Raw genomic sequence first — 72089 nt, forward strand, 5'->3', positions numbered from 1 at the left:
CAGCTTCTAGTTGGCCATACTCACAGTCCCCATCTCTCTTTTCAGTCTGCAGTGTCCGAGTCTTAGCCAGGTTACAACTGAGTCTCTTCTTGTGCCACTTGAGTGTCTTCTTACTTTTCCCACTTTCCTTTGAATAAAACAAGTCGTCCCCTTCTTTCCTGTTTCACAAACCCTCTAACACATTTCTTTGATTTGTTAATGAGAGTCATAACCTGACTTTCCATGTGGTAAATCTGATTGTATTGTTTCCTCCTTGGTTGCTCTTTTTGCCCAGCTATCTGTTAACACGGCTGCTGAATCGCTACATATGACTGACTTATCTCGACAAAGGAGAAGTGCTCAGATTTAGACAAGTTTGGGAACAACATTTGAGAGAAATCAAACTTTTGTGTACATAGAAAAAGTCTTAGATCTTTAAGTTCAGCTCATAAAAAATGGGAGCAAAAACAAAAGTGTTGCGTTTACATTTTTGTTCAGTGTAGAAGCAAACAGCAATAGGAACGTGTGGTGTAGGTGTGATAACATTAATGAAACACTAGAGGTCTCTCTTTGTCCACATTCCAGACCACAGAGTCTGACAATGTCTGTGAATGAAGCTGCAATACTTAGGCAAACAGTAGGGCTCTCACATGTACACCTGGGTCAGCTGGTCCTCTTTAAAGTCCTGCAGATTAAAATACTGGGTTTATGTATCTTCAGAGTCACTCTTGGCCTTCAACTTCATTTATGTAAGTTCTAAGATCAAGATCTGTGAACCATCTGTAGATCTGATTCTATACAACTGAACTTTAATAAAAGTATCATTATTCATCATACAGCCTTTACAAAAGTACATTAAACGACACTACTTAAACTTGTACACCATGGCTCTTTGCTTTGTCGGCTCTTCTGTGACCCTGTGTGAGTGCAACATTTTAAATATGTTAAGATGGGATCAGAAATCGCAGTGTTATAGTAGCAATTCACAAAAACTGCAAACATGTGCAGATATTCCGAAAGTATATGTGTGTATATATATATGTGTGTGTATATATATATATATATATATATATATATATATATATATATATATATATATATATATATATATATATATATATATACACCACATAAACTAAAGTGGGAACTATTAAAGAAAATGTTAAGTTATCCCCCTGCATTGTAAATGTATAAAGTCTATACACAAGAAAAGCACTCAGAGAGCACAGTACTCCAGAAAGGCTGCCTAGTTGTTGTATCACTTCTGATGGTTGAAATCTTGAAAAAATTAGTGGCAGAAATCCTGGCAACATTGAATGTGGCCATTTAATATAGATGTACCCACAAACAAAATGACCTTACGTTGAGCACAGGCATGTGTTCTGCATGTGCACTTTATGTACGGATACCGAATCACATGACCTAAATATGTAGCGGGTGGCGGGAATTGATGAGACTCAGAAACACCCTCACAATTTAATCAGTTGTTCCTTGTATCATTTCCAACAGATAAGTCTCAATAAGTCCACAGCGGTGGATTTGTAGTAGAATCACAATCATGTGATCATCAGCAGGCAGCTGACGTAGTGTTCACTTATTGTCATGGTTACAGTGATGTCGTGCCACTATCTGGCAATGATACAGAAATCTTTAACAAATCCGTGGATCCAGACTATAAGCCTCATCACTGCCAACATCTAATCACTTGGTCCTTGTGTCATTTCTGACCTTCCCTGAAAATTTCATCCAAATCTATTAGTTGATTTGTAAGTAATGTTGTGAACAGACAGACAAACAAACCAAGGCTAATCATCATAAAACTCTGTCGAGGCTCTGCCTCTTTGGTGGAGTAAAAATGAAAAAAAGTTAGGTCAATATATAATTGCGAGACTTTTTGTATCATCGTTGACATTTTTGTTGTTTTCAGGCCTAAAATCAACATGGCCACCTATAACCAAACACCACATGGCATTTTTAGAAAAAGATTCTTCAAAATATTTTATATATAGTTGAGTAAAATTGAAACTGAAAGTGATTTATAAAGCTATTGTAGTAAACCTGCTGACTACTTTATATTAAATAAGTCAGAAAGCCTTGGAGTCTGGCCAGTCTTTTCTTCAGGAGGAAATGACATCATGTGGAGCAGGTCATGTGATCTGGAATTAACACACTTTCTTGAGAGGTGTTTTTGTAATGGGGAACTTAGTTGAAAGTGATTTCTTAGACACAGATACAACTTGTTATTTTCCATATAAAATTTGATATATTACCAAAACATAAATATCTGTCATGATTATCTGAACTTAATAGAAAGAACACAATCAAAACTATTTCTGAATCAGCTCATTTTATTATTGTTTAGCTAATTAGAAGTTTGGATGGTTATTTAGTTGATATTTTAGTGATATCCAATCATTTTTTATCATTATTAAGTGATTGTTTCCATAAAAAATAATTATGGAATTTGTAAAGACATGATCATAACGAACATAAAAAACATTAGTTTTTTTTTTTTTTTTTTTACTTTTAATAAAAATACAAGTAAGAGAGAATTTAGTAATTTGTTTTGTTGTCCTACACTCCGGTCCAGTAGGTGGCGGTATTGCACCTTAGACTGGTTTATCAATGAATCAAGAAGCAGTAGTGGCGGTAGTAGTAGTAGTAGAAGAAGAAGAGGAACAGGACGCAAGGCGTGGCTGAAAACATCTAGGAACCGAAATACCCTATTATGGAAGGAATCCCTCTCACATAAACTTCCGGTAGGGTGTGTGAAGGAAAAGTGTGTGAGGATTATAAAGCGAATCAAGTTTTCTTTTCTTCGACTCTTTCCAGACGGTAAGGCTCTTCAGGAGTTCTGCTCCACTCAGTTCCTCTTGCAGCTAAACAGGAGACTTGTGTTGACGTGAGCTTGTGGTTTGCATCAAATGTTACGGTGTCAGAACGACGACTTTTCTAAGCACTTTTTTGGATCGGTGTATTTCAGAAAAATGTCCAAGTCTTTGAAGAAGATAGTGGAGGAGAGTCGGGATAAGAACCTTCCAGAGGTGGAGATGTGCGACAGGGGGATTTCCAACATGTTGGACATCCCGGGACTATGTAAGACCCCATGAATCCATTTCACCTCAAAACTGTGTTAAACTGTGATGGGTGCCACTGTTCCTGAGAGTAGTTTTATGTGACGTACAGTAGAACACAAACCACGTCGAGGGGAGTCCTCTACGTCACAGCCGCTTTTAACTCACACAGGCTTCCGTAGTACAGTGACAGGAATACATCAAAAGTGATTGTTATGGATCACTGCAACTAAATGCCAGTTACCCTGAAAAATATAAATGTATGTAGTGTAATGTCTAAATGGCTCATTCCAGAATAGGAGGACAATATACATCAAATTTCAAATATTCAATGTACAAAATAATAAAACATGCAGTTGTTGTGTAAATGTTCTTGTCCTGAGACCAAATCTTACAAAAAAAAAACGAGGAGAAAAGAATGTTTGAAAATAGTTTTGAAATACCAAATAAGTCTGGAGTTCCCCCTAAAATGCCATTTTTCTCTCATCCGACCCCCCTGATGACCAAACTGAATCTCTAATAAAACAGTTCAAATCAAATTTTAATCTCCTTTTTTTTTGTATCATTATTTTCATTGATGTCTCTTGGAATTGTGGGAAAATTTTTTAATCAGCGTAATATTTTAAATAATAATTATGCATGGAATGTGTGTCCCACAACATGTTAGCATAACCTGTTGATGACATTTTTGTCTTTTGTGTCTTGTTTTTGTCATTTTGTGTCTCATTTCTGTCATTTTGTTTCTCATTTTTGTCATTTTCTGTTTCATTTCTGTCACTTTCTGTCTTGTTTTTGTCGTTTTATATCTTGTTTTTGTCATCAACATCATCAAACAGTTGTCCTACAGAATGTGTAGAGCAAAGCTATGTCCTCTCTTCTATTTTTCATCTTTTCATCCCATTGTCAGCCTTGATTGAATGTCTCCCTCTACCTCATATTATCAGGATCAGACTAATTCTTTTGACTGTTTTCCGTCAGTCAGTTTGTCCTCTTGGTCAGCAGTAACAGCTAGCTAAATATCTAGCTTCTACTGCTGAGAAAAAGATCACATTAGCATGGATTAGCAACCCTGTTACTGTGACTAGAGCAGGGTTCGCAAACAACAAATAAGACGTGGAATAAAAATGCTACCATTGATGAAGCTGAACCAATCAAACCATTGATAGTTTGTTACCTATTATTGATGAATGTGGAGCAGAAAATTGTATAAGAAGGTTTGTTTTTCAAAATTTTTGAAGCTCAAATGTCTTCCAGTTCTGGAATGACCCTTATACACAACAAACAGACAAACACCATTAAACGTACAGTCAGACTGTACGTTTAATGGTGTTTCTTTACAGAAGTTCTAGAGTGAATTTCGGCATGGGGCCCTCATGGATCAGGTATGTTTTGGTGCTGAACTGGTTTAAAATCAAGGGAATTAGAAGGCCAGGTGAATGCCTTGGGCTCTTTCGTCTTGACCCTTGAGTTGTTACTGAGCAGTTTTTTTTCTTTGCAGTGTGGCAGAGCGCATTGTCCTACTTTAGTAGGCTGCTGCCATCTTGGAGTGTTGTTGCCCAGTAGAACATTGCATTCTAATAACACGATCAATGCTATACTCTTCATCTGTTAGGGATTCTAATGTTGTGGCTGAGCCGTTTGTCTCTAAATCATTTTTTTATTACTAAATACAAGGTTGTTTTAAAATATATTGCACTTAAATGATAATGACAAGTTGCAGAGAGGACCTCCAAAGGCCACACTCTTTTTTTCTCTACGGAAAAAATTGGTGCATTCCAGTTTGGAAAAACTGGTATGTGAAATTTTAGATATGACAGTTAGTCTGTTGCCTCTGTACCTTGGTTTGCTTGTAGTTGTTTTTATACCTTTTGGTTCTTATGGTTTTGTGTACATCATGTATCTTTTTTTACTGCATGTTAAGTATCTTACTGACAGCTGAAAAACACTTGAGATTCAAGATTCAAGACCTTTTTTCAAATCTCGTGTATTTTGGCTGTCAATAAAATACTTTACAACATTTAATAACGACACTTGAAAGATCAAAAATTGAGCGATTTAATACAGCATTTTATTTCCTGTTTAATTACATTCAGTTGCCTTTTCTATTAAGGTAACTGTGTCACAGTTGACTGAGACAAGTAAATCATCAAGTTAAATCATTAATCCAGAAATGCATTTAATTTAATTCTGTAAATGAAGATGTAGTGTGGAGTTATGCACACACACACCTGTCTTGTTCAATTAAAAATTCCACTAAAAATAGATTCTATCTCTGACTTGGGATGCTGTCATCTGCTCTTATTACATTTTTTACTGCCTACTGTAGAAAATGTAATAAGAGCAGATGAAAATGACGGAAGGTTGGATTCCAGATAAGATAGGCTGTTTTTCAGGTGTGATTCTTTGAAGAAATTGCTTTAGTGCCACCCACAGGTTTGGCCAAATTCAAATAATATACCAGTAAGATACATAAGTAAAGAAGCTAAGCTGTTTAGCTGCAGTGCTTTATTGACTTGGTTTTCCACTTTGTTTCAGTCACTCTGTCTAACATCACTCAGCTGGTCCTCAGCCACAACAAGCTCACAGGTAAGCTGATACCTTCATCCTTTGCTTTCTCATAGACAACAGATTAAACAGTCAAACAGCAGTGGAATGACTCTGTTGGTGTGATATCACCTACATAGTTGATTAACAATGTTCTCCACCATTAAAGAATTAAAGTCATTTTATCCATAGATGTAGGTTTCATTTGAACGTTTGAGGTTAGACATTATGTAGGGCAGCCCTATTCAATTAGCGGCCCGCGGGCCACATGCGGCCCGAAAGCAACCGTCGAGTGGCCCTAAAGCAACTGCCGAGTGATTGGGACTTGGGTCCGAGAAAAACAGAAAAACATCTTTCAGTAACACTGACAAGTTCTTACAAAAATTCCAACATTATTGCAAACATTGAATGCAACACTTACCGTAACCTAGCAACTAACCCACAATGCATTGTGTTGAGGAGACGCGTTTGAAAAGTTAACATTAGCAGTTCTATGCAGGCGAAAATAGCAGCATGTCTTTTTCTATCCTGAAACGACAAATCGGCGAGGAAAACCGTCGGTTTGATCCTACGTGAACTGACAAGTATTTATTTATTTACCACCAAGTCCGAACGCCAAACCAATGCGTTTACTCTGCAACGAGTGCTTTGCAGCGCTGAAAGATTATCATGTCCGAAGACACCACATTGAAAAAACATGCCGCGTTTCGGACAAACTTTCACGACGGATGTCATGAGAGAGCGGCTATAATTCAGAGTTTGACTGCATCTTACAACCGGAGCTGTACTACAATGAAGCGGACCTGCACAGCTCAGGAAAGGGCCACGAAAAAGAGGCCGTTCACAGACTCACAAACTGTGAAGGACTGCATGTTGGCTGTCGTGGATGAAGTTTTAACGGACGATAAAGTTAAGACGAGTGTGACATCTGCTATCAAACAGGTCTGACGCGTCAAACATTCTCGCCACAGATGTCTTCGAGACATGGTAAGTGCAACAAAGCAGCGTGCTGTAGCAGACACTAAAGGTAGTTTTATGTATTTATGTGACTATTTTCTGGTCACTTATTAGAAGTTTAATATTTAAGAAAGACATTTTGTTTTGACAGTTATTTCACTTAGTTGCACTTTATTATGCACTTTGATGTCAGCTTTATTTCGTTTCAAAGGGATAGTAACTATCACTGTGCCTACTGTTTATTTTTTTTTGATTATATGCACTGAAGATGTGACTGTCTCAGATGAGACCAAATATGGACAGGGACAAACTCTGTTTTTTGTTATTTCAAAAGAAGAAAAATGTCTCAAGTTCTGAAAAGTTACTGTTAAGCAAGTTACTTTTTAATGCACTTTGAGATGTGACCAAAACAAAAGATGGTGTTTCTAATCTGCACTTAGTTTTTATGTTCATATGCACCTTAACCTGTGCTTATATTTACCTATCAAAATGTGTTGAAGTTGTGTGTTTGAAATGTAAAATTTAAAGAAGCAGTATTTTAGCACAGGTTTAGTTTAAGTACTGCTCTTCTATTGTGTTTATGTCCTTTTGGATGTGGCAATACGTTTATAAACATCCAGTGTCTTTGTTATCTGTTTGTGTTTATTTTAAATGGTTAACTTTGCTCTCTGTCTGCTAAAAACATCCGGCCCAGCTCATGTTCTTAGTCTGAAAATCCGGCCCGAGTCAATTTTTAATTGAATAGCCCTGATGTAGGGGGTCTGGGAGTCTTCAACCAGGACGTTTTGGGTATCAGACACTTCATTTCCTGCATTCAGATGAACTTTAACTTATAATTTTGTGCATTTTCTGAATGAGTTAATTGTGACAGGTCTATTTTGGGCAGCCAGGGTTCAGGTGGTAGAGGTTGTTGCAAGTCTGGCAGTTCAATCCCCAGTTCATCTACATTCCAAAGTGTTACGTGGGATGAAACTAAATCCTAAGTTGCTCTCAATGACTTGGGATCTCCGCTTGCATTGTTGTGTGAACGTGTGTGTGAAGCAGCACGTTGTAGAACCAATCTTAAGTTTAAAAGGTGGTATGTAAGTGTAGACCATTCACCCTGTTTATGTTAAGAAAAGCACAAAATTCAGGCATTTCAGGTGGCAATCTAAACTATAACTGAATGTAGTCCTATTAGGCTCTAAGGCATTTTGTATTACTTTCAAATGTTTATTTAACTGTCGATATTTTTTTCTCTTTTATTATTCCTGATGATTTACTTTGCTGTCCTCTTTTGTGTCTTTTGTTTGGAGAAGTAACCTTATTAATTTTGCATGTAGTACCTATTCACTTCAATAATACATTTTCAAATTGTAATTTATTTGTTTGTAACCCCTGGACTTTAATCACTAATAAGCATTTAAGCTACATGTCTGATCATGCTCAAAAGTGTCTGCACATTCAAAGAATATTACACTAGCAGATCTAATACTAATGTTTATTTTTCATTATTATTTTATCATTTGCTTGCTATAGATCTCCATTAAACCATGTTATCCCAGCATTTTGTGGTGGTGCAGGAATGCTTGGTTTGCATGCAAAAACAAATCTGTGTCAGAAAGCCAACAAATACAGTCAAACTTAGCATAATATGTCAAGAGGTGTGGTCAAAGATACAACCAGAAGCTAGCCACTAGCAAGCCTCCCGTCAAGCACATGTGGAGAGGTAAAAATTGGTACACTTGAACTAAATTTTCTGACTTTTCAGCACAGACTTGTTTCAGAATATGGAGATAATCCTCCTTCTTCAAAACAGCAGCAGAGTGTCATAGTAACAGTCATTATATCAGAATTCAATCCAAATGAGGATGAGACTCGAGTTCACAGTGAAAGAGTGTCATGGCTGCCTCCTCCACGCTACCTGTCAATCATTCCAGACCAGCCTGTCAATCAAGTAGCTCTGCCCCCTCATGTCACTAAAACTTTGATATAAATTTCAATGTTGAATTATTTTCAGATTTCTCTCCCTCTCTCTGGGTGTGACCATGAAACTAACAACAACAAAAATAAATAAATCCAGAGCTGTAGAAAAACTGTCTTCATGATTTGGTTTTTGCTGAGTATAACTGGGGTCTACGGAGCTTTTTGGTGTCAGCCCCTGTCAGACGGAGTGGTACTGCAGATTTGTGACACTCCTGGGTTGGCTTCATTTTTCACAACGGGTTGTTACGTCCATCTTTCTTATACAGTCTATGGAGCTAGATCACACTGTGATTGCATATGGGCGAACCCTAATTCTTATCCTGGGCGCTCTTTAAGGTATTGCAGCAGGTATCTTATGGTATTTTTTGGAGTTAAATGGTGACTCCTGGTCAGAGGGTTCAGACAGTTTATCAGTGCCTGTCCTGGGGTGGTTAGCTTTGTTCTGAGGGGCATTTGCAAAACATCTCAATAAGTACTTGGCATTGTGTTAATGATGTGTTACACCGGAGCCAGCTTCATTGAGAGAGTGAGATTTACACTCTGTTGCTGTATTATTGAATCTCTTATAGTGAAATTGTTTAGGCCAGAAATCTGGCAGCTCATGTGCATATAGCACTAACTCGGCATTCTTTCACTAGTCATGATAGTGTTTTATATTTGGAATGGAAGTGAATGAGACAACTTCAGTAACTGAGAGCAGTGATGTGATGTGATGTGATGCTGTTTTGCACCAGCAGAGGTCACCACAGACTCATATTAACCTGCGTTTTTACAGCGTTATATAAGAGAACTTTACTTGAGTGATTAACTGAATCACCTTTTGGCTTTGTTTAATGTGTTTGAATCAATTTATTGTTGAGGCACATGAAAGAAAATTCTAAAACTTTGTATTGTTGTAACAGTACACTAGCAACTTGGAATACAGAATCATTTAGTTTGTAGTGTGGTCAGTTTGTCGTGTGGTCAGTTTGTTGTGTGGTCAGTTTGCACCTAGTCTCCTGGAAAGTAGAGTTTTAAGAAAAATATAAAAGCAAGCCAAGCATGTCAGTCTGAAAATTGAAAATCTGGAAATTAGGTAACTTCATTAGATTTTATAATTTATCATTTATTATCAGTCATCAGAAACATTTTCATGATGATATAGATGTTATGAGAAGGCTGTACAAAATAGAAAGATTTTGCTGATTCTACAATTATGAGACTAATGCTTAATATTTCATAATCCACATTAGTGTTTGAAGCAAACATCTCAGGTACAGTACATCATTAGACCAAGTGCATCAAAACATCAATGAACTTCTTGAGAGGGACATTTGATTTCTATTTTCACAAGGAAAAAGCGTCTGAGATGCACCTCTTTGGAAGTGCTTGATTATTCAGTGGCTTGTTCACCTTCTGGTGTATTTCCTAATCTGATGCTGGAGATGGGAAGATATCACCTGTCACTCTGCTGTGTTATTTATAGCCCATATCAGACAGAAATGGGGATAACATCATTTGTGTTGTTACCCACCTGCAGGCACTCTGAAGGTTCTGTCTGAACCCCAGCGTTGCATTTTAACGGGCAGATGTTCCGTCCTGCCACCAGCCTTTGAAAGCAGCAATATTGTTGTGTCTTGTTATTTCTTTTTGTTTCTTCCTCTGCTCTATCGTTTCCAAATTGATCCTATAAATACAGTTGCACCATGTCAGATAGGAAAATATCTCATTTGGAAAATGTCCCTCTACCCACTTAAAAGGGAAAAAGGAAAAGCTTCTGGGATCTTCTGTCCAGTGTACCATGCACCACACCTTCACCACCACACACCAAGACTTAGTGTTGCCTCTTAGGTCATTGTCTTCAAACAGGGCTGACACACCAACATACACACTAATATTCCAGCAGCTCCCAAAGAGCCAAGGAGACCATATGGAAATCAATATACCATATTGTACAGAATACCTCATAAATACTGTAAGCTTGTCCACCTAGATTTTGTGGTATTCCATTTATTGAGGTCTATTCAGTGGTCCACAGGGATTGGGGAGTCTTTTACTGACAGTCTCACATCTACACATCTTTCTGTTGACTGTTGTCACGCCACAGCTGGCAATGAAACCTGGACTGCCGAGTTCCTGCACCTTTCCACATGCTGACAAAATAATACTTCTGTCCTGTATATTTATAAAATTTTGATGTTTTAAACAATGCTCAGTCCTTAAATACTTAACGAACTGATTAAGTCCAACGGGTCTCTGCTTGTGTCATTGACTGGAAAACTAGAGCAGCTTGCATTCTTTATATATTTGTAAATTTAGTGTTTTTAATATGTATGTTTCTCTAAAGTTGGTCAGATTGTATATTATGTTTCAGTTAGATGCTAATCATTTGTGTCCAGCTGCCTTTTTTCCCCTCTTTTTTTACTAATTTTGTACTTTCAATTTTCACAAGTGTGTCCTCCATTGTTTTGTTTATTTTTTTGGAGCTGACTGAGAACTCACATACATAAGTATCTTTTTATTCTATCCAATTTCACATCCATGAAGATGGTGTTCCTTTCCTTCGAAGCACTGCCATCAGAAGAGTCTGACTTATGCTTGGGTGCCATAATGAAGGGCAAAAAGTTTCCTAAAAAACAACACAAATGAAAGAAAGTGAATGTAGCACAATCCAATGTGGCGTACAACCGGAGAATGTAAACAAAGCTGTCTTCCTCGTATAGCGCCACATGACAGCGTATTCGTCTGCTCTGCTGGCCAACTAGTTCAAGTGCAAAGTTTGTTTTTACATGGCAGACGCCGTATGTCGGAATGATGGAACAAGACTTTCTTAATAAATATTTGGGAGATGGCGACGTAACCGTGAAACGCCGTAGGTTGAGGACATTGTAAGCCAAGGACATGGTGTACATGGACTAGTTTTTCACCATCACTCTGAGGCAAGATGTTCCTGATTTTGATGATATAAAGTGAAAGAACATCCTACAGACATGCTTTGTGAGGTAATAACCTGGTTTCTGACAGTAGTAGAGGCCAAGGCAATGCGATCCAGACTATCTGGTTTGACGGTGTGTTTCTGAAGTGCTTAGGGCCAAATACAATAACTTCAGTTTTGTCATCCAGGCTTTTATGTCCTTAAGACATGCCTGGAGTTCGACTGCTTGGTTTCATTTGGCTTTATACATAAATAGTGAATTGTATCGGCCCTAACAAAAAGCCCTGTGGAACTCCATAACTAACTGGTGTGGGTGGAGGAATCATCATTAACATGAACAAAATGGAATCTGTCTGATAAATATGATTTAAACCAGTTTAGTGAGGTTCCTTTAATCCCAATCACATGTTCCACTCTCTGTAATAAGATACTGTGATCAACTGTATCAAATGCAGCACTGAGATCCAGCAGAACAAGTATAGAAACTAGTCCACTCTCTGAGGCTATCAGAAGATCATTGGTGACTTTAACTAGTGCTGTTTCTGTATTATGATATTTTCTAAATCCTGACTGAAATTCTTCAAACACACCGTTTCTGTGCAGACGGTCACATCATTGGCTTGTAACAGAAATTACAAATGCATGGACTTGAAATGTATAATATCAAATGTCTTGTACGTGTGGAAGAGAAGCTTATACAGGAGAAAATATCTGTCAAGAATAACAAAAAAAAGAACAGAAGAAAGGAAATAAGAAGAAAAAACAATGCGTGTCTACAGAGGCTAATCTGATGTGGCATAAATGTCTTTTGACACGGAGGCACACAGGCTCAGCTAACCATGTCAGTATGTCTAGACCTCACCTCTCCAACACTCATCCTCCTGCTAGCATTCAGGTCAGGCCCTGGTTGGTTTACTCTTTTCCCCTACTAACTTTTCTCACTTTTTCCATTAATCAGCTCAATAATCTGATAAACCTTTGGCCCTTGGTTTGTGAAAGAAACTGCAAAATGTGTTGTCTTCAAATACCAGTATGTATAATGCAGGGCCAAAGTAAAAATGGAGTTATTGCTTGCTTAATGCTTATCATTTCTCTCCTTTATGTTGGTGTTTTCCAGCTGTGCCTGCTAACGTCTCTGAACTGAAGAACCTGGAAGTTCTCAACATGTTCAACAACCAGATTGAGGAGCTGCCTACCCAGATCAGCAGTCTTCAGAAGCTGAAACACCTTAACCTTGGGTAAGTGGCATTTTCAGTGTATACATACACACATAAGCAGTGGCTGGTATAGACAAATTTTACTGGGGGTCCAAGTTGGGGCCAGTGTTTAATCACAGGGGCACATTAAAAAACAACAATGATATTTAAGCAATATTAAAATCAAACAAACGTGTTTTATTTTTTACAAAAAATGCATCAAGTGAAATAATGAGGTAATCAGGGCTGGTGTTGAAATGTGGAACATCAAGAATATTTGAAATGAGTCACATGGAACAAAAGTGGTTTGGTTTCCTGATGTTCAAAATCCTAGAACTACAGCAACAGGATACTGCTGTGATACTTTCTGGCAAACTGGTCCTGTTTATTTGCTGCAGACCTCAGGTCAGGCTTATCTACTGTCTGATCATGCTCCTGCTTTCTTCACACACAGACACAGGTTTCATATTCTGCCTCAATAAGTAGATTGGCTTTCTGTCTTTGTAGTGTCTCTCTACTGTAAAATCAAAATTGCTCCCTGGGCTATTTCAGCTATAATTTTTTTTACAGCATATTTTGAACCTTTGAGGCTTTTTGTTTGATTTGGGTAATTTGACTGTAAGACTTAAAGGCAGCCAATAACTTATAGAACTCCCTAGTGTCCTAACCACACGCTAAATCAGGCTTAGGCTGCATGTCTAAACCTCAACTAAAACACACTTAACTGATGTATCTCCAGTAATTCTGACTTTGATCAGATACTCAAATGTAGAAAATCAGTGTACATAAAGTATATTGTCATTTATTTTTAAGTGTACCCCAAAATATATACAACATAATCTAATCTACCTAACCCGTCCTCATCTTTATATGGCAGCGTACTTGAGCATGTGTGTGACAAATTGGCAGAATGTATGACTATGTCCGTTAAGATATGAGTGCAGGTTCAGACAAGCTGGATGTCAGTGACAGAAGGATTAGGAAGGGAGCCTTGGTGTATTGATCCACAAACAAACATCATCTGGTTAGTCTAAGCCTCATACTACTATTCAGGCTGTGTGTTCAGTTTTCGTTGTTTATTTTTCTGTTGGTTGTGATTGTGTGTATTTATCAGTGGACAGGCATCACTGTGACTGAACCCTGTAAGTGCCTAATTTTATTTGTCATACAGAAATAAAACAAAAAGATTTTCTTGTGACTGATCAGTTGCTTCTACATCCAAGCATATATGTACATACACCCAGCTGGTGTTTTATCCATGATCAAATCCTATGTATGTGTGCTCCGCATTTCACGAGAAGACCACATTTTTAAGCGTAAATACACTGAAGTTAAAAAAGTCCTACATTATACCACTGTGGTTAACACAGTAACCTCCTGTGCCAGTTAGAGTGACACACATGCAGGTAAAGAAAACAAAAGCGGGGAAGAGGGCTGGCGCACAAGCAAGGCTACATGCTAACCCCTACAGACCAGCCTTACCGAGTCTCTTAATATCCAACTCCCAGTAACTTGTCAACAAATTGGATGACATATGACTGAGCAGCATGGAGAGCTGTGTGATGGTGATAACAGAGACCTGGCTGGACAACACCGTTCCCGACACAGCCATCGAAGTAGCAGGCCGCTGTTTACTGAGCCAACAGGACCACCGACTCCAGCAAACACAGAGCTGAGGGAGTGTGTGTTTACATCAGTAATGCCTGGTACACATCCATGGACATTATCAAGACACACTGTTGTCCTGACATTGAGTATCTGGCTTTGAAATGTAGACCTTCCTACCTCCTGAGAGAGCTTTTAACCATCTTTATCATGGCTGTTTGCTACTGTTAAGTTACCACAGGAAGAGCTGCACGATGGCGTCAGCAGCCAGTTGAATGCACATTTAGAGGGAGCTGAGATCGTGGCAGGAGACTTTAATGATACAGATTTAAAGACAGTGTTGCCCAAATTACAGGCAAATATGCATTTCCCAACCTAAGAGGACAACATTCTTGATCAGGTACCAATATCCCTGGAGCATACAGGGCTCCTCCATCTCCACACCTAGAATCATCTGATCACATCCCTCTGTATATGATTCCATCCAGTTGTTCAAGCTATCCACGTCTGGAATAATCAAATTCAAAGCTACAAGATTGCTTTGAAAACACAGACTGGGAGTTGTTTGCTCAGAACATAGACTTAAATGAATACAGCTCCTCTGTTCTACAGACTAGCCTACAGTCAGGCATCAGAGAAGCTAAGCGCAAGTACCAGCAGCGTATTGAGGGCCACTTTGAAACCAACGACTCACGCAGCATGTGGAGAGGTATTAAGGCCATAACCGACTACAAGGGCAGCATGCCATTGACCAGCAGCGATGCCACACTTCCTGAATGCATTTTTCGCTTGCTTCCGTTTATGCTTCCCTGCATAAATGGAGAGGAGGTAAAGAGGGTCAGCAACATCATGTTCCTGAGTCTTCACATCTCCAGTGATCTCACATGGACCATCAGCACCTCCCATTTGGTGAAAAATGCACAACAGAGACTTCCTTTCTCTGGAGGCTGAGAAAGGCCAAGCCCCCTCAACTTTTTGTGACCGTCTATAGGAGTACGATTGAGAGCATTCTGTGCTACTGCAGCGTGGTCTGATTCTCCAGCTGCACCACTGAAGGGGCCTGACCTGCATCGTAAAGACTGCACAGTGGTTTGTGGGAGCACAGCTTTCCAGCCTAGGCTCGGTATATGCTAACCAGCTAAGGAAAACTCTAGAATCGCCAGAAACCTCACCCATCCAGGACACAGACTATTTGTCCCCCTTACATCATGGAAAAGATTCAGGACTTTAAAAAACATGAACCAGCAGACTGGGGAGCAGCTTCTTCCCCAGAACTGTTGCCTCCGTCACACGTCCCAACTCTTTCCCCACCCCTAAACATTCCCTAGCTTAATAGGACAGTCCAGCTGAACATCCGTCCCGTAATTATTTGTCTGCTACTGCTGATCAGTTTGTTCAAACACTTACAGTTAAGCCTTCTTACTCATTGAAACAAAATCTGCGTCACTATTCACATCTTGTTTAGTTTCATGTTTTTAATGTGGCAACATTTCTGCCTTCATCAAGTGCTTGATACAAATCTCTGGCTCTACTACATGCTAATACCACAGAGGCTGTTCCAGGTTGTTGTTAGCTGACTGATTCCTACTGAAGTCTGTTTTCACCAGTAAGCAGATTTTTTAAATATTATGTACCCCTCCCTTTTCTCCCTCTCAATCTGAGTTGAATATTTTGGAAACCTGGTCCTCTATTTGGATTTCATCAGGAATTATTTGTCGGTAACAAAATTTTGTATGTGTCTTTGTGAGTATAGGATGAACCGCCTGAGCAGCTTGCCCAGAGGATTTGGTTCGTTGCCAGCTCTTGAGGTGTTGGACCTTACCTACAACAACCTGACCCAGAACTCTCTGCCTGGGAACTTCTTCTACCTCAGTGAGTGCACACACAATCACACAGAAGAGTTGCATCTCACTTACTGTTAAAAAGCAATGCTTAAAAACTTACATGATTGCATTTTCCAAAACATTGCTGTAAAGGATGTAGTTGTATGCCTTTAATGTATGAGCTCTCCTGGATTGATTAGGACATAATTGTATTCCATTTAATTCAGTTGTAATTCTTTATAATGTCTCCATGTGCCCTCGTGGCAGATTATGTGCTTCATGAAAGTCAAGTGGTAATGGAATAGAAGAAAGACATCTTACTGGAATTTAAAAAATAACCCACATTGTACAGTTGCTTTTCTTGCTGGAGTCTCCACTGATTTCTTCGTGAGCTAATAGTGGAAGCACGACCTCAGGCAGAAATGGGTAGCCAAAAACTTAAATACAGATGCATCTCATATCATTAGAATATGGTGGGAAACTTTGGTAACTCAGTCAAGAGAGCTACTGGGAATAATGCTAATGAAATAACAAAGACCAGCTGAGTAGGCACTGAGAAACAAAACTGCCAAAACACAAGGCTAAACAATACAAAGGAGTCCAAAACAGGCAAACACAGTCTGGAGCCAGTCCAAAAGCAAGAATATCTGGTGGGGGGCTGCTACAGAGGGCGATAATGGGGATGAAGTGCCCGGCATTGGAAACTCAAGCCACCTGAAGGCCGAGCATGAGGCCGAGCGGCTGAGATGGAACCTCTCAGGAGGCCAGCAGTGAAGACGTTGGGAGGATGGTGAAGGCAGAGCCCCTCTGGAGGCCGATCAGGAGATAAAATTCTAACGAAGAGAGCCTCATGCCATCTGTGAAACATGGCAGTGGAGATGTTTTGGTGTGGAGTTGCTTTCTTGTGTCAGGGACTAGGCCGCTTGCAGTCATTGATTTAACTATGAATTCTAAGTCTAAGTAAGATACTGTGAATTCTTCTGTCTGAAAGCTGAAGTTGAACCACAAGTGAACCTTTTAACAGGATAATGGTTCTAAACACACTAGCACAAATTCACCAAAGAATCGCTCAAAAGAAGAAATGTAGGGGTATGGCCTTGTCAGGAGAAAAAGGCCAAATTTGAATGCTATTGAAATGTTGTGGAGGGATTTGACATGGACAGTATATATAAGAAAATTTTCAAATATTTGGCAACTGAAGGAATATTGCTTGGAATAGTGGTCAAAGCTTTCAGCAAGCTAATGTCAGAGACCAATAGAGAATCACACAGAACACTTGGGTAAATGGGTAATACTAGCTTCTGAGACCACATTATACAATGGCCACATGACAGTGGCAACCTGTTGCAGAACCTCCAGTCAACAGTTTGAGTTTTTAAGTACATATATTGCGAAAACGTTAAGACTAACACAGACCTTTGTTTTGCAGCCACTCTCCGAGCTCTTTATTTGAGTGACAACGATTTTGAGGTACTTCCTGCTGACATCGGGAAGTTGACCAAGCTGCAAATAGTAAGTTGATATCTATGTGACTGCCACAAGGACAACTGTAAGTCTCAACAGTTTGGTGTCAATCAGTCTTATCTCTTTTCTATCTCAGCGAGTTTTTCTAACATTGTATTTGATATCCTGCTGTTAGGCTTCAAAGTATTAAAGCCTTGCGATTATGTAGGTTTTCTGTATTATGCCAGAGACCTGAGATCTTCTAAACAAGGAATCATATCTGTCCCAAGATTCAGGGAGACAGGACCTCCTATAGGACAGCTATACCCTTGTATTGGATTAGAGTCGTCTTAAAACACATCTTTACTTATTAGCCTTTAACTGTTCTTAAATTAACCAGCTGAGATATTTCTTCGGAAGCCTCTTTAGGTGTGGGCTGTGCCTATGTGCAACAATTTTCTATTGACATTATTATTGTAGTTTTCATAGGTATTGTTTAATAATTTAAGGCAGAAACTGACACTGTCTGTGAATTACCCAGAACAAAGGGATATCCTGAAAGACAACCTACAAGTTGTTTTCTTTTTTTTTTTAAAAGTTGTATATATTTGATTTTTATGTTTATTAAGGAAATCCATTAAGGGACTAGACCCTAAGGTAGAGAAGACTATTTCAGTGTGCTATGAGTATTGCACCTGAAGTGTGAAATATCTGTACCTTAACTTCAAATGGCAACAGGAAAAGAAGAAAACTGAGTTCAGGTTTTTTTTTTTGAGTTTTTTTTTTTTTTTTAAAGTAATTTGCAGGTCTAGTCAAACGTTTAGATTTAGATAGAACACTCATTTAAGGGCGTTTTATTACCTTACAATTTTTTACATTGTAAAACAATATTCATTTATCACCGAAACCAGAAGGTGTGGGCTGATGGTTTTAAAGCAGCTTAAAGTATTTAACATTAAACTTCTTGTGCCTTAATGATACCCCCTTCTGGATGCTCACAAAGTCAGCTACAGAAACTATGAATGTATAGTGGTTGTTACAGTACCTATAAAAAGTATTTAGCCTCAATTTTTACTTTATGTCTTTAAACCATATTTGCATAGTTTGGTTGTATGCAACTTTGGCCAAGTTGCATTTCACTTACAGACTGCATCAGGCTGCAGGATTTCCCTATACTTTGCTGCATTCGGTTTATCTTCTATCTTTTCAAGCTTTCCAGGGCCCTGCTGCTGAGAAGCATCCCCATGTCATGAAGCTTCCACCACCATGCTTCGCAGTGGGGATGGGGTGTTCTTGATGATGTGCAGTGTTTGTTGTCTGCCAAACACAGCATCTGGTCTTATGGCCAAATGTTCAGTTTTGGTGTCATCACACCAAAGAACCTTCCATGAGTCTGCCACTCTCCCATAAAGCTATGACTGCTGAAGAACCTGGGAAATAGTTGTGTTCTGCACAGTCTCTTCCATCTCAGCTGCTGAAGCTTGTAACTCCTTCTGCGGAGTCGTAGGTGTCTTGGTGGCTTCTTTCTCTTGTCTGTTTTTTGCACAGTCAGTTTTTGAGGTTAGCCTGCTCTGCTAAGATTAACACGTGCCATATTCTTTCCATTTCTCAATGATATAGTCAATTGTACCATATGATAATTCAGTAATTTGTTGTGAGTTTTTCTTTAATTCATCCTCTGACTTCATACACCTGTGTTGAATTAACTGAGTCACTTTCAGGGAGGTGAATACTTCTGCAATCAATTGTTTTACATTAGATTTAGTCTTTTAACTCCTTGTCCAAAAAGCCAAATTAAAGCAGTAAGAAACAGGAAAAAAGAAAACAATTAAAGGGTAAAATTTCCACATGTGGTACAACTGCTTTCTAGCCCGCTCAGAGTTTGGCATATGCAGTATTACCTGTGTAGCATAGCTATGCAAATATTTGGCTGCTTGCTGACATTCGCAGAGATCCACATAGACTCTCCCAGACCTGAGCGGATGATGAAAACTGTATCACTTGAACCCTTGCTCACTTGCTGATGTAGAAAGTATTTTAGAGGCCTTAGAATTAACTCAACTCAGTGTGGTTCGGTGCCATTGGGGTTCTCTGATGTACTGACCTTCGAACAGTAATCACAACTGGACTTCACTGCATTCTGCTATATGATAATATTAGCTGCTAATACTTCTTGGCTAATTTGAGGAATCTAAAATAGGAAACATATGTTGCTTTGTTTACACTTTCTTCACTACATTATTCCTTATGTATTATATCATTTTTTGCCATTTAATTTTGCTATAAACTGTCACAAATAATAACTACTAGGAGAAATCCTTGACCTGTAAATTTGTGCTTTAAGAAAATAATGGCGGTATTGTAACTATGTAAGTGTGAAATCGTATATGGTAAGTGAGTGTATTCTGTTCCTCTTGTGTTTCTTTTGTCTGTTTAGTTGAGTCTCAGAGATAATGATCTGATCTCGTTGCCTAAGGAGATTGGGGAGTTGGCTCAACTCAAAGAGCTTCACATCCAGGGCAACAGACTGACCGTTCTGCCTCCTGAACTTGGTACTGAACACACACAGACAAACACACACATGTACACACACACATGCTGTTGTGTATGCAGTGTCTGTCCATCACTTCAGAGGATATTAGATTCATTTTCTAGTTATTTATGTTTTCTGAGCCACAAATGGCACAACAATTTTCTTTAGGATTAAAAAATTACGTTCAAAAATATGTCATTTCAAAGCACTTCACATAGTAAGGTGAAGATCTTACCAATTTAAAACAGAGAAACAAATGTACAGTTTCCTTTAAATTCTCTTTGTATAAGCACTTGACAACAGTGGGAAGGAACAACAAAACCCTCTCTTTACTGGGAAGGACTTCCGATAGAACCACGCTTACCTCTCTTACCCTTATCTTCACCTAAGCCTAACTCTGCCCTATTTCTTCACCCTGAAATTTGAGGATATAGGTCATTAAATCTGTCTGCATTAATGTGTCCATTAACTGTGGAGTGTTACCTCCGCACGGAAATCACAGGAGAAACACTGGGTCCAACATCATCCAAGAAACAAGGAAATATTCTCCTCCTTTCTCTGTCTTTAACTTGGTTCTTCTTTATAAAAGGCTCGAATTACATTTTTGTGTACTTTCATAAAAAAGTCAAAAGTTTAATCTGCATATCCAACAGAATACAGGTGGCTCTCATATTATTAGAATATGGTAGAAATTGTTCAGTATTTTTCATTCGACGTTGCTCAAGGTATCTACAGTGTATACTTGCATGATAATGGCTTACAGCTCATGACCAATGAAACTCTGAAAAGTATGTTCATGTATGAAATATTTATACTTGGTCAGGGCTCCCTTTGCTTGAATTACTGCAGCAATGCAGTGTGGCATGGAGGCCATCAGCCTGTGGTACTGCTGAGGTGTAATGGATGCTCAGGATGCCTTGATAGCTGCCTTCAGCTCTTCTTATTGCTTGTTCTGGTTCATCACATGCTCCTTTTGACAACAAGCTGCAGAGTTTCTATGGGGTTCCGATCTGGTGAGTTGGCGAGCCAATATAACACTGTAAAGCCATGGTCCATGCCATGATTTTAGTAATGTGGGGAGAAGCCAGGTCTTCCTGGAAGACAAAATCTGGATCTCCAAAAAACTCCTCAGCAGATAGAAGTCTGTAGTGCTCCAAAATCTGCTGGTAGATGGCTGCTTTGAATTTGGACTTGATTATGCAGGTGGACCAACACCAGCAGAAAACATGACATCCCAAATCTTCACTGACTGTGGAAACTTCACACTGGACTTCAAGCAGCTTTGGTCCTGTGGCTCTCTACTGTTCCTCCAGACTCTAGGACTCTGATTTCCCAGAGAAATATAAAATTTACTTTCATCTGAAAGGAGGACTTTGGACCACTTAGTAACGGTCCAGTTGTTTCTCTGTTTAGCCCAGGTAAGATGCTTCTGATGTTGTTGGGTGTTCAGGAATGGCTTGAAAATAGGAATACTACACTTGTATCCCATTTCCTGGAAACATCTGTGCTTAGTGGCTTTAGATGTTCTGGCTCCAGTCTTGAATCTGTTTTTCTTGATTTTTCTCTCAAATCGACAGTCATCCATTTTACTTGTGCATCTTTTCCTACCACACTTTTCTTTCTAGTTAACTTTCCATTTGTATGCATTGAGACAGCACTCTGTGAAGAGCCAGCCCTTTCAGCAGTGCACCTTCGAGTCTTACCCTCCTTTTGGAGGGTGTCAGTGGTTGTCTTCTGGACAACTGTCAAGTCAGTAGTCTTCCCCATGATTGTGGTTGTGTGTACTGAACCAGAGTGAGAAATTAAAGGCTTTTTGCAGGTGTTTTGTGTTGAGTTAATTAGGTGATTGGAGGTTTTCTCGGCATTGTGTGGGGGGGTCTTGGGGCCCTTTATTGACATCTCTGTACAATATTCAAGGGGTGGTTCATGAGCTGTAAGCCGTTATCATTAAATTTAAAACAAATAAAGACTTAAAAAGAGTTCATTTTATGTTTACTGAATCTAGAATATATATCACTTTGAGGAATATCTGATGAAAAATATTAAACCTTTTCTACCGTGTTCTAATAATATGAATGCTGTTACGTTCCTCATTACTACTCAAGTGCCCTGAACCTGACAGCTTAGTCATTCTGCAGAGTAGCCACAATCATAGCATTAGGTTGGACTGCATGTGTCTGTGTGAATATGATCAGGTTGCATACATACATGTTCATACATAATCATAAGACACTTGATACATTTATGTGTCAGTTCACTGGTATGTTTTTGTGTCTCTCTGTATGCAGGTAATCTGGATCTGACTGGTCCTAAACAGGTGTTTAAAGCAGAGAATAATCCGTGGGTCACTCCCATTGCAGACCAATTCCAGCTTGGAATTTCCCATGTTTTTGAATATGTTCGCTCAGAGACCTATAAGTAGTAAGTACAAACCATTTCCATGCATATACACTATAATATTTTCTATACTGAGGACCTGCATTCTCTTGCTTGCACTCCAAGCAAGTGAACTATTCTACACTCAATTGCAGAGCCATAAAATGGCCAAAGAAAGAAAAAAATCCAGTATATACAATATTTTAAGGCAACACTTTACTACACTGAGCACTTGCAACGAGACATGATACAGCGATCAGCCACAACATTATGGCCACTGACAGGTGAAGTGAATAACATCAATCATCTTGTTTTAATGAAACTTTCTGCTGGGAAACCTTGAGTCCTGATGTTCATGTGGATGTTTGACATGTACCACCCACCTAAACACTGCAGGTCAAGCAACCCCTCAACCCCCCCACCCCCCATGGCAACATCAGTCCTTGATGCCAGTTTCCACCCTCAGCAGGACAGTGCATCCTGACACACCACAAAAACTGCTCAGGAGTGACCCGGGGAACATGACAGAGCTAAGTTGTTCACCCGGGTTCCACACTCCGCAGATCCAGATCTTATTGAGCATCTGTGGGATGATCCAGGATCAGCCTGATCTAGGTAGATCCCACCCTGCAACCCACAGAACCCACAGAACTCACTGCTACCATCCTGGTAACACAGAACATCCCCAGAGGTCCTGAATCCATGAACCACTGGGTCAGAGGAGTTTTAGCAGCATAAAGGAGACCAACACAGTATTAGACAGGTGGTCATTATGTTACGTCTGGTCGGTGTATCTTACAGATTTTTCATTAAGTCATTCTCAGGTTTTGATTAAGTGGCTCCCAGTTCTTGGTTATGGGCAAATAGCATTGGTCACTACGTGCCCCTGACTTGTGCAATATTCTGGGTAATTTTTATTTTGAAAACATTTGATAGCCTTACACTTGTTCTGTATATTGTAAATCATTTCACACATGTTGGTTATACTATAATACTTAATTTGGATTCTTTGTTTTGTTTTTAGTGGTCTTAAACTTGTGTGAAACTTTAATTTTGGCTTTCTGGCAGTGAGAGTAGTTGCACAAGCACTGTATTTTTTGACGGATGCCCTGCCAGATTTAAAACTCAGGTAGGCTGCGAAATACACCAAGATGTACCTGGCACTAGTAGACTTATTCACCATTGTAATAACTTCTTTGGTACGTACTTGAATGCAATGGATGGTCATTAGTCTGTAAAAGTCTATTAGGTCTTTTTTAAAATAGTGTAGTGGCATCAAACATCAGAATAACCTTGTTTTTTAAGACTTTTTGCTTAATTTTGGTTAATTTTTATCACAATCGCTTCGGTATTAAAACTATATAGGAATGTTTTTTGCTTTTCACAACACGGAACATTGTTTTTGGCTTCTTTCATGAATTGATGTGCAAACTCAAATACACATTTTTTTCAGTTTTTATATTACCAACAGAACATTGAAACAAACTGGCTCAGATTCTCCCATTTCAGTTCATACTAACAAAACCAGAATATAACTGGATTCACAGAATTCTTTTATATGTCTAGCTGAACAAGTAATTGTCAGGCAATTGTGATTTCAGGTGTCAAGTGCATGTGCACACATGTATGTGTTAGAATACAACTATGTAAGTCTAAGGAGTTCTCTCTCTGGTGGAGAAGAAAGTGTTGTAGTCTGCACTGTGAAGCAGAAGGCTGCTATTAATTCTTTGTTCCAGGCAACAGGACATGCTGAAAATCCTCTGAGTGAATGCCTCAAACTGCTGCTTGAGGCATGCCCTGGAACTGATCCCTGCACTGTGTGACTATGTGTGAGAGACAAAAAGGCCTTGCCTCAACCATATCCCAGTCCAATTTAGGTTTGCATACTCGTATGACCATCTTGCTATACGGTCCTACAGCAGCACAAATAAATGCTTTGCTAGGCTACTTCTAAACTCATCAAAATAAAAAATAAAAAAACTCTTGAAATGTATAACTATCATAATTGCAGCCAGTCACTTACAGGAGTTTGGATCTGCACATATTTTTAAAAAAAATTATCAGAATGAATGAACAAAACAATAAATGCATTATAGAAGGATTTATGTTGCTACCTTTGATTCTTGATGGTTATTGTTTGATACTGCCTCGAGTCTTCAATTATCAGTCTCAAAAATCGGAACATCATTACTTGTTTGAAAGCAAAGCTAACCTCTCTACCATTAAACCATCGTCTAGTATGTGACATTGGTCTTGAAGGCCAAGACTATTCCAAATCAAACACAAAACAAGAGAAGTCATTTTGATTCTATCAAACAGTTTCCACAGTGATCATGAGAACAAATTTACCACTCAAGTCTTGTTTACATAAGTACATCAGACTACCATTGAATACACAGTCTTAAATGAAAGCGTTCATACAGTGGTAAAGACCATGTATGTCCTGGCAGTCTTGAGTTTCTAATGACTCCTTTAAGTCTACATATTCTAAAATGGAATCACCATGTGTTTTTTTCACCCAAAAAATAATCAGGTATTTTGATTTTTACATATATTTATTATAGATCTAATGGAAATATGACAAAATATGTTGAGTCAAAAATATACATATAGCCACTTAAATGAGCAGTTTTGGTGATGTAGAAACCTGTATTCATTGAATTTTCTTCTCATAAGTGATTACAGTTGACTGCAGCTAGGGACTCCCCAGTACAGACAGATACAGATCCCAAAATCAGTACAAACCGTTGTTTTAAGTATACATTTGTAAGTATAATCAGGAAGAAAAGAGAGAGGAAATAGGTCAGGACGGTCAAGAGTCAGCCAAGAATCATGAAAAAGTAGATCTGCAATGAATTAGAAGCTGTTGTCAGTGTCCACAGTTGTGTGTGTTTCACATTGCAATGGGCTGAGTGGCTACCATGCTAGAAGGAAGGCCTTCCCCTAGAAGCAGCACTTTCAGGCACCACTGAAGTTTATTGCTCATCATACGGACAAAAAAAAGGCCTTCTGGAGGAAAGTTAGATGATCTACATTTACATAGCTCCTTTCTGCCTTGGTGGTACTAACAGCTGTTTACATTGTGTTTCTCATTCACCCATTCACACACCAATGGCAAGAGAACTTCCATGCAAGGTGCCTGTCTGCCTGCCAGCGGGAGCAACTTGGGGTTCAGTGTCTTGCCCAAGAACACTCTGACATGTGGAGGGCCCAGGAATCAAACCACCAACCTTGCGATCAATGGACTACAACCTGAGTGTTCTGTGGTCACATGAAACACAAATTGAACTGTTAGCCCACAAATACCAGAAATGTTTTTGTAGGACAGGAGGTGAGGCCCCTAACTGCCAGAATACCAAGCTGGTGGTAGCATTAGACTCAGGAGCTGTTTTGGTGTGAGTGGAACTGGTGCTTTACACAAAGTAAATGGAATAATGAAGAAGGAGAAATACCTCTGCATTCTTCAAAACCATTGGGTTTGTTGAGACAAATATGCAGGATTTCAATGATTCCATCTTGGTAAATTCAGAGCTACAGGAGTTCCTGGAAACTCTAGACTGCCATAATATCCATGGTCTTTACAAGTGTATGTAAACTTTGTTCAAGACTGTATGCCAAGGCATGAAAATTCCCCACTGTTCCAACAGATATAGAGCACTTACTGTAGCACTTACTCCAAAGCCCTTTACAATGTGTTTCTTATTCAGCTATTTGCAATCACACACCAGTGGTGGTGGAGCTGCCGTGCAAGGCATCAGCATGATGGGTGCGAGGATTGAATCCCCAACCTTGCAATTTGAGGACAACCTGCTCCATCACTTGAGCCTCAGCCACTACGGGCAATAATTTTCCAAACAGATACACCAAACTACATGACAGTCTCCCCCTGAACAAGGTTTCTGACACAAACTGGGGTTAAAAATGAAAAACATGCCCAAATAAAAAAGTATCTTCTTAGTTATATTTTGAGAGCCACTATGCAACTCCAGAACTCTGTTCTGTTTGAATTAGACCATCTGCCAAAAGTTAAGTTTTTGTGGTTTCATTTGTGTATTTCATACCATAGTATTCTGTGTGTTTTGTTGGATTGTGACATGCATGCTGACAGTATATTCTACAGCAATATAAGTTAAAGAGATGGACTGGGTAGCGATGAACAGGTTGTTCATCTGGCATGGGAATGTAGTGATTTGCTTGACTTGAGGTAAATAAATAAGGCAATTGTGTTTTAAATAATATGTTTAAATTCATACAGTTTAGCATGTCAAAAATGTATTATCCTGTTTCCTCTAAATATGAGAATTTCTCTGAAACCTAGTATTGTTATCAGTGTCAAATTTGGCACCTGATGCTGACTTTAGTTTTACTCTCACTGAAAATTTGTTTCAGCTTTGGCTTTTGATAATTATTAGTTTTAGTTTAGTTATACTCAACAAAAAGAAAAAATCTCAGCAGTTGTCATCAATTTTTAATATTTTAATATCCAAGTGTTTCAATCCTGTAGCTGTCACTCTCTTTATATATGGTCACTTTTGTTCCGGGTATTACTCTTTTCTGTCACAACGTTAAATGAACAGACTGTTACATTCTCTCTGCTCTACAGTGACATAGAAAGATGGTCTTTCACTGGTAAATCCACTTCATGTCAAATTTTGACTGAACAGACAAGCTCTCTGTCAGCCATGCTCACCTAGCATTAGCATAGCTTCCACTACACAGAACTTGTTCAGTCGTTGGCAGCATAGTTGAATTCTTCTTTTGCCAGTTAGGGTGACCAGTTATCAAGCGTGGCATTTTGGCATTCGCACTGTGGTAATCCAGATATTTACAACTACAGACAATATTCATAAATTAAACAGGTCACAAGACTTGGAACTTTTGAACTTCTATTCAGGTTTTTGATATATGTCAGCTTTTGAATTATCATAGTTTAGGATGTACGTTTTTTTTCCACCTTTTTCTGAGTTTATATGTGTATGTCAATGAGAGCGTAAGTAATGAGAATGCCATCCAAGTGCCCCAAAGACTAATGTGAAATAACGTCCTGCTATGTGTCTGTCATTCTAATGTTTGCTTATACAAATAACCTACATGCATCTTAAGCACAGTGTCCTGATGCTCATGGTGAAAGACTTAAGCAGTATGATGTTTAGTTTTTGACTGGAGTTTTATTTGCTTGAGGGGAACTTTAACATGCCTCTCTGTGTTATCATTACTTCTGCCACTGTATATGTCTGCTGGTTTTAATCAGCTGATTATTATTATGATTATGATTATTGTTGCTGTTGTTGACATTAGCATTTACCTTTTACACTGCAATGTTTCAGCAGGTTTAATTCAGTGAAACTCAAAATCTTCAGCTCTTTAAGGATGAGTATTTTTAGTTATGTTTTCTTTCTAACTTCTTTCTTGTCTTTCATACATTTTTCCAATATTCAGCTTATTTCAACAGTATTTGGCAAATTATGTTGAACTTTCAGTGTTCACAATGTATTTTCTATTTTTTAATCTATTTTTTTCCTGTGTGAATACTAAGGCCCATAAGGGTTTAATTCAGTCCTGCCTGCCAGGAACTTCCAGTATACATGTTCGAATGAAAGCTTATACATTATATTTAGTGACAAGCAGATCAAATCGACCCGTCACTTGTATCTGTCAGGGTGGATGATGGAGTGCTTAGAAACTCGTATATCATGGATTGTCACTCTATCTATGCTATCAATCACTGTTAACATTGAAGTCAGCATTCACAGCAATAAGACATGCATAATTTATCTAAAATTTTCATTTGTACACTTGTATAGAAAACATACACACACACCCACACACACGCATACACACACACATACATGCATGTTTGCACAGCCATCATTGTTAGAACATTGCATTGAGTTTTATTCATCGTGGACAACCTAACCCAAACCTGACCCAAGGCTCATTGATGTGTATAGGTAGGAAAGGCTGGCCCCTGTGTTCCAGTCCCACAGAAGAGCTGCTGTAGCACAAATTGCTTAAAACCCTAATGTTGGCTATGTTAAAAATGTCAGAATAGGCAGAGCATCACAGCTTGCCATGTATAGTGCTATGAACCACTCATATTGCCCATTCTTATTTGCGTCGACTGCTGATATCTTGGTATCTGATACCGCCTGGACAGTATTAGGGGCTGACTAATATTGTGCAAGTGCTTGTACCGCCACAACAGTTCTGTCCAGTATGGGCGAAGGCATGGGACTTTTCTGGGTGTCCTGTGTTGTTTGGTAGGATGTTGGCAGCAAATCCTTTGTGTCCGGTGGGTCGCAGGCAGGGGCCTGTTTAGATAAGGTGCATTCAGCAAATGCTTGGTTGGATTGTCGTCCAGTTGCTGCCACCAGGGATTGCCGTTGTGATGGGGGAGTGTGCTTGGTCTGGTCAGTACTTAGGTGGGCGGTATGTATAACATTCAAAGGAATGCCAAATGTTCAAGGTTTCCTAACATCACATTGGATTTTTATGAGATGATCAATGTTATGGATTTTACTGGTCAGTGTTTTTATATGTTACCAGTGTAGTCTGGCTAGAGAGAACGTAAGTCATCATGATGTTGATTCAAACTGCTATTGTTATGATGTAACAACAAATATAGTAGTTATTAATATTATGAAGTTCAGCTGATCAGATGCTTCAGATCCTAAGATCATCTGTGCAAGCAGTTGTTTAAAAGTGTAAAGTGCATGGTACAGATCAGGAAGAAAACAAAAGCTATCACTTGCTCCTGAGAGACAGCTGGTCGGGATGGTCCAGAGTCAACCCAGAATCACCAAACAGCAGGTCTGTAATGAATTAGAAGCTGCTGGAACACAAGTGTAACTGTCCACAGTCAACAGGTCCACAGGTGTTTTACATCACCATGCAGGCTGAAACGGCACCATAGCTCGAAGGAAGTTTGCTGCTGATCGCACTGACAAAGACAAGGCCTTCTGGAGAAAAATTATATGTTTGGAGGAGAGAAGGTGAGGAATAATGAAAAAGGAGGATTACCTCCACATTCTTTGGAGAAACCTAAAATCACCAGGCTGAAAGTTGTGCCTTGGATGCAGTTGGGTGTCCCAACAGAGCAGAGACCCCAAACACACAGATGGTGGGCCACCAGAACCGTTGTTGCAAGGGGGAATTATTCTATTATGACAATGGTGGAGAAAGGCCTCACTGGAGCTCAGAGGATATGATAGATTCAGGAACAAACAGACAATTGGGAGGATGTGGATGGTTTTGCTGTGCCCACTCAGTTTCCCACCTGTGAGAATAGTTACCATAGACGAATCATCTTCAGGAGACACAAACTGGTGGGAAAGGCTGCCGGGCTTAATGTTCTGGGATTCAGGGTGTTAGGTGTGGGCTGAATCTTTCCAGGAACAATGTTCACCAAGCACGATCAAAGTCCTGCCTGTGAGCTGAACGTAGGTAGGACAGGTTTTTGTGATTGGTCTAGACCACAAAGAGGTGAGTGCAGCCAAGGATAACCATAACCAATAACAAGAGAGGATGGGACGGGTGCAGCATATGATCACTTGGGGATCACTTGACAATTCATAATCTATTTTATATTAGCCTTAGTAGTCAAGGCAGATGTTATAACAAATCAGGGAAGGGCACAAAGTAACTGATAACATCCAAGTAGGAAGTGAAGCTAGGTGTCTGCATATGTTTTTTACCAAAAGGTATGTTGGAGCTGGTGCTAATTTGTGCTGAACAACAGTCAGTCTGAAATGATTTCAACAAAACGGAGGAGATGGTTTGTACGACCACTGAAATGATTCAGTTTATACATAGATTGACAGAAATATGAGGACTAAAGAACAGCATTTGGCAACATAGGCCAGACACTGGACTATTGTGTTTGTATTATGAGCAAACCTGATACAGTGACCACATCATGTAGTTAAATTTCTATGGAAATGCTAGTCAGGCTACGGCATATGGTGTGTACATCACAAATTCAAGCCAAAAGTATAAATCAAGCTAAATTGTGATGTTACACTATTGTTCATCACTGCAGCATGTTGCTGTGTTAAACAAGTAAAATAAGATATTCAGCAAAAACACAAATTTCAAGGGGTGTATTCCTGTGGTGATGCACAATAGGGGCAGTTTGGCCTCATCACTTCCACAAGCGTGCCTCTAATTGTGGCTATTTTCAGCTTGTTCTCTTGTGATGGCCATCGCGCTGAAGACATTGAATCAGTGTGTATGTGTCACCATTATGAACAGATGGTGAAAACTAGTAAGTGAGAAAAATATCTGTGGAAAAACTACAACAGAGGAAGAAAGGATGTACACACACACACACACACACACACACACACACACACACACACACACACACACACACACACCCGTAGCAGCAACCAGTCTTTAGACAGGTGTGAATTTTTAAACAGCTTAATTTACACCTGACTAAATGTCCTTCACCTTTCAACTTTCACTCACACACACACACACACACACACACACACACACACGCACACACACACACTACACTTGTAGTTTCTGTCCACTGGATGTAGAAATAACATTATGATATTCTAAAGTATTTTTCTTGGCCATATCCTATGCATTCATCACAGATAGGATCAGCGGTCCACTCATAATTGACAGATGGAAAGAAACAAAACAAATAAGGCTAGAACTCACTATTTGTGACTATTTGGCAAACCAATAGTTGCACAAGAAATTTCGACCCTGTTCGACCCAATTCCTGAGCCTGTGTAGTTTCCTCTGTAATCAGGGCTATGTCATATGCAAGATGAGATCTGTAATGACTACTGGTGCAACTCGCCTGCTTCTCCTTCGCTGGACTTTGAAACTGAGCTCTTCACTGGTATAATCGAACACTATTGCAAATATATATTGGACAATTTTATCTCCTTGTACATTCAGCAGCTACATCAAAAAGTTCTGTAGGTCTGTCTAAAGATTTCACTCTGGCTTTAGTGCCATCATATAGTTTTTCAGTTGCATGAGGATTTTACCTCTTATATACAGTCGAACGCTTTTTTGAAGTCAACAGAAGTTATTGTGGCATGCAGATTGTTGCTTTTTACACCTTCAGTAAGACATCTCAGGGCAAGGATCTGTGCTGTTGTAGATCTTCCAGGTCTAAATCCATTTTGATTTGGTCTAAGATGAGAGCCAGGCACTGGTTGTATATGATTCAAGATCATGCGATTGATAAACTTGACTACAATAACTGTCAGGCTAGTTCCTCTGTAGTTTTCGTGCTTCCTGAGGTTTCCCTTCTTTGGCACAGGTATAATTTTGCTAATGTTCCACTGCACAGGTTTCATACCCTCAAGGAGCAACTGATTTGCAAATGACAAAACAATGTCATCCAAATCACACTGCCTTAAGACCTCAGGGGGACTTCTAACTTTACCTTCTCTAAGTTGTTCTTTGGCTTTCTTATGCTGTCTTTTGTCAAAGGGCCCTGTTCTATAAGTCAAATCGGGGATTACTAATGTGATAGTTTCATTTTCATTGTCTGTTGAAGGTTTTTCTCCAATGAGTGACTTAAAGTGAACAAACCACCTATTGACATGATCTGCTTGACCACTTCCTGGCATGATGCCTCTTTTCTGAGCCTTCCTCCTAGAAATGTCATTTACAAGTTGCCAGCTAACAGCATTCTGAGAAGATGCATTCGCTGACATTAACACATGTTGGGGTAGTTGCTGCCAGTTTTGGACATGCAAAGCACTGGCCTATGAGGAAGATCATCATTCAGAATAAATAATTCATATAAGATCAGCTGTTGCAGATATCCTCTGTAGGGTTGCGGGGAGTGGGAGTCTATCCCAGCTGACTTAGGGTGAAGGCAGGGGACACCTGGACAGGTAACAGTCTATCACAGGTCTTCATATAGAGACAATCAGCCACACTCACATTCACACCTACAGACAATTTAGGATTATCAGTGAACCTAAGCATGTCTTTGAACTGTGGGAGAAAGCCATTTGATGACTCTTCAGTAAATGTTATTTTTGTTGATTTCATTTACAGGTAAAGTGGTGCTCTCATATACATACATATCCCTCAGAGCACTGGTGGGTCAGCAGGGAATGTAACTAACTAATGATAAGTGCAGAGAACTTTGCCACCATTGGCTAAAAGCGCTAGTTGTTTGTCATGAATCTTAATTAGTATCTTTTCTGCTCCTTTCCTCTCTCCACCCATGCCTTTCCTCTGCCTTTTTCTCCCTCTCCCCACTTACCCTTCCTTATCTTCACTGTTCTTTCTCTTCTTCTTGTGCATGTTTCGGTACTTGTAAAGGATACCACTAAATTGCTTGGCAGCTCTGGTAAGGATGAGGTAGCTGTGAGAGGAAGGCCCCAGTCAGATCAATGGCCTTTGGCCTCCTTGCACATTTATCAGACACACACATACATATTTTTTAACTATTTAACACACAAGCACACATGGAAAAGGAAAGCAAATGCCAAGTTTCATTGTCTTTGCACACACACATACACACACACGCACGCACGCACACACACACTCTCTCATACACTCAAACAACTTTGCTTTGATTAATTAAGCCGTGTGGAATAGCACAACTCCATAAAGACATCATCAGGAATCTGAATCCATTCGCTTCTTTTCTTCTGCCTTTAATTGGCCCTAACAGTTCATCACTGGAGCAGCACATGAACACACAGACACACACACATATACACACACTTACAATAAATGGGAAATCTTTATGTTGATCTCTAGCTAGAACTGTTAGTGCTCTATATAGCTTGTAAAAAAGCATAATGGAATGGTTTTGAGCACTGTGTGTGTGTGTGTGTGTGTGTGTGTGTGTGTGTGTGTGTGTGTGTGTGTGTGTGTGTGTGTGTGTGTGTGTGTGTGTGTGTGTGTGTGTGTGTGTGTGTGTGTGTGTGTGTGTGTGTGTGTGTGTGTGCGTGTGCGTGTGCGTGTGCATGGCGAGTTGGGTATCACATGTTCTCAAGGGTTCTGGCCTCTTCAGCACTCAAAGATAGAGAGAAAAAGAGTGTAGGCGACCACTGGGATCACATGTCTACTGTTTGTCTTTACAGTGCATAGCTTTTCAGTTAGATTAAGATAGGAAGATGCTCTTACTTATTCCATACTGAAACAGTAAAGCAAAGCAGTGTAGCAATGCAGGGCAAAACATACATGTACATGCCCTACAAAAAGTCTTCACTCCCCTTGGAAGATTTTCCCTTTGATTGCTTTTCAACACTAAATCATAGTAAAATTTATTTGACTTTTTTAATGAAGAATTTACAAGAAAAGACTAATCAAAAGTGAAAACAGATTTCTACAAAGTTATTTCAATATATTAACAATAAACATATCACAAAAAGTAAGGAAATATGAGTTTGGTAGATGATTTCCTTGTTGTAGCGATGCTTCCGGGCAGTAAATCGTATACCGTTGAAAAGCCTGCTTATTTGCTTTTTAAATGGTGCCACACTTGTAAGGAACATGCATTTGTGGTATGCGCAGCAGCGCTGAGTCTGTGGGTTGTGCCCATGAAAAATTTGAATGGGCACAATGTAGAATGGGGAAGAAAGAGGATTTAAGTGACTTTGAACACAGCATGGATGTTGGTGCCAGGTGCTCTGGTCTGAGTGTTTCAGAAACTGCTGATCTTCATGGATTTTCATGTACAGCCATCTCTAGGGTTTACAGAGAGTGGTCCAAAAAGAGAAAATATCCAGTGAGTGGCAGTTGTGTGGACTGAAATGCCTTGTTCTTCAGCTTCAGGTATAGTAAAGCGCTATATAAATACAGACCATTTACCATTTGTAGATGTGAGAGTTCAGAGCAGAATGGGCAGACTGGTTGGAGATGGTAGAAAGGCAGCAGTAACTTAACTGAACCACAACACGTCCAACCTTGAAGAAGATGGACAGCAGCAGAAGACCACACCTGGTGCCTCTCCTGTCAGCTAAGAACAGGAACCTGAGGCTAAAATTCACACAGGCTCACCAAAACTGGACAGCAGAAGATTTGAAAAATGTTGCCTGGTCTGATGAGTCTTGATTTCAGCTGCGACATTCAGATGGTCAGAATTTGGTGTAAACAACATGAAAGCATGGATCCATCAGGCCTTGTATCAATGGTTCAGGCTGGTGTTATAGTGTAATGGTGTAGGCGATATTTTCTTGACACACTGTGGGGCCCCTTAGTACCAACTGAGCTTGACTCAGTTGGTACTGACTGACTTGACAATTGTCCAGAACGTAATCATTGCTGAAAGGGCTGGCTGTTCACAACGCATATTAATGGAAAGTTAACTGGAAGGAAAAAGTGTGGTAGGAAAAGGTGCACAAGCAAAATGGATGACTGCAGACTTGAGAGGACGGTCAGGAAAAGCAGATTCAAGAAAAATTGGGTAATTCACTAGCAATGGACTGAGGCTGGAACCAGAACATCTAAAGCCACCAAGCACAGATGTGTCCAGGAAATGGGATACAAGTGTCGAATTCCTATTTTCAGGCCACTCCTGAACACCAGACAACATCAGAAACATCTTACCCGGGCTAAGCAGAGAAACAATTGGACCGTTGCTAAGTGGTCCAAAGTCCTCTTTTCAAGTTAAAGTACAATTTGCATCCTAGAGTCCTAGAGTCTGAAGAAAGAGTGGAGAGCCACAGGATCAAAGCTGCTTGAAGTCCAGTGTGAAGTTTCCACAGTCAGCGAAGATTTGGGATGTCATGTTTTCTGCTGGTGTTGGTCCACCTGCATAATCAAGTCCAAATTCAAAGCAGCCATCTACCAGCAGATTTTGGAGAGCTTTTCGGAGATGCAGATTTGCATGGATATGAGCTGTAAGCTTTTATCATCAAAGTTAAAACAAATAAAGGCTTGAAATATTTCAGTTTGTGGTTACTGAGTCTAGAATATATGTATTTTTCCACTTTGAGCAATGTCTAATGAAAATGTTGGAACGTTTTCCACCATATTCTAAGTATATGAGATGCACTTATGTTATCATTGCTGTATGTATATTTTTTGCCCAGCAGATTTTGTCATATTTCCAGAATACCATAAATAAAGCCACGAAAGAACCAAAATGCATGATTGTTTTTTTGTAACAGACACATTGGTTTCAATGATTCCATCATGGAAAATTCATACCTATAGGAATCATTGTAAAGTCAAGACTGTCCTGATATACATGGTCCTTACAATTGTATGTAAACTTTTATTCACAATTGTAAATTTAATACAGGTTTTCTAAACACTAACATGCAAATGTTCAAATCCCATTTTGTATTTGTTTCTTTCACCATAGGCAAATTTTTTTCTTTTCAATTGTTAGAGTGACTACCGTTGCTTAAAGACTTGTTCATAATCACCTCTGAAAAGGACATGGTGTTTTTGTTACTGTTTATTCATGTTATCTGTTTCCTCTCCACATGCAGCCCACATTTTTTGTCCATGTCTGTGCTACAAGAATGGTAGTGCACATGCTCAGCAGTAGCATGCATGCATGGAATACATAATGACCTGCAGCACAGAGAGCGTAGTCGAGGTGTAAAACTGACATATTTAGTTTGATGCATATTCATTTGAGCAGCTGAATATTTTGGAACTCTGTAGTTGTGATTATTGCCAATACTGCAGCTTATCCCACTACTGTTTAATTTAACGTTACAATAACATTATTGTACATGCTAGTAATAAAAAAAGATTCAAAAGGCTGCATTATTCTTCCCTCTTCACACTGATTTGATTTTCTTTTTCTGACACACTGCCTGATCATTTCCCTCCTCCATTCCTCTTCTTCTTTGCAGATCTTTCTTTTCCCATCTCATCCATCAATGCCAGGAACCCACAATTATGCTAACGCTAGCTTGTTATGAATATACCAACTGTGTTGCAATGGCACTTATTGACTAAATGAATAATCACTTTTTTTTAAAAGTAGCATACACAATGAGTCGCTAATATCCTGAACTCCTCCAGCAGCTTCACACATAGTGATACAGTATCTGCTGCTGTTCTTTGTTTCTGCCTCCAGTTCACATAGAGCTGTAATAACGTGGCATATATTGACAAAAAGGAAATCTGTTTTGTAAAATGTTATTTTTTCTACTGTCTTACACAAATAAAATAAATTGCTATACATTACATAAATATGCTTATATATGTTACATTGAAAAAGAGAAAAATATAAGAGAAAATATTTACGTTTTAAAGAAATAAGTGGGTTTTTTTTGTCTTTTTAGTGATGTGACATTTTAAAATGATTTCATAGGTAATTATCAATAGTTGAGTGAAAAGTTGCAGAAAGTCTCATTGAGGTCAAAATCTGTTTCAAGAGGCCTAATAACAAATTATAGATACTTTTATTGACAGGATATGTGATAAAGAAAGCAAACTGATGCTTGGTCTGTTATAGTCCCTGCCTTCTTTGTTTCATGAGTCGGTGAGTTGAGTGCCTATGCTGACAGATATGGTGTTAACAAGACTAACACTGTGTCTACACAGAAGTCATACTGTGAAAAGAATGTTAGCAGAGGAGCACCGTCAAACCCCATCTGTGCTCACACGGGATGCATTCGGGAACAGTATTAAGTGTAGGTGCCTTGTCATTTAGCGGCATGCAGAACCCAAACATAGACAGAAACGGGCAGAAAAGAGTTTTGAAATCCAAAAAACATGCTTTGGGTCAAGTTTGCCACCAAATAGCAGGTATAATAAGTGAAATGCAAGCTTCTGCACAGCCTATATAGACATCTGTGTATGTCTACCATTAGATGTGTGTGCGATGGACAACTGAAAAATGTGTCTGAAATCTATCCTTGATCAACACGCTGTTAGTCATGATATTGTTACCCTATTGACTGTGAGGCTACAGCTACAAATACTCGACTTACATCGGAGTTCCGTTCCTACTGATCTACGTAAGTCGATTTTCACCATAAGTCGGACCAAAAACAAAAATGTAAACAAAGCCATTACGTCTATCACTATATCCATCAGTTCTTTGGAAACGTCATGAATACCAATGACTTTCATGCATGTATGAGTCATTTTATAGGAAGATAACAATATAATAAAATTGTAATGGACTGATGTTGTTGTTGAAGTTTCAATGTTTATTGTTCAGTTCCAGATTCCACTGATTGGCTGAGAGTCAGCAGAAGTGTGTGTGTTGGTCCATGCTGGTGTGTATGTGTCGAGTGAGAGAGCGCTGGGAACGGTGGCTAATTCTGCAGCTAATTTGTAGGGTTTTTGTAGTTATTTTGGCGTTGGCTATGGCCCGCAGTAGCCTGTGTGAAGGTTCAATAAACGACCAGAGAACCAGATGAAGTCTCACTCATTCATCACTTAGGGTTTTACAACTAGACCGATGTTCGTCAGTGTTTCGCCCTCCTCCAAGCATTTTATTCTATCTAATTTCACTTCCATAGAGATGGCTTTCCTTTTCTTAGAAGCACTGCCACCAAAAGAGCCTGACTTGTGCTTGGGAACCACAATGAAGGGCAAAAAGTTAGTGAATGTAACACAATCCGAGGTGGCGTACAACCGGAGAATGGAAACAAAGCCGTCTTATAGCGCCTCGTGACAACGTATTCATTCGCTCCGTTCGCCAACTAATTCCACATAACCAGTTCCGACGTAATGACGAAACGCTGTAGGTCGATGATGTCCAGGGACCCCCTGTGTATTACATCAGAGATCTTGTTGAATGGTTGGATAGCTTATAAAAGCTGCTCACCCCAACTGTTCTAACATGATTGGTTGTATGTACAGAAGTAAGAAAAGGGTGTTGCCTTCTCTCAGAGTTCACTTTTATGTTCTTGACAACTGTTTTTGTCACTTTTCAAGTGAGCAGTTGAGTGCAACACAAAGAATGTCTTCTAGAATAAACTGTCTAAAAATGTGTGCTGTGAATGTGCTGAGTGAGTGAGTTAACATGCTTTACTAATCACTACTGTTCGTAAAATGCACATTTTGCCAGAAGGAATGTCATTAGCTTTGTAAATATTTGATCATAAGCAAAGGTAAATAAAAATTTAACCAGACTGTGCAAAGTTAAGGGATCACTAGAGTGATGCCAATACCCAAACTGAATGATAATTCAGCCTTAAGAAGTAGAGCTGTCTCAGTCTGGAACAAAGTTGTGGATCAAAAGACTGATGTCGGAATCCCTCGAGCCATGCTGGGTAAAAACTGTCAACTGCCCCAAGGTCTGGCTGCATCCAGATACTCCCCGGAGCTTCCCGCTACCCTGCCCCTGCCCCACCCACTCCACTGAGACCCAACAGCCCAGTCGACTGGGCAAGAAATTCTGAGTCCAACATCTCAACCTACTGAAATAGGAAGGAATTACCCCCTACAGGGGACCAGTTTGTCCACTGGTTGCTCTCTGTCCCCTTCTCTCTGTTTCTGTGTGCTACTCTGCCCAAACCTACTGTGGTTTTGATGGGCAGCAGATAGAGAAGGCTTGGCAACATTTAATTCCCAGTTGAGAGTGTGGACATGGGATTGAGGCAGAGAGGAGAATACAAGACACTTCAGTTGCAGACTGACAGTTTTCCGCCATACACAAAGTCTTTGTGTGTGTGTGTGTGTGTGTGTGTGTGTGTGTGTGTGTGTGTGTGTGTGTGTGTGTGTGTGTGTGTGTGTGTGTGTGTGTGTGTGTGTGTGTGTGTGTGTGTGTGTGTGTCTGTCTGTGCATGTGTGGTGTGTGTGGTGTGTGTCTGTCTGTGCATGTGTGGTGTGTGCTTGCACATGTACCAGCATGTCAACATAGACTGTAAGATGCATGGACATTATGGCCATGCTTTTCTAGGGTCTGTTAAGTCAAAGGCTATCAAAAGGATGCTTTAGATTTTGTGTTTTAGCTTTGATCTTTGACGAGCCGTAAGCTGCTTTGGTCAAGAAAATATTGATTTGGCCATAGATGTTTGGGTGGAGCAGAGACAAGCTATTGTCAACCCATACATCTGCTGGTGATACACTGGGGGGTTAATTAGGCTCACAGTGAAAGGACAAGATCTTGCCAAATGCACTTTATATGCAATTTCCCTTTGTCACAAGTCGGTTTTTACACCACCTGTTTGGTAATTTTCTCTCTCCAAACCGGCTGGTCTGCACGGGCATGGTGGAAGAAACACAAAGTGCAATGTTACAGTTTAATTTTGATGCCCATTTTGGCAAGAAAACACCTTCATTTTAAAATCTGCAAGTAACACCTCTTTCACAGCTTGTTGGCAGGAGCATTAGCACTCACACCTTTCCAAAATCACTCAGCCCCTTTCATTTATGTCATGTCCTTTCAATTTGCTACACGCTTTTCATTGCACATGCAGACAAGAGCTTAATACTATGTAATTTCTGAACCTCAAACTGCAAAACTAATACACAGAGATTCCAAATTTAGCAATACAGTCATTTGGAGTGCTGCTGCTGTTCTCAGGATATGTGTGTGTGTCTGTGTGTCTAAAGTACTTTTACACTGAGTGTTCAGATTGACCAACTTGTCTTCATGTCTCAATATTTGCCGTGGTGGGTTCTGTACATGGATGTGTAACGTGTGTTTAATTCCCTATGACCACTGTGCATCCTCCTTTCTAAACAGGAAGGGCCTATGTCAATATCCTAAAGTTTATGAAGAAATGTATCTGTGTAGACATGTTATAACAAATATGAACTGAATCTAGCACAGTCCTGCACTTACACAGTTCCTACAAAACTCGACAGAACTGATTTGATACTCTGTTATCCCAATATCACTTTTGTTTCCTCCCACTTAGTCCAGTTAGCACAGCATACTGACATTTCTCCATAATTCTGCTACTTTGAACACATCCCTGGTGCCTGGACACCTTCAGAATTATTTCAGTGAAACAGTTGTAAAACACTAACCAGCAAACTACATGATTTTGTTTGTGTCTATAACTCTTATTTTCTATTATGGAATCATTCAAACACATGCATCTTTGTCACAAAAAGCAATTCTGAATTTTGTTTCTTTTATAAATTATTGTTCTACAATTGAGTGATAATAGGACCGTGGTGTCTACAGAGAGTGCAGACGTAGTAGGATTCTTTTTTCCTTTTTTTAGCGGTGTCAAGTGCAAGGATGTTCAGTAAAGAGCTGAGTTTTTAGTCTTTTCTTAAAGACTGAGAGGAGCTCTGCAGATTGAACAGTTTGGTAACTCGTTCCATCACCATTAAACCACAGAGGAGAAGAGTCAAGCTATGGACCGGCCCTGTTGTAGTGGTTGGATCAGGAGCCTGTTGTTGGCCGAGTGTAGTGAGCAGGAGGGAGTGCTGATCTGAATGACAGCGTTCAGGTAGGAGGGAGCTGTTTTCATCATAGTTTTGAATGCAAGTGTCAGAGTTTTGAATTTTATGTGGGCAGGAAGTCAGTGAAGTGATCTGAACAGTGAGGTGATATGTGGTGTTTGTAGCTGGTTGAAAACCAGACATGCTTCTGCATTCTGGATCATCTGCAGAGGGTTGACCATGCATGAAGGGAAGCCTGTCAGTAAGGAGATGCAGTAGTCGATGTGTGGTATTACGAGAGCCTGTACCAGGAGCTGTGCTGCATGTTCAGACAGGAAGGGTCTGATCTTCCTGATGTTGTACAGGGAGAATGAACATGACCGAACAACAGAGGCCACGTGAGCCTTGAAGGTTAGTTGGTCATCGATCGTGACAGCCAAGTTTCTGGCAGACTTTGTGGGTTTGAGTTGGGTTAATTCAAGCTGGGATTATTATTATTTGGTTCAATATCTCTAGACCATTTGTACCCCAACTTGATAGTTTTGGTAACCATCCCCAAGCTTCTGGAAACTTTCTGGTTCTATCCTTAACCACTTCTCTTGGATGATGTAGTTCAACAAAATTTGATGGCTTTGTGACACAGACTTGTTTGTTCAGCACAGTCCACAAGTTTTTGATGTGGTTAAGTCAAGACTTTAGGGACCTTAATTCTAGCCTGATTTAGCCATTTCTTTACCACTTGCTGTGGTGTATTTGGGGTCGCTGTCTTGTTGGGACACCCAAATGCATTCAAGACCCACCCTTCTGGCTTCTTTGATAGATTTATTGTAGGTCCTCTGAAAAATTACAAAGTCTGCTGGATCAGAAATATACATAAAGCAACTTAAATCATCAGTTTTGGTGATGTAGAAACTGTGTTAATCAAAGTTTCCTAGTGGTATGACATCTAAACTGTGTGTAATTATGATTGACTGATTTCTCTGAGTCAATTTAAATGTAGCTGATGAGATACACTTGCAAGCTCAGCCAGATACAGAGGGTCCTTGACTTGCGTCAGAATTCCATTCCTACAGCACGGTGCAAGTCGATTTTCACCATAAGTCGAAACTCACATTCTCCTACGCGTCCCCTGTGTATAGCACAATCCAATGTGACATACAACCAGCAAATGCAAACAAAGCCATCTTCCTCTTATAGCGCCACATGATGACGTATTTGTCCACCCCACTCACCAACTAGTTCCACGTAACCAGTTCCAATGTAATGACGAAACGCCGTAGGTTGAGGACATCGTAAACCGAGGCCCTACTGTATATTACGATGGGAAAGTCTGATGACCTCAGCAAAGATCTGAAAAAGAAACTCATCTACTTGAACAAGTTAGGAAAATCACTTGGACCAATTTCAAGGCTTCAGATCCTAAAATCATCTGTGCAAACAACTGTTTGTAGAAAATATAGTGAGCTCAAAAAATGTGGTATTTGGCCACAATGACCAGAAACATGTTTGGAGGTGAGAAAGTCAGGTCTTTTAACTGGAACTGGTGCTTTACACAAAGTAAATGGAATAATGAAGAAGGAGTACTATCTCCACATTCTTCACAAAAACCTGAAATCATCAGCCAGAAGGTAGGGTCTTGGACACAGTCAGGTGTTCCAACATCCACAAACACACAACAGAAATGGTAAAGAAATGGCTAGGTCAGGCCTGAAACTTTGAACAAACATTCAGCGTACTATGAATGAGCCGTACAAATACTGTCCATTCGACTGACTGATTTTTGTATGATGTGATTGGTAGGTCCTGATCATTCACATACACACAAACGTTTTTCCTGTTTCAAGTAAGCTTGTTTAAAGCCCAGGCTAAGAATGAAGTACAGCATGTTAAGGAAATAGGCTGCATCGAGAAACACAGACTGGGTTGAAGAAATAGACTTTTCCACTCCAATGATCTCTCTAGCTTCTGTGCTAGCAAGAGACACCCATGGGAGAGAAAAAGTGACAGACTGAGGTGGGGTGAGAGGCATATGTGTATGTGTGGTATTTCATGTGTATTTGCCGATAATAAGTGAACCACAATGGAAGAGGACAATCATTACTGAACAGGAGTCCACGGCTGTATGTGTCCGCTGTTGATGAGTGCTCTGTGAATATCTGGTCTGTTCATTCTAATTAAAATGTCTGCCGTGACTGTGCTGGTGAGGATCACAGTGCTTGTATGCCACTAATGTTGTTGACCGCGTTTTATCCACCTGTTTTTTTATCCATGTGAAACTGTTTATTTAAATCTGTGGCACTGCATGTGCTGGAGGGGGTAATAGGGGCAAGAGAGAGAAGAATAAGTCGAACTGGGATGCACCAATTTTGATGTCGCATGCATTTGCTGCTGTTCATAAGCTGATTTGTGTTTATGTTTTTTCAATGGCTTTATTGAACAGATGCTCCCTCAGTTATTACATGAACATATAGACAGATTGACAGGAAAAAATAAACAACAAAATGCATTGCTTGGGTTCCTTGTGACCGCAAGCAAATGCTTTGGGTTTCTGGTTGTTGGTTTCTATGGATGCTTTGAATTGTAATTTAGTTGACCAGATCATTGGAAGTTCTTACTGATCCTTTCAGTCACATGGTGCCTGAGTGAGTAAGGTGCATGGGGCAACGGTTTAAAGCTATTTTAGGTTGCTTCTTTCACTGCCACCTGTGCTGTGTGAGCAAGCACATTGTCCTGGGGCAATAATGGCACAACTCAGATATTAAATAGCTTACCTAACAATAATATTTCAATTTTTAATTGTAAATAATCAGTCTTATAATCGGAAGTCATAAATTCAGATTTCATACATCTCCAGTTCCCATACAAGGAGTTACATGGTAGCACAGGTGATAATTATGCACAAAACATTTATTCACTACTGCTACAACAAATAGTAGCACAGCAATGACACAAACATATCAAACATGATATGTTTATCTTGTATGCTTCTTGAAGTAATGGATTGTGTAAACACATATATATCATGGTATTTCATTATATGTGGTCGCAGACTTCTAGTACAATTGAGAGTACAAGCATACAGTCAGGTACATAAATATTTGATCATTGATACAGTTTTCAGCCTTTGGGTTCTGTACTTCACCACAATGGATTTGAAATGAAACAATCCAGATGTGCTTCAGGTGCAGACTTTCAACTTTAATTAAGAGGGTATTTACATCCAAATCAAGTGAATGGTGTAGAAATTACAACACATGGGGCGGCTGTGGCTCAGGTGGTAGAGCGGGTCGTCCAATGATCGAAAGGTCGGCGTTTCGATTCCCGCTCTGTCCTAGTCATGTGCTGTTGTGTCCTTGGGCAAGACACTTTACCCACCTGGCCTCCAGTGCTGCTACTCACACTGGAGTATGAATGCGTGTGAATGTTGGTGGTGGTCGGAGGGGCCGTAGGCGCAGATTGTCAGCCACGCTTCCGTCAGTCTGCCCCAGGGCAGCTGTGGCTACAAATGTAGTTTACCATCGCTGAGTGAGAATGTGTGAGTGAATGAATAATGGATTCATTGTGAAGCGCTTTGAGTGCCTTGAAAAGCGCTATATAAATCTAATCCATTATTATTATTATTATTTTAGATGTGCCCTAAACCATTTTAAGCCACCAAAAGTATTTGAGGGACAAGACTTTTGAAACACATCTGATTAGGAGTTTGTCTGTGTCTTCTTGTGATGGTGACAAATGGAGCAGAGGATGTTTGTCTCTGATCAGTGTGTCTATGCATCCTTCACACACACTCAGATTCCAAGGTGTTTTCTTCAATACTTGTCCTGATGTAAATGTCTTGAATTATTGAGTCCAGATTTTGGGACACTAATCGGGGGGATGTTAGAGTTTCAGAAATTTAGGTTTTAAAACTGTTCAGTTCTTTCCTCTGTATCAAGTACTAGGTTTTAGGAGGAGAAACATTTCTAGAAGTCATCACAAGGAATACAATTCTTTGCTGTGAGTGGGTCATTGACACCTGTTGTTGTCCTGACGTGAGAATTGATTGTTTTTTGGTTGTAAACATCCCACCAGGTCCTACACGGATGCAGGGAAGGAATGTTTCTTGTGAATCAAACCCTTTCTTACCTGCCTTCAAATGGTCTCCTTTCCCAAATTTACTGCTGTGAGAAAGGATACTGGAGTTTCGTGTGTTTGATTCTGGAAGGCATCCAGCAGTAAACCTGTTGTTTTGCTCCTTTGTACGCCACACAAGAAGTGTAGCTGACATTTGGACAACAGCACAGAAACAGTTTTGACCAATGAAAAGGCTTCTTTAGAATGGTTGAAAACTTCTAGACCCTACATAACATTCGTGCCACCGGTCTGATATTACAATCTGCCCAGGTACTCAGATACAATTACCTTCTCAACATGTCTCTCAATTTACCATCAGTTATTTAACTGGACAGTTTCTGAGTAGGTTTCCCACTAATCGTCAGCTTAGCAGCTCGATCCCCAGTTTGTGTCCATAGGCAACCCAGACTTACTCCTGATGGTAGAAGACCACCTCACATAGCACCTTTGCTGCCATTGGTGTGCGAGTGTGTATGGTATGTTAGTGGTTAATGAGAAACATATTGTAAAGTGCTTTGTAGAACTAGCTTAGGTTAAAAGTCACTATACAAGTGAAGACCAATTCATACTATGTTGTTGTAATCCTTGATCACCACAGAATATGGGCACACGTCACCTTTTCTCTATTATCAACTTTGGTTCAAGAGATATGGTGCAAATACATCATTTCATTGTAGCACAAAGTACAACAGCTAGCCTGGCTGCTACAAGATTTCCAGAAATTTTCAGGGCCTCTAACTGTGAAAATGTTATCAAGTTTTAACTTTCATAACATGAAACATGTCATTGAACATGTCACCTTCAATTTAGCACAAATCACCTAGACTATATCAATCATTTGTGACATTTCACAAACATTACAGGCCCATGGACCACTGTGGAGGCTTTTAGCAGCGTATGTTACCTGTTGACATGTAACTACATCAGCACTTCTTATATGTGTGAGAATTCAAAAACTGTCTGTGAATAATGAAAGTCTCTTGTCTCTTCTTTCCTCTCTCCCCTCCTCAGTCTCTATGGCAGACACATGCAGGCAAACCCAGAACCTCCGAAAAAGAACAACGATAAGAGCAAGAAGATCAGCCGCAAACCACTGACTGCAAAGAACAAATGAAGAGAGAATAGAAGACGACAACCAAAACTGCTTCGAAGCCAAACTCACTGCATCTGCATTTTTTCTTCTGCTTTTCTGTTTATTAAAAAAAACATTTATAGTTACATTTAAATATGCAAATATGTGTTTCTGCATGTATAGTTTTAAGTTTTGTTTGAATTCAGCCCATGTGGATTTTTTTTAATCCTTATTAACTGGTGAGTCTTTGTATGTGTCATGTTTTCTTCCAGGGCCTGAACAGAGACTTAACTACTGGTAATGACTGCATATGGACCAGACCAAAGCAAAGTTCAAATTTTACTACAGTGCCTTCCTTAGGAAGTTGTTTTATATGTGGTGGCCCCAGAGAGCAAACAAAGATTTTCAATTTGGAGGACAATAATAGAAGTCCAACAAAGTGACAGAGTAAACTGGCAGATATCAAAGGCCAACAATGAATTTCAGTGGGTCTGGCTTCCTCCGGAAAGAAGTCTTGCACCCAGTAGTTTAGGGGATAGATAATGTTAGGTAAAGGAGCTATATGTAAGTATTTTAGTTTATAACATATTGCTACTTTGTACCTCCTGAGCTCATTTCACAGAGAATAGAAAAACAGCTACATTACATTTGTGCTACTATCCAGTGAAAACACAGTCAGCAGGTACAGAGTGATACATTACATTCATTCTAAAGCTTGACACTTCCTATGCCTCTTTGGTGCTGTTGCTCACCTTTTCTGACTGCATCGTCTCTGACCATCCGAATATGGAATATTAATGTCAAATCTGGCAAGTTTATATAATCACACACAGCAGAATTGTGGAGAATTTACCTTTGAACACTACGTGGTGTTCAAAGGTAAATTCACAAAAATATACAGAATCTATTTCTCAATCAGTGCCAAAACTCAGAGCTGGACAAGATAGTAATGCTATTTTATTACAACTAATTCTAATGGGTAGTTGCTTAAAATCTGAATCGCTAAATGGTGCAAAATGTGGCTAAATAACATTGTACGCTACTTAGCATATTCCTGACATCATTCCACATATTAGCATTCTGCTTAGTGTAATCTGGTGTCAGCCACTCCATCAATGTGCTTCTCTCCTACCCTCTGTGCTCACACATACTAGTTTTTAACACAGATAAATTCCCAATAAAGCTGTTCTCATTTGTATGTGAGTAAGAAAGAGTGATGGGTAAAAATGCAACATATAAGAATAGAACAGATGCAGAGAGAGGTGTGCCAGTGGCTGTTATTTCTTATTTTAATAATTTGACATTTGTTATATTAAAATTGTTGCCTATAGTATGTCTCAGTCGAGATGGAGAGAATCTCACCTCTCTGCTGCTACCTCATTTCACCATTTAATTAGATTCTAACCTGGAAAAGAATTTCGTCCCTGCAGACACTCAGAATGCTTCCCTGATGCTGCTGTTATGTTCTGGCTGTCCCTCCTCTCCAACACATTGTTGTGGTTCCAGCTTCTACCCGATACCACATTTCTAATATGCAGGAAATGATGGTTACAGATACGTTGTTGCTGTACTTCACTCACTTTAATTACCATCCTCTTATACACCGCTTTGTCTTTGTATTTCCTCAGTAGCACACCCCTTCTCTCTACTGAGAAACAGAAAAAGCTGTTCTGCTCTATATATACTGTGTAACTCAACTAAGAAAAGAGGTGCAAGTGGGAAATTCGAGGCACACCATCAAATGAATGTCAGCACACCAGCTATAATGGAGGTATATTGTCTATAACAGGCTGGTGGGCTGGTGGACACCACAGGCATTTGAGCAGGATAGTGGAATACTCTTCACTGTCAACAAAACGGAGCTTCTGAGCATCTATTTCAGATACGGTTGCTAGTATTTATTCATAAGAGTGAGCAAGCAGGCTCAGTGACACCTGCATTCATTCCACTGATGAACACTTTAAGCCTCAGTTAAACTATTCTTAAGTTTCAATCTGTGCCTTCAGTTTCACATTCTCTTATTTTTCAATGCTTTGCTATGCATTCATCACATTTTAGCATTTTGCAAAAATAATGAATGTAATCCATTTTTTAAATGCATTTTGCTTTTATTGCAGGTCAAAAACGTAGAAAGATATTTGTGGTCTTTCCAGTGAACATATCGAATAAAACAGTCACAAGGAATTCTGTTTTGTTATTAATTTTAGATTAATAGCCTACGTAACCACTTTCTCCATAAGTGTGGGGTAATTGTGGGCATCTCTGTCAGTTAATGTCGTGTCTGAGCTAGTTGCAACTCTTACTCATTCAGACATGAGTCTGACACGATTGGAAGTCATCAGATTAATGGAAAGGAATGTACACTGATCAGGTATAACATCATGAGCACCTGCCTAATAATGTGTTGGTCCTCTTTTGCTGTCAAAACAGCCCTGACCCATCGAGGCATGGACTCCACTAGACCCTGAAGGTGTGCTGTGGTATCTGGACTCCTCTAGATCCTGAAGGTGTGCTGTGGTATCTGGACTCCTCTAGACCCTGAAGGTGTGCTGTGGTATCTGGACTCCACTAGACCCCTGAAGGTGTGCTGTGGTATCTGGACTCCACTAGACCCTGAAGGTGTGCTGTGGTATCTGGCACCAAGATGTTAGCAGCAGATCCTTTAAATCCTGGAAGCTGCAAGATGGGGCCTCCATGGATCGGACTTGTTTGTCCAGCACATCCCTCAGATGCTCTATTAGATTGAGATCTGGGAAATTTGGAGGCAAAGTCAACACCTCAAACTGGTTGTTTTGCTCCTCAAACCATTCCTGAACCATTTCTGCTTTGTGGCATGGTGCATTATCCTGCTGAAAGAGGCCACAGCCATCAGGGAATACCGTTTCCATGAAAGCATGTACATCAGCCCTATTCAATTAGCGGCCCGCGGGCCACATGCGGCCCGAAAGCAACCGTCGAGTGGCCCTAAAGCAACTGCCGAGTGATTGGGACTTGGGTCCGAGAAAAACAGAAAAACATCTTTCAGTAACACTGACAAGTTCTTACAAAAATTCCAACATTATTGCAAACATTGAATGCAACACTTACCGTAACCTAGCAACTAACCCACAATGCATTGTGTTGAGGAGACGCGTTTGAAAAGTTAACATTAGCGGTTCTATACAGGCGAAAATAGCAGCGTGTCTTTTTCTATCCTGAAACGACAAATCGGAGAGGAAAACCGTCGGTTTAATCCTGCGTGGACTGACAAGTATTTATTTATTTACCACCAAGTCCGAACGCCAAACCAATGCGTTTACTCTGCAACGAGTGCTTTGCAGCGCTGAAAGATTATCATGTCCGAAGACACCACATTGAAAAAACATGCCGCGTTTCGGACAAACTTTCCCGAGGGATGTCATGAGAGAGCGGCTATAATTCAGAGTTTGACTGCATCTTACAACCGGAGCTGTACTACAATGAAGCGGACCTGCACAGCTCAGGAAAGGGCCACGAAAAAGAGGCCGTTCACAGACTCAGAAACTGTGAAGGACTGCATGTTGGCTGTCGTGGATGAAGTTTTAACGGACGATAAAGTTAAGACGAGCGTGACATCTGCTATCAAACAGCTCTGACACGTCAAACATTCTCGCCACAGATGTCTTCGAGACATGGTAAGTGCAACAAAGCAGCGTGCTGTAGCAGACACTAAAGGTAGTTTTATGTATTTATGTGACTATTTTATGGTCACTTATTAGAAGTTTAATATTTAAGAAAGACATTTTGTTTTGACAGTTATTTCACTTAGTTGCACTTTATTATGCACTTTATTGTCAGCTTTATTTCGTTTCAAAGGGATAGTAACTATCACTGTGCCTACTGTTTATTTTTTTGATTATATGCACTGAAGATGTGACTGTCTCAGATGAGACCAAATATGGGCAGGGACAAACTCTGTTTTTTGTTATTTCAAAAGAAGAAAAATGTCTCAAGTTCTGAAAAGTTACTGTTAAGCAAGTTACTTTTTAATGCACTTTGAGATGTGACCAAAACAAAAGATGGTGTTTCTAATCTGCACTTAGTTTTTATGTTCATATGCACCTTAACATGTGCTTATATTTACCTATCAAAATGTGTTGAAGTTGTGTGTTTGAAATGTAAAATTTAAAGAAGCAGTATTTCAGCACAGGTTTAGTTTAAGTACTGCTCTTCTATTGTGTTTATGTCCTTTTGGGTGTGGCAATACGTTTATAAACATCCAGTGTGTTTGTTATCTGATCTGTTTGTGTTTATTTTAAATGGTTAACTTTGCTCACTGTCTGCTAAAAACATCCGGCCCAGCTCATGTTCTTAGTCTGAAAATCCGGCCCGAGTCAATTTTTAATTGAATAGCCCTGATGTAGGGGGTCTGCAACAGTTCTTAGGTAGGTGGTTTATGTCAAAATAAAATCCTCATGGATGGAGGACCCAAGGTTTCCCAGCAGAACATTGCCCAAAGCATCACACTGCCTCTGTCGGCTTGCCTTCTTACACGCTTCATGATGCAAATTTTTTATCTGAGCAATTTTAAAGTTTTGTTGCATTTTGTTCGATACACAACACCCTGGGGCTTTAATCCAGAAAAAAAACAATACTGTACTACATAACCAATTGTTTTTGTTTTTTTAAATATCCCAGTTTCAATATGTAATCCCATCCAATAGCTGAAATCTATTCATCCTTCTATACTTCCATCTAGGTGAGGCTAGGGGCTAAACATAACAACAGGCCAAAGATGGCAGCAGAAACATTAGGATGACAGCAAAATAAGAGAGAAAAAATACAAGGAGTGAGCAGGTTCTCTGCAGATAAATACACCATCATACTCTTGCAGTGGGTCCTAAGTGAAGATTTTTGCAAATTCCAGAGAAGAGTTCATGAGCCAATACATTTTTTGTTTGTTTCTTTATGATGTGTCATAATATACCTTTATCAATGATCATTTCAGTCAATGTTTACTGAAGATAGCATTAAGAAAACCACACAGATGAATTATATGTATATGCATGTTGTTCATGCTGTTCTGTTTTTCTGTCTGTTTGCTGTCAGCAAGATTATGCAAAGACTGAATTTCATCAAACCTGGTGGAGCATGGAGGAGGGAACCATGTGCTAAATTTTAGTGTGGAGCTGAATCACTTCATTTTTAATATATAGGGCAATGGCCTCAATGAAAGATACATGGCTTAATTTCCCTTCTAGTTTGATATGATTTTGGGAGAAGCTTTTTATTTGTAAGGGCTTTAGGTGGATTTCATGAGAATAGGAAACCGGTAAGAATTTTCTGGAAGGTTGGGCATACACAAAGGTCAGTGAAGATTTAACACAATGGTAGTCTTGATTTAAGACCTCTACTTGTCTCAGGCAGAGCTGGAAGTAATGGCACATGACTAATCCTTTCTTACCTTTCAGCTGAACACTACCCTGGAATGCACCGTTACCAAACTGAATATTGGTCAGCTTTGAAAAAATAAAAATGTGTCATGAACCCTCCACCAGCTATCACCTGCACCCTACTGCTCCACTCTGCTGGCATTTTCCTCCTCCAACCCTTTCGGGGCATGTTGTTCTTTTTTTGTTCTTGCTTCATCTCAATTCATCTCACACTTTTCCAAGGACACAATGGGTCCCAGGCTAACTAAAGCCCATTGATTTTCACGAGGTGATTTATAGGTGGCGTGTGTGTTAGGGCAGGCTTGATTGTCTCAGGGAGGCTGCACAGTGCCACTTTAATGAGGGTGGTGACACAGGATGGAGAAGGAAGCACCATGCCCAACACAGGAGAAGCTGCAATTACATAGCTGCTTTACGTAATGACACACACACACACACACACACACACGTGTGTGTGTGTCATAAATGTCACTTGATCCTGAAAGTAGTTTCAGTTTATGACAATTTTTAATTCAATTTTTGTTTGCTGCTGGGGAAATTCTCCTTATGTATTTAGAGAGCAAACATTTACTGCTGGAAGTTAAAGCAACCTGGGACTGAGACATAGGAGGCATGCAAAAAAAAAACAACAAAAAGCAAAACAACAAACAACATGTACTCAGATTGACTTCTATTTTTGCATATTTGTCATACGTAAATGTTAGTTCATCAAACTTTTTTTAGTATTAGACAGAGATAACACATAAAACACAAAACACAGTTTTAAAATGATGAAACCTTAATGACCCCTGTGAAAAAGTAATTGCCCCCCCTAAACCTTATAACTGGTTGGGCCACCCTTGGCAACAACAACTGCTGTTAAACATTTGCCATAGCTTGTGATCAGTGTTTCATATTTCCATGGGGAAACTTTCAGCCACTCTTCTCTACAGAATAATTTTCATTTGTTGGTCACATTAGATGGTTTTATGAGCATGAACTGTCATTTAAATGGCTTTCCATACCTCAATTGGATTCAAATCCAGACTTTGACTTGGCCATTCCAAAACCTTAATTTTGTTCTTTTTGAGCCACTCAGAGGTGGACTTGCTTGTGTACTTTGGGTCATTGTCATGCTGCACAACCCATTTGTTCTTGAGCTTTAGTTCATGAACTGATGGTGGATGTTCTCCAAGAGGATTTTCTGATAGAGCAGAATTCATGTCTCCATCAGTTATGACAAGTCGTCCATCACACCACCATTATGTTCCACTGCTGGTATCATGCTCTTCTAGTGGAATGCAGTACTAGCTTTACACCAGATGTAACGGCATTTCTCCAATCAACATTTTTGTCTTCCAAAAAGTTCCACCTTTGACTCATCAGTCCACAGGATGTTATCCCAAAAGCCTTGGGGCTCATCCAGATATTTTGCAAATGCCAGATGAGCTGTTATGTTCTTTTTGGTCAGGAGTGGTTGCACCTGGCAACGCTCCTATAATATTATTTTTTGCCCAGTCTTCCTTACTGTAGAATCCTGTAGATGGACCTTAAGGACAGTGAGGTCTGCAGATCTTTTGATGTTCCTCTGAAACCTTTTGTGACCTCCTAACACAGACTGCAGAAAATGCTACAGAGTTCACCATAGGAATCTAGAATTATCAGAACCTGAGAAGTAACCAGAACTGAGAATACACTGCAAGGAAAGTTAGCGAGCCAGTCAGACTACAATTACACTGAGCACATACAGCACAATACACAGGGAATCAGAACACAGAACTAAAGCACACACTAGCCACGTTTACATGAACTTTTTTAATTCGGAATTATTAATTTGGAATTAACTCATTCGGAATTAAAGTTTTGTGCTTTGCGTTTACGTGGAAATATTAATTATGAATTAAGATTTACATGGACCACACGTTTATCCCCTTCCTTAATTCTGCTTTAACACGTGGGCGTTGGAAAGGATTCTGATTGGACAGGGAGTGGACGTGACGTATCCCTGTTTACCGGAAGAAAACAAACTACATTTGCCGCGGCATTTCTTTTCCCCAACAACATGGAGGAACAACTAATAAGCACGCTTTTCGCTTTGCTTTTTATTGTCGTTTTGAAACAGCAACTCGACAATGGCGTACTACTTCTATTGCGTCACTTGAGAAGGAGAAGAGAGATAGAATACCAGAGAAGGAGGCAGACGACCAAGCTGTGTACGTCGCTACGTCATCGCTACGTGAGGAGCCAAGCATGCGCAGAATGACCGGAATTAACTAAAACGGAATTAACTGTATACAGGAATGGAACGTACACAGGAATTAGTTTATTCGGAATTAACATCGGAATAAACCATGTAATTTATTCGGTATTAAGTTTATTCGAAATTAACTTTTTAATTCGGAATTAAGTGTTTACAAGGAGATTTTAAAGCGGAATTAACTTTAATTCTGAATTAAAGAGGAATTAAAGGTCTCATGTAAACATGGCAACTGTCTGATGCATAAGAAATCAGATCACAGGACTAAAGCACATGCAGCACGGCTAACTCCACTTCTCAACAACCTATACACTGGATCCAGGTGTTGTAGCCAACTATACACATATATCCAACCTGCCTTTTATTTCTAAGACTCTTGAAAAAGTGTTGCAAGCCAATTATGTGACCATCAGCACAGAAATAGTTTGTCACAAGAGTTTGAGTCAGGATATAGAATGCCTTAAATACTGCTCATTGATATATCAATCCAAAGTTTTACTAAAATCTCTATAGCTATCCATATTTTATACTGTAAAAAGTCAACTTGGAGATAGTCTAGCAGAAACTGCTCTTAAAATTTGATGATTTGAAATGGAATGACCATTTATAATGTGAAAAAGAATGGGAATAGGTTCAGTGAACAGTTAAAAGATGAACTGACCTCTTGTGATGATCCTACTAACCTTGACTTTTGTTTTTCAAGTGATCAAACTTGACAATCACCTGTCTGAACAGTGTAGGGAGAAAACCGGCCATTCCTACCGTCCATTAACTCCTTGCTCAACCTCCAAATGTCAAGTGAGCAGGAGTCCATTCGACCCTTGTGGCTTGTCCTGTCATTTCTGGTGAAAAGTGTAAAAGTGGGACCTGTCCCAACTTTACCCTACAGAGTGTCATGGCAGAATAAAAGCACTTGAGTATCTTTACTGTTTCCAGCCTGAGCATTTTCTTCTATCTGTCCTGTTGGACCAAAAGTTTCAGCTTACCTTGGGCCGTGCTGGTTAACTAAACTGTTGCCCTTTTCAACCCAGGATGCAAATCCAAGCTTCTTCCTTTCAAGGAACAGTCAGTTCTCCATACTTCTTGCTTTGGTTGACTCAGACAGATGATACTTTTTTAAATCGGTTCAGGTATCCCAGTTGAGCTTTGTGACTCCCCTCTTACAGTGAGTACTTTGGAGAAGAGACTTTTGGCCTGTGTCACTCTTGGCACCATTCCTGTATCTTTAATCCTGCCCGGCAACCATAGACAGCATATTCAATGTAATCTTACTTCTTCCCTAAATTTTTCCTCTAGCTTTGGATCATCCTTGGCTGAGGCTACACACTCCCTACAGAGACTGGTCCACTGGAAAGTTGAAATTACTCCACCTGTTCTTGAGCTCCCAGATTTGTCCACCGTCCCTTCCCAGTACTATAATCTGAACGAGGTGTTTATTAATGATGGGGCTCTCTCTCTTTACCTCCACTGACCCCTGAGGTTGAGCAGGCCTTTTCAGAGTTCAAGAGTTCATTCCCCTCTACCTCCATTCTGGACCAAACTTATCCCTCTTGCCAGTTCATCATTTGGAAAGTCCTTTCTCAGTGTTCCCAGCCCATCTGAAAGCAAACTATACACTGTAGCCTATATCATGTAGGATATGCTCCTAATTGCCCTTTTGGTAACTTAGACCTGCATGACTACACTGTGTTGAATTTAGAAAAATGGGTATTTTATATACGATAGATGATCTTTTGTGCAATCATCAGAAATTTTACATTGGAAATTTAGACTTTCCAGCGACTTTACTGTTTATGTTGTACCTTAAGTCAGCAATAAACGCCCATCTTATGTCACCTCTGACTTCTTGAAATTTTATCTGCTGTATTAGTATCTGCATTAAGCCAGACTGGAGAACCTGAGCACATCATTTTGAAGCAACCATGGACATGGAGAAATGTAGCATGTGAATTGACCTTTCTGTTGAATTACACTGTCACAAAACCACAGCACTGGTCGATCTCTCTCTGTGCGATCCACTACTTTCACTGGCAGCCAGTGCCAGTTGGAAGAGAGGGTCATTAAGAGAGTGCCACCGGCATTCCCGAACTTGCATTTCAGAACTGATCTAAAAGCACCACTTAGATTTTGTTGCATTGTTCATATTATTTTTTATTGTACTTATCCCTTCATAGCTTAGAAACATTGATAACCAGTTCACATTTCCCAGCTTTGGTGGAAATGTCCAAGCTGTACATGTAGCATAAGTAAAACTTTTAAAGATGCATTTTATTCCATATTACAGGACAGCTAATCCTTAAAACTATGGAAAAGAAAGCTGAGAAATTTGTTTTCATGGATCACATTTGATCAACATATCCCATGAATTACAGCGGCATTTTACCAGCTACTGCCCAAGATGGTGATTCTTATACTTGTCTGATTCATGAAGCTCTTCATCCAAGGGAAAGAAAACCAAAGAAGCCAGGGATGAACCCAAATGTGTTAAAGTTCCTTTGGCTGAGTGCACTGACCCAGTGGTGCTCCAATAAAAAGAGAAAAAGATTTATAAGGTATATTGTCATATGCACAGAAAATTGGACAGTTGCACTGTATAATAACATTCTTATTCTGCTTATCCTCTTCAACCAAATACAAAACAATACAATGACTTTATTAATCCCCGAAGGGAAATTCAATTGTCTGGTCTCATCTGTTTACTTTTGAATTAAATAGTCTAATTGCTGATGGCAAGAAAGATTTTCTGAATCTTTCAGTCCTGCAGTGCAGGGAAAGGAGCCGTCCACTGATGTTTTGTTGTTCACTGAGGCAGATGTGAAGTGGATGATCCATGTTTGTCAGAATGGCCTCCATCTTTCTAAATGCCTGTCTCTCCACCTCATCCTCCAATGAGTTCAATCTGATTCCAACCACAGAACCAGCTTTTTTAACCAGTTTGTTCAGATGCCTTGCATCCTTGTTTTTTATACTGCCTCCCCAGCAGACTGCAGCATAAAACAGAACACTTGCTACCACAGACTGATAAAACATCTGCAGCATCTTACTGCAGATGACTAATGATCCAAGTGTTTTGAGGCAAAAAAGTCGGCTCTGCCTGTTTTTGTGATGAAGTCTACATTTTTAGACCTGTCCAACTTATTATCAAGGTGGACACCTAAATATTTATACGATGTCACCACCTCCATGTCCACACCACAAGTGTTCACTGGCTGAAAAGGGGGTTTGGATCTGTGGAAATCTATGATCATTTCCTTTGTCTTTGAGGTGTTGAGTAGCAGGCAGTTTTTGTGACTAAAGTCACTGAAGGCACTTATCAGATCCTGTATTCAGCTTCATGTCCATTTCTGATACATGCCACAATAGCAGTGTGATCAGAGTATTTCTGAATGTGGCAGAACTCAGTGCTGTATTTGAAGTCTGATGTATACAGTGTGAACAGGAATGGAGCCAGGACTGTTCCTTGTGGAGCCCCAGTACTGCTCATTAATGTCCCAGAAACACAATGGACACAATGTAAGAAAAACAACAGCAATTCTAAATAAATAAGCATACCTTAAGTGACAATGGCAGTGGTCATAAAGTGCACTGTGCAATATAGTAAACCTTGGTTTGAATAAAGTGACTATGGCAGTGATTAGTGATTATACAGTACATATTGCATCACAGTAAACACAAATTATACAGTTTGAAACACGAGGTAGCAGCAGTGGTCACTGTATAAACGGCAACAGAACCAATTCATTCTATAGTAATCATCTGATGCTCCATTTGGATGTGAGTTTTGGGTTAGCTGTCTTCTGAAGGGTCTCCAAATTTACAGATGTGAGATGGCTCTTTGGATTCTCTGTGTGTTGTTTTGGAATGCGCCTGGCAACAAACTGTGCTGCTGCTACTTAGTACGCTACATGATGGACATGAAGGAACCCCAAATCTCCTTCTGACTCCCCAGCTGAGGGGGAGGTACAAGCTGTCACTGATACAGTGAATATAAGATTGTTGAGTCCACCACTGTTGAAACAATACAATGTCATGCTCCTATGGCCCCAAATTCCTGATTCTAAGGATTTGGTTGAAGTCGACAGTCGGGAGATGAAACCAGCAGAGCCTCTGAAATTATTAACAATGTAATAATTTCCATCTCAGGAATCATTGGAACCATCAAATGATCTGGTCATTGTTTCCACTCCTGAAGACAATGGAGAGCTCCTTCCCTGAGAGTCAGAACTCTGTGATCTCAAGAAGAGGGTGTCCAGTGGAATTACGATTTGAGATCCCAGGAACAGCCAAAAAGAGGACTGGCATTAATCTACAAGAGTAAAAGACTATAGAGTGGAAGGTATTATGATTACATGTTTTTCATCTTGATATTATGTTGATTTAATATGATTTAGAAAGGATTATGTCAGATCAGTAATCTACTTAATTATACAAGAGAAGTATAAGTAGAATAAGTAATGGAACCATTGTGTAGTGGAAATACTGAGTCATTCTACTGAGCAGTGTGTCTGTGGGGAACACAGAATAGTATGTAAACAGCTGGAAGCAACATCTTAAACCGAGTCCTTTGCTAGAGTTGTTTCATGTTGGATTATTTGCAGGGTATGGGATTACCCAGGCAGCATGGTGATACAGTAGTTACCTCACAACATGAAGGTCCTGGGTCTGGGTTCGGTTCCTGGCCTCGGGTCTTTGATTGTAGAGTTTGCATGTTTTCCCTGTAACTTCAGTGATATGATTATTTATGGTCAGATGGTATGCTTATTCCGATTTGTGCTGGATTTTTGAAACATCTTAATATTACTCTCATTTAATGGCAGGATCCAATTCTGGCAGTACTTTACTACAGTGTCTACAGTGCTGTCGCTATAGTCTGGTCCTTTACAGTCCAAAAAATGTTGAGGTTAATTGGTGATTCTAAATTGTCCGTAGGTGTGAATGTGAGTGTGATTGTTTGTCTCTATGTGTAGCCCTGTGATAGACTGTTACCTGTCCAGGTGAACCCTGCCATCGCCTTAAGTCAGCTGGGATAGAGTTCAGCTATCCATGGATGGATGAATGGGATTATACCCTGTGAAAAAAAGCCACCACTGGAGATGGGGTGCTTCACCTCTCCCTGAAAAAACAAGGACATTACTAAGTGCTGTACTCTAGTAAGGGTCTCTCCTGGATCAGGTTAGGCCTTAGTGGTCAGGTTGGACTGCTAAGGCCAAGCAGTCCATTCTCTCCCTCCCCATCTAGACTATTAGGCAGTATTTAGGTAAATGCTCAGTTCTATTATTAACCAAACTATCAAGCTATGATTAATTCTGAAAACATCTGTGTAATAATTTAAGAGCTGTTTCTTTGCCCATACTGCAATTTTGCAATAAACATTTAACCTGCAGCTAAAGATTAATAGAGTCTGTTGCGATATTGGGCAGATGGTTTTTTTGTCTGATCAGTAAATCTAGGTGCCCGTGTGTGTGTACATCCATGTAATTATCTGTATGCACTTATATGTAAATTAATAATTGTTAGTGTTATTGATGTTTTAGTTTATGTCATTATTTTGACTTTTCTTCTGATTTGTTGCCCTGTGAAGCACTTTGTAACATTTGTTTCGAAATGTTCTTTAGAAAGTCCTAAGTAAAGTTTATGATTAGTATCAGTATTGCTCTGGCCAGTTCAGTCCCTTGCCCATTTCCACCCTTATTAGCCCTCCACAGCAATTCATCATTTGCCGTACTGATATTGAGTGAAATGCCGATCCAATGATCCTTTGCTACCTTCACTGCTCATTTTCAGGGTCTTTTGAAAACTGGATGTTTAGAGGACTAATGAAGACAGAGAAGATGAGGCTAGTTTGATTTTAGTGGCATTAATACACCATCACTGCGTCTGTGTCTTGTGATCCACAAGACAGATGACTTTGTTCCACTGCTTAGATTTGCGTATTGATCAACATGTCCCTACCAGTGTCAAGGTATTGTTAAATCATAAGAACATGGCATTTTAACTGCACAATTTCATCAGTAAGTCAAAAGCAGTGTTACCAGCTGTGTGTGTGTTTTGTGCAGCTAGCATTAGAAGTAGGCTACAAATGTAAGAAATGAGAGTAACATTTGATAATCTTTGGTGGAAAAAGAATTGAGATGTTTTACTTTTTGAAAAGTACAAACACAACAAATTAGAAATACTCCATTACAAGTTAAAACCCAGCAGTCAAAATGTATGGAATTATTTTCATAGCAAAATATCCCTATAATATCAAAGACAAGAAAGAGAGTGTAGTCCTCCGCCAAGGATGCTCATTCCCCCGTATGTCAGAAATGCAGCATTTGTTTATTAGTTACTGATTATCAGAAATCACAGCAACATAGAATGTGTCCATTTAATATAGATGTATCGACAAACAAAATGACCTTGGGCTGAGCACAAGTGTCATGCATGTGTACGTTATGTACAGATACCAAATCACGTGACCTAAATATGTAGCGGGTGGCGGGAACTGATGGGATTCAGAAACACCCCCACAATTTAATCAATTGTTCCTTGGATCATTTCCTACTGATAAGTCCTGATAAGTCCTCAGTGGTGGATTTGTAGTAGGATCACAATCATGTGATCATCAGCAGGCAGCTGATGGAGTGTTCACTTGTTGTCATGGTTACAGTGCTGCTATCTGCCAATGATACAGAAATCTTTAACAAATCCGAAAATCCAGACTATAAGCTGCATCACTGCCAAAATCTAACCACTTGGTCCTTGTGTCATTTCTGACCTTCCCTGAAAATTTCATCCAAATCCATTAGTCCGTTTTTGAGTAACGTTGCGCACAGACAGAATAACAGAGGGACAAACAGACAAACCATCAATCGTCACATAGCTTAGAGGCGGAGTAATAAAAGTTCTTTGTGCCAACTGATGAATTGTCACATATGACATTATTGCATTACAGATATTTATACATACATCAGTGTATAACAATAATTACAGTTATTTCAGGTTCAGTATATTTTGACCAATTAATTTACAGCTATGTAGTCTGATAATAACTCACTAAAATGTGAAACCCCAGATAGAAACCAATACACAAGTATATAAGCAAATACAATGATGAATTACACTTTTTTCAGCTTCAAGCTGTTTATGTGCACATACACTGATATTGTGCATTTTGGTAGCTTGACAATGTACCTGAGTAAGTTCAAATAAATGGGGCAGTTTTATTTTCTTATAATCTTGAATAACTAGTGACTAAATGTATTAATAATAGCAGTTCACTGAAACAGCCTTTATTCAATTCTTCTGGTAACCCAGGACACAATATGAAGCCTGTTAAAACAGGCCTTTTCCTCCTGCTTTCACTGATTGGTCAGTAACTTTATTTATTTATTACAGCTTTATGTGCTTCTTGACTTACAGGTTGCTCTGAATGTGGCATGTATTGGAGGGGATAGGTTCTGATAGCCAAGCTTAGCAGCTCACAAACACCTCATTGAATCTTTCATTTATGGTCTCTACCGTATGGATGAACTGCTTATTTATTTCTGACATTAAGGTAAGAGGTGTATATATTTTTGATAAATTCAGAAGCACGTTGTTGAAACCAGAAACTACATTCTTTTACCATAAAGAATCGTCTTGTGCAGTTTGTATTTAAAAAATGTGATTTATTTTGTTAATATTTGCTGATTAAATGGAATTTATATAACGATTTATTGAATGTAATTAGGAATTACTATTACTGTTATTATTATTATTATTATTATTATTATTATTATTATTATTACTATTAATAATAATAATAATAATAATAATAATAATAATACTTCCACTGTATTATTTCTAACTGTCCACTTACTGTTTTTCTCTTGTAGCTGATAAAAAGCGACACAGACAGGATTAATGAATGACACAGAGCAGACACTAAGCAGGTTTGATAATCAGTGAAATGAAGAACAGTTTCTTCTGTATCATTTGGATAACTTGTCCCTTGTCTTTTGGATGGTGAAGCATCACCGTCCTCCCCCTTCCATCTCTCTCTCTCTCTCTCTCCTCCTCCTCCTCCTCCTCCTCTCCCATCCTTCTCTGATGCTTCTCTGTGTTTCAGGTCTTCAGCTCTGATATCAGACAGAGTAAATGCTCTTGATCCTCTGAAGAGTTTATCTGCTGTAGAAACACTTTAGTTTGGGGATTCTGGATTAAACATTCTGTTGCTGGGTCCGAGAGCGTTTCCGAGATGCTAAATTCAGTGATTTTGGAAATCTCAGAGCAGTTTGAACTTTCAGAGAGACTTGAATAAGCCACGCATCAGCAGAAAAGCTGTGGAGAAGAGAGAGACGAGGAGGGGAGGGGGCTCTCCTTGAAAAGTTCATTAACCTGAACTAAAGTGTAGCTTTGCTACATTTTTTTTCTTTTAAGGGTTTCTTCTCCAGGCAGCAAAATTTCACCTAAAAGCAGACAACAGGATCGTCCTGCGCTGACACGACTGGTCGGCAGGAAACGGCTGGTGGCAGCAGGGGTCCTGGGGGTCGTTATGGTTCTGGTTTTGGTGATCCTCATCCCGGTTCTTGTCAGCTCAGCAGGGGCAGCGGCGCACTACGAGATGCTTGGTACTTGTAGGATGGTGTGCGACCCGTACGGCACCAAATCTCCGACCAGCACCGTCACCACGGACACCGTCAGAGACAACAGCCTCATGCAGTCTTTGCCCACTTTCATCCAAGGTCCGAAAGGAGAACCGGGTCGTCCTGGTAAGGCTGGTCCAAGGGGACCTCCGGGTGAGCCTGGACCACCCGGTCCAGCCGGACCACCCGGAGATAAAGGTGAACCGGGCAGACCCGGTTTACCAGGACCTCCGGGACCCAGCGCGGCTGCCGGTGCCATCAGCGCGGCCACCTACAGCACCGTGCCCAAGATCGCCTTTTACGCAGGGCTGAAAAAACAGCACGAGGGCTATGAAGTGCTCAAGTTCGACGACGTGGTGACCAACTTGGGAAACCACTACGATCCCACCACTGGAAAGTTTACGTGCTCCATCCCCGGGATTTATTTCTTCACTTATCATGTGCTGATGCGCGGAGGGGACGGCACCAGCATGTGGGCTGACCTGTGCAAAAACAACCAGGTAACAAACTGCATGTAGGAGCAGTCATTCTAACAGTCTGTGATGGTGCATGGTTTTCCACTAGGTGCAACACTACATTATCAGATTCAAAAACAAGTTTGTGCGCGATTTTGTTCACCAGGACTCCTTTTGTTTCATCCACATACATCCAGATGTGCTCAAAGATCTGGCGTGTAGAAGCAGCTCTTTGCAACAATGGAGTTTAAATAAGCCGTGAATTCGTGCATATCAGCAGTTTTGTCCATGTGTGTAATGATCCAACATAAAAACAGACAAGAAGGAGTGAGAATAGGCAAAATGCAAAGATTAACGGACTTAGAAGGTCAGAGGTCAGTTAGTGAAGAATTTTATTCAGTCAGAACAACAGTGATTTCTCCCACAATAATCACATATGTTTTTATGTGAAATAGCTACACCACAATGTTGGAATAGTCACTTCAGTATATTTTAAAGAAAGCCCTTTTTCTAAATAATGACCACTGGAGTAGTAGTATGACATGGATTTGATCTATTGTAGCCGATTCAGGAAGCAGTATGTTGTGATTGACTGCAAAATGAAAAACATTTGACACTTCCTAGTTTGCAGCATGAATAATTAAATGCATGAATTAATGAAGATATTCATAAATTTTCAAAGCACACACCTCAAGTGTCCCCCCCTGTCTGGGAAAAAAAGTAAGTTTTACTACTATTTCCAAAATAAACCAATAAACTAACAGAAAAATAAAATAAAATAATAAAAACAATATATACATTCTAAATATCATATAAATTATTTAAAAAGTACTGCTGTCAGTGCTACAATAGTTATAATAACAATAATAGTACTAATACTAATACTACTACTACTACTAATAATATTAATAATAATGAAGCCCAAAGACGTACAGATGCCCTCTGCTGCCTCCTGTCTCCTCTGTTTGTTCCACGGTGGTGTCCTGCCCTCTGTGTGTCTCAGCAGTGATCAGGCTGTCAGCAGCAGATCTAATCTGTGGGGTAAACCAGTGTTGCAGCGCTGCTCCACCAAGCACATCCCTCCTGCCTGTCAGCCCGCTACAGTAATACTGCACACCACAAACTGCAGCGAACACAGCAAACATCTCTGGGATTAAACCAGCAGAGCTGTAAGCCATGACAGATCAGATGCTGAAAGACATGTTTCAATTAAGGCAACTGCTACTCACACTTTTGTGCATTTTCAGAGCGGGAAAAACACAACTGTGAAAATGAGCGATGCATACTGAGACTGCGTATTGTCCTGATTTACAGTAGAACCATTAAAACATACACTTATTACCTGGTATGAATCCTCTCCAAATTACCAAGTCATTTTGACTTCAATTACTGAAAATAAAGAAAAGGAAACTATCTTAATGCACATTTCTAAATCCTTGTATTGTGTCTTGTTTCCTGGAGAAGACAAAAAAAAAACTCTTAGTTCATAATAAAAAATAAGGAAAACGGTAGCTCACTAGCTTTTTTTTTTTGCTTGTTTTAAGAAAAATGCATTAGGGCATCCCAAAATAATGAATTCAGAGAAGAATTTCTCTTCCTAAGACACCTGCCAGTCATTCACTCTCTATGAACATTTAGATTCATATATCTTCACCAGAGTGACAAGAATATTATCTATTTTCATCAAACTATTTTATGCTTTTTTTTTTAAGTTCACATACAATATAGTAATAATAGTAATTTATCTTAAAGTCTTAAAATGCTATTATAAAAAAAATCATTTCAGTAACAAATTTTTTTGGTATTATTTGTTATTAAATAATTTCTAAACCGTCTCAGAAGTATGAACTGTGAAGTGTCACACAATGGTGAGATACAGAAGACTTTTATTGTCCTTGAGTCTATAAATCTCGACATATTAATGCAGTCTTCGCCTTATTCATTTGTCTTCTACATCCAGGGTCGTTTGACTCTCCAATTTATTCTGCTGCATTTTTAAACCAACAAGTAAAACAAATAAAGCACATAAAATACACGGTTGTGATTAATCATGGTTGTGATTAATCATGTCTTTACTGATATCAGTGTAATTATCCTGTTTGGTGTTTGTCTGAAATCATAATTATCAGAACTTTTCTCGTCAGTCGACCTGCTTATTTTCTGTTTGTCTTTGAGAATACAGATGTGTCTTCTGCATGACAAAGGGCAGTACGACATTTAAGATAACATCAAAAATAGTAGGAAGAAAGTGTGCACATTAATAAACTGACAATAATACTTTGTTCACCAGGCGTCACACACTGCTTCTGTCTTCTAAATATTTTTAAATATGCAGGTGCTGTGCTTCGTTCTGAGGTACTTTGATTTCATTTTGTTCTCAACTACAGCAGGCTACAGAAACATTTGAAATATTGTCCTTATATTGAGATTTAGTGACTGCTATACATCCTTGTTAGTTTTTATATTTAAAATGTATACATACATGAAACTCATCTGATCACTCTGATCAGCTGCGATATTAAAATGTGGCTTCCAAGTTTATGCACTGGTCACAATATTACAGTAATATATTATGCAGTAATACAAAATCTGTACTTTTACTTATGATAATTTAAGAACATTTTACTAGTAACATTTCTACCTCAGTTAGCTGTAATGCAAGACTTCTAATATTTTTACACTGCAGTATTCGTACTTAAGGAAATACTTTTTTTACTACTGCAAAAAAATGTAAAACAAATTCAAGAAGAACACATCATCCTTCCACGAGATGACAATTTAAAAAGACATTCTTTGTTACAATTTGATTTGTGTATAATATTCATATCAAAGATATTCATGCAGCCAGAAATGTGGTCTAAAGCGGTCTACAATCACGACAAAGAAACAATAATACCCAAAGAACACAAATCTAAATAAAAATTCAATTCTTAAATTATAAAGAAAAACCAGGTGCTAGCTTTGTTCTCAGGGAGGATTTCAGGCAGACTCTGTAGTGACTTTCTTTCGAGGATACCAGCAGGCTTCGGTTTATTTTCTGAACTTGTACTCCTTGTCATCAGCTGTCTTCACTGTGCTAAAGGCTCTAGCTTGGTCCTGTGTTGCTGCTATGCACAGCTGTGCTAATGCACAGCTACCTTTTGTGGTAAAAATATGTGGAACACCCAGAAATGTAGCTACTTTTGCTTGTGTTTGTGTTTTTGTTTGTCCTTTTGCTTTTGCCCTTGTCGTGGAAAAGAAGTCAGAGTAAAGTGTGGTGGCGTGAAACTGAGTCCCGTTGCATCAGTGCCCACAAGCAGTGTTTAGAAAAGCATGTGCTGTTTCTTAGACCAAAAATACAGCTACTCAAATGGCCACTCAGGGCTGACTGCAGAGACAAGTCAATGGACCTCTCATGTCTTTACAGCAGAAGAAAATTTTCAGTTACATCCTGATAGAAAAAACAATTCTTGTATTTCTTTACCAAAATTTCCCATTTATGAAAACTCTAAGGCGGTTTGCTGTTTTCAAACTTAAATTGTATATAGGTTATGCATAATTAAAGGCATGGCCACTTTGACCGGCAGATAAATGTCATCATAGGAAAACCCACGGCACAGACATGTTTGAAGTCCTCCTCAGCTCGACTTCACCTCTTTGCTCACTTTTGGATTGTCTAGGAGTTACCTAGAGTCAGTCACTGCCAAGATGGTGACACCACACTGAGCTCCATAACCTCTGTTTGGTTGATGCCACAGATTGTTCTTCCATTTTTATACATAAACAATGTTTCCTGTTCAAATCAGCCTTTCAGCCCATCAGCGTTTCACCTTCACAGCGTAATGGCCACTGGATGACATGCTGTTGGCTTGTTGGAGGACTGCTTACAAGCACATCACTGTAGCCCCTGTATTAGATGAATTCCCAGTCATCTGGGGTACAGGATCAACTGAGCGTGTCCAACTCCAGTTATGTAAGAGTCAGGAATTTAGTAGGATGACTAAATATATTGTATTATAATACATGATGATTTCAATCCTGGAATTTAAAGATGGCATGAATGTTCCAAACCAATCCACAGGATATAGACCAAGACCAATAAATCCAGCATTCTTGATTTTTAATACTAACCTTCAATACAAACGCTTTTGAAATGACAGCTGTCAAAAATGCTACACTGTTCTCCATTAACACAACAACCATGCAGCACTGTAAGCAAATGAACTGCAGAGCCACAGACTTTACCAGACACTGCTCAGTTTCACTTTGTTAAATACATGCTGCTGTTGTTTTTTTTTCAGTTACATTTTGCAGATCAATTCCAACAGTGCTGCTGTTTTCTGAAGATGCCAGTCTTTTCCTAATGTGAAGGTTAGTCAGTGTCTGTCCAAATCTTGTTCAACGCCTTGCGCAAGAGATCCACACTGGCATCCTCTCTGTGTGGACATTAATGGAAATGCTATACTGCTATGCAAAATGCCAAGAAAGCATGTAGGAAATGTTAAGTTGAAATACAGTCTGAACATAATTGACCTGACATCTATTTTAGACATCTTCGAGAGCAGCTGCAGCTTTGATCTTTTCATCGATTAATCATTTATTATTTATAATATTGATTCATTCAACTTTATCTAACAGTCATCACTTAAAATCCAGGCCTTTTACCTTTTCAGCATTTCCAAATGGTAGTTTTCATAAGCTGGAGGACACATCATGAATGGAAAAAGAAGTCAATGACACACCTGAATAATTCCTGAAGGGTGTAGAATTATGTCAAAAACAATTCATTTCATTGTAAAAATCTCTAAACCTTTAAAATGATGGCCAGAGATGAGTTTTTAGGGGTTTAAGCAACGCCAGAAGAGGCAGTTTAACACTACATAAAACAGCTTACTGTGTTGGCTGAAGCAAAAGTAGGATGATATCATTTGTTTTTGGCTGCCTAAACTACTACAAATAATATTCTAAAAATTGTATGTGTTCTTATGGAACACATACATATGTATGTAGTACAACTCAAGCTGCAACTACTGATTATTTTTACGGTCAAAGGATCTATCAGTTATTGCAATGAATAATCCACTGTTCATATGTAGTGTGGCATGGTACACCGACACTAGAAAGGCATAGAAATAAGCCGTTAAAACGATACCAGTCCCGTTTTTATTAGTATTGGTACTTTAAAAAATGGTCGTCATTTTAGTAGAAGCTGTATTTCCTGTGAGTTGTCTTGACGTGTGACAGTGGGGCAGCGTGTGCACAGCACTCGGTTTCCACTGCCTGCCCATTTTTCTTCTCCCATAGGCACAGTACAGCTCTTATAGAGACAAAAGGAGAATAGCTGCAAAACCAATTGCGCTTGCTGAACAGCTACAGATGGACCACAAAGTAGATGCTAAAAAGCAAAAAATGCATTGTTTTTGTAATCGTCAAAGTCTAGCGAATCCCACGTGCACTCATCTCTGTAACACATCATGTTTCACGTTACTGCAAACTGCTAAAAAAACTCAGGCATTTAAATACTGCAGATCAACAACACCAGTTGAAATGATCGATTTATTTCCTGCAGAAAAAGTGAAAGTTAGTAACTCAAATGTGCAAAGTACTGCTCCTACTTATTTCTGCAAAGATGCTTGCATGTTACAGCAACGTGACATGCAAGCATCCAGCCCTGGCTGACCATGTTTTATACACACCAATCAGATGTAACATTCTGACCACTGACAGGTGAAGTGAATAACGATGATTATCTCTTTGTTGTGGTTCCTGTTAGTGGGTTGGATATATTAGGCAGCAAGTGAACATTTTGTCCTCATAGTTGATGTGTTAGAAGCAGGAAAAATAGGAAAGTGTAAGGATTTGAGTGAGTTTGACAAGGTCAAAATGGTGATGGCTAGATGACTGGGTCAGAACATCTCCAGAACCGCATGCCCCACCATTCGGATCTCACTGAATACCACCGTCGGGACCAAATATTCGGATATTCGGGTCCAGCCCTAGAACCACCTAAGCATTGTTGCAGACCATGTACACCCTTTCATAGAACCAGTATTCCCTGATGGCTGTGGCCTCTTTCAGCAGGATAATGCACCATACCACAAAGCAAAAATGGTTCAGGAATGCTTTGAGGAGCACAACAACCAGTTTGAGGTGTTGACTTGGCCTCCAAACTCCCCAGATCTCAATCCAATCAAGTATCTGCAGGATGTGCTGGACAAACAAGTCCAATCCATGGAGGCCCCACCTCAAAACTTACAGGACATACATACATACATTTGTTTTAAGCAACATTTGTTTTCCTGTCGTATACACAATGTGCACATACGCTTGTAATGTGGACAGTCTGCATGCCCCTCACCAACACGGGTTACCTTACCTTATATAACCACTCATCTGTGTGTGCATGCTGTGCCTCTCCTGTTCCTCCTCGCCCAAAGAAGCAGGTATCTGTCTTGTTGCTGGGTTGCCTTTCTATGTCCATGTCCAGCTCTTCTCTTGTAAAGGCTCATCTCCTGGTATCTCCACCATGCTCTTGAGACTTTGTTTGAAGACACAACACACCTTCCTGCAACATTGCATATAGATGTACCATCCTGGAGGAGGTGGACTACCTGTGAAACCTGAATCAGGTACTGCCTCATGCTATCAGCAGTGACAAGGGTGATAGCAAAATGCAAAACTTGACAAAATTCAATCAGGAAGGATGGTGAGCAAGAAATGGTCTGTGGCCACCACTTGCAAATAAATTCCTTTTGGAGTCTCTCTGGAGGTGGGCCTGGGATGGGGCACAGTAAAGGCGGAGCCCCTGTGTAGGCTGGGCTGGGGCTGGCAAAGGCAGCGCCCAGCCAGAGCAGAGGAGCCACTGCAGGCAGAGACTCTGGAGCAGCGGAAGTGACTGTAGGCTCTGACACTGGTCTCTATACCATAGGGAGCATCAGCTGACTCTGGTAATGTCTCTTTGCCAGGGGAAACACCAGCTAGCTCTGAAACAGTCTCTGAAGCTGTGGAAATGTCAGCTGACTCTGGCAGGTCCCACGACTTGATGCTAGTGGAAACTGAAATGGGGAAGACGGTGTCGACCCTCTCAGGGACAGGAACAGGTGAGAGGGCGTTGACCTTCTCGGAGGCAGGAACTGGTGAGGCGGCGTTGACCCTCTCCTCTGGAGCTGTAAGCAGCCGTGCTTCCTTCTGGAGAGCCTTCCAGATGGTGGTTTCTTGGACTCTTGAGGAGCATGTTCAGACTGTCTTTGCCCTGGACAGTTCTGATCTGGACCAACACACAACCTCAGTACTGGGCTATATCAGCTTTTGCACAGAGACCGTTCCATCCACAAAAATAATCCATGTGTTTGCCAACCAGAAACCCTGGTTCAACAATGAGGTCAGAAACCTACTGAAGATCAGGAATGCTGCGTACAGGGCCAAAGACACTGCATCCTACAGAATCATGAGAACCAACCTGAAACGTGGTATCAGAACAGCTAAGAGGGAGAAAAGGCTCAAGATAGAGGGGGATTTTACCAGCAATGACACTAAACACATGTGGCAGGGCCTTCAGTCAGTCAGTGACTACAAAACAAACAGCACCCTGCCTGCCAACGCTGACCTCCTGCTTGCTGAGGACCTCAACCTGTTCTTTGCATGCTTCAAAAATGGAGCAGCACTGGACCTGTGAACAGACTGGCACCAGACCAACAGCAGCTGAGGCTGGACACAAGTGAGGTGAAGAACGTACCGTGGTGAGTCAAAGCCAGGAAAGCAACTGGACTTGATGGCGTCCCAGGACGTGTTCTACAGACATGCGCAGACCAACTTGCTGAGGTGTTCATGGACATCTTCAACCTCAACCTGACCCAAGCAGTCATCTCAGCATGCCTGAAATCCACCACCATCGTGCCCATCCCCAAGCTGAAGAATGTGAGCAGCATGAATGACTGCAGGCCAATCGCACTCACACCAGGAACTGCAAAAGGTTAATCATGACTCACATCAAGCACACCATCCCTGCCACGCTGAATTGACACCAGTTCACTTACTGAGCCAACAGATTAACGAGGACGCCATCAGCATCAGCCTGCACACTGCCCTGGAGCACCTGGAGACGCTCAACACCTACGTCAGGCTGCTCTTCCAGGACTTAAGTTCAGTCTTCAACAGTGTTATTCCCAGCATCCTGGTCTCCAAACTGCACAATCTCAGCCTGAACTCCACCATTTGCAACTGGACACTGGATTTCCTGACCAATCAACCCCAGTCTGTCAGGTTGGGGAATTACACATCCTCCACCATTGCCTTGAACACCTCAAGGATGTGTGCTGAACCCCCTCCTGTTTTCCCTCTTCATTCACGACTGTCAACTTGTCCACAAGACCAATGCCATCATCAAGTATGCAGACAATACAGCGGTGGGGCTTATCTCCATAGATGACAAGTCAGCATACAGGAGGGAGGTAGAGAACCTGACATTCTGCTGCTCCACCAACAATGTCATCCTCAACAGCAAAAAGGCCATGGAGATTGTGGTAGACTACAGGAGGTCCAGAAGGACAGTCCCTGCTCTTGTGACCATCAACGGAGAGACTGTGGAGAGTCCCCAGCTTCATGTTCCCGGGGGTTCACACCACTGAAGACCTCTCCCAGACCACACACATCTCCCACGTCACCAGCAGGGTACAGCAACGCCTCTACTTCCTGAGGAAACTGAGGAAGGCTGGACTACCTCGCAACCTCCTCCTGAACTTTTACCGGTGCACAACAGAGATTGTCCTGATGTATGAAGCTCATCCAGAGAATGCCAAGAGTGTGGAAAGCAGTAATCAAAGCAAAAGGTGGCTATTTTGAAGAATCTAACATATAAAATATGTTTTGACTTATTTTACACTTTTTTGTTTACTACACAATTCCATCTGTGTTCATTCATAGTTCTTATGCCTTCAGTGAGAATCTACAATGTAAATAGTCCTGAAAAAAAAAACATTAAATGAGAAGGTGTGTCCACACTTTTGACTGGTAGTGTGTATGAGTTGAGAATGAACCTGTGCATATAACTATGTTTCAATGCATACATTATCCTGGGCCTTACTGGGGACTGTATAGTTCACTTATTCATCTTTCTGCATGGTTCATCAGTGTGTGAAGCCAGACAGACATTGATTTTGTTAATGCTGATGTAATGCACACTGTGGAGTCAAGGGGTTTCAGAGGTCTGGGGTTAAGTCCAGACCATCTGGGACTGAGGTCAGGGGTTGTGTGTTTTGGTGTCCTTGCTGTTCTGCCTGTAACATTATTGCCTAAATTCAATGAATTTTACCAGCAACTACAAAAACTGCCTGTCATGTGAAATTTCATTTTTTAATCATAGTGCTAAGACAATTGCTCTAAACAAAATAGACATCTACAGAGAAGCTCAGAATTCTCAAACCTGTAGCACAACGGTTAAATTGCTACATTATGCTTTAATTGAGTTATTAATTTTTTTTATTGGAAAAGAAAAGGCTGCTGAGGACTGTCTGAGCTTGTAAACAGGATGGCTCAGTCAGTTTCTACATCC

General features: G+C 39.9%; 2 protein-coding genes across 2 annotated transcripts in view; both read left to right on the forward strand.

Annotated features, from left to right (window-relative positions):
• The first annotated feature begins 2655 nt into the window (after positions 1–2655).
• On the forward strand, positions 2656–48033 carry rsu1 (Ras suppressor protein 1). Its single transcript, XM_023299989.3, has 9 exons — positions 2656–2814; positions 2963–3075; positions 5589–5639; positions 12551–12671; positions 15988–16106; positions 17487–17569; positions 19938–20052; positions 22322–22454; positions 45789–48033. The coding sequence occupies exons 2-9, from the start codon at positions 2967–2969 to the stop codon at positions 45889–45891; spliced, it is 834 nt and encodes a 277-aa protein (XP_023155757.1). The 5' UTR covers positions 2656–2814; positions 2963–2966; the 3' UTR covers positions 45892–48033.
• A 13546-nt stretch (positions 48034–61579) lies between these two features.
• The window catches only part of c1ql3a (complement component 1, q subcomponent-like 3a), a 15621-nt gene continuing 5111 nt past the window's right edge, over positions 61580–72089 (forward strand). Inside the window, exon 1 of the mRNA XM_023300006.3 lies at positions 61580–62605. Within this exon, the coding sequence (XP_023155774.1) occupies positions 62015–62605 (591 nt within the window). The 5' untranslated portion in view covers positions 61580–62014. The remainder of the gene's footprint in view (positions 62606–72089) is intronic.

Source organism: Amphiprion ocellaris, chromosome 22 (genome assembly GCF_022539595.1).
Source record: "Amphiprion ocellaris isolate individual 3 ecotype Okinawa chromosome 22, ASM2253959v1, whole genome shotgun sequence".
NCBI lineage: Eukaryota > Metazoa > Chordata > Actinopteri > Pomacentridae > Amphiprion > Amphiprion ocellaris.

What these genes read in the sequence shown, in the direction of transcription:
- rsu1 (XM_023299989.3), top strand. Translation starts at nt 2,967, where the DNA reads ATGTCCAAGTCTTTGAAGAAGATAGTGGAGGAGAGTCGGGATAAGAAC. An exon ending in GTTGGACATCCCGGGACTAT is followed by an intron (nt 3,076 to 5,588) that starts GTAAGACCCCAT and finishes ACTTTGTTTCAG; the next exon opens with TCACTCTGTCTAACATCACT. An exon ending in CGCTCAGAGACCTATAAGTA is followed by an intron (nt 22,455 to 45,788) that starts GTAAGTACAAAC and finishes TCCCCTCCTCAG; the next exon opens with TCTCTATGGCAGACACATGC.